This window comes from Helianthus annuus, chromosome 15 (assembly GCF_002127325.2).
Source record: "Helianthus annuus cultivar XRQ/B chromosome 15, HanXRQr2.0-SUNRISE, whole genome shotgun sequence".
NCBI classification, from domain to species: domain Eukaryota; kingdom Viridiplantae; phylum Streptophyta; class Magnoliopsida; order Asterales; family Asteraceae; genus Helianthus; species Helianthus annuus.
Window position 1 is genome coordinate 138,158,437 of NC_035447.2, and position 72,089 is coordinate 138,230,525.

General features: G+C 39.5%; 1 non-coding gene across 1 annotated transcript; it reads right to left on the minus strand.

Annotated features, from left to right (window-relative positions):
- Window positions 1–26,161: 26,161 nt before the first annotated feature.
- LOC118487922 lies at window positions 26,162–26,268 on the minus strand. The gene has a single exon (XR_004882855.1). It is a non-coding gene; the product is annotated as a small nucleolar RNA R71 (small nucleolar RNA).
- Window positions 26,269–72,089: the final 45,821 nt, after the last annotated feature.

The window sequence follows — 72,089 nt, forward strand, 5'->3', positions numbered from 1 at the left end:
ACTACTTAATTTTGACGAAAAAATTACAGGTGATTTACCATCTTTGTCTAGAAAGGAATATTCCAAACCTTTTGGAAGTTCCTTGAGCTCAAGAGGTGGGTCTTTAGGAGACTCCTTATTTGGTTGCTCATTCTTATCAAGAACCATAAAGGTTTGTTCTATGGCGACCCCTTCTTCAACAAAGTCGTCAATCTTTTCACTTGTATCGGGTGGTTCATCTTCATCTTCAATTAGGGGGTCATTATTGCCGAATGGATATTTCATTGAGCGCTCAAGATTGATACTTTTTTAAATGGCCCTAATTAAATAGATAGATTGTTATATTTCTGGTTTTTTCAAAGCTTCGTGGGTTTCTACAAAAGGTCGTCCCAACACTAGAGGAGCGTCATCGAGGATGACAAAGTCGGTTGGGATTACCATTTTATTTGTTTGAACCAAGACATCCTCAACTATACCGATTGATTTTATTACTTTCCGATTAGATAGAAAAATGGGTATTTGAAGTGGAGAAAAATCACTAATACTTAATTTTTCCAAAATGTAGTTTGGCATTATATTAACACAGAGATCTTTATCAATTGTGATATTACTAATAAAGGAATTTTGAAAAAAATATGGAACCGGTGTAATGTTGATTTCAAATGGGTCTTCTTTTATTAGCGAAGTTTGATCTTTTGTTAGCTTAATGCTTACCGTTTCGTCAATTTTAGTGTTAGTGTTTAACTCTTTTAAAAACTTAGCATGAGTGGGTACTAAACAATGATTTTCGAACGAAGGTGACAAGAGATTAATTTCTTCAAATTTAGACTCTTCTTGAATTTTAACGTTAACTGATTCACCTTTTTCGTTGTTTAACTCATGTGTCGGTTTTTCACTTATTTGTTCTACCATTTTTACATTTTCAACTATCTCTTTTTTATTTAATTCTTCTCTTGCGCGGGACTCCTCTTCCCTTGCGCGAGATTCTAGTATGCAACGTTCGATAGTTTTAATGTGTTCTATTATCCTATCGGCTATGTCGGTGATAGAATAAGGATCGGGATCCTCAAAGCTTGAATCCGGATGTTCGATCCTTGGTTCCTCATAATACTCATATGAAGTAGATGGTTCACACCATTGTTCCTCATTGTAAGTATATGATGGATAAGGGTCGTAACTTTGTTCTTCATAATACTCATATGAGGTGGGTTGTTCATGCCATGGTTCCTCATAATAAGTATATGAAGGTGGTGGCTCATATCTTATTTCCTTAATGTATGAGTATGAAGGTTCATACCTTGGTTCATCAAAATATGAGTATGAGGGAGAAGGTTCATACCTTGGGTCTTCATAGGATGTGTATGAAGTCGATGGCTCGTACCTGGGCTCCTCATAGTTGGTGTATGAAGTGGATGGTTGAAATAAATAACAATATTGAACCGAGTGTGGGTCACCACAAATGGTGCAATAGTCTTCCCTATAATCATCCTCCTCATAGGTGTAGTTGTAGCCTCCTGAGTATTGATCCATAAGAATCACTCAGCAGACCACAACAGAGTCTCGAGACTAGAAAAAAAAAGTAAAAACGGAAACAGAGGCTGGACACGGCCCCGTGTTCAGTGGACACGACCCGTGTTCAGGATCTATATCTAGGCGTTTAAATAAAAGTTACTGGCTTTGTGTAGTACGGGAGCGTGTTCAGTGAGCACGACCCCGTGTTCAGACTCTGTATCTGGGTGTTTTATGAAAAAAAAAATGCAGCACGGCGCGTGTTCAACCTACTGTAAATGCAAAACTAACTAAAATGCAGAAAAATGTGCACACGTTTTAAAAAGGTTTTGAAAAACTGATTAGGCCGTCGATTTTAAGCTTTCTTAAAATCCTTGAGTCCCCGGAAACGGCGCCAAAAACTTGATGCGCGTGTGGTGTTATAGGTTTTTATGTATATTTTTAGCCCTTTTTACACGTTAGTCAAGTTTTAAATTTATAAAACACGATACTAACGCCCAACACACATATGGGCAAGTGTACCCACCGTGAGCATAGTATAGTGTTGGTAAGATACCGAGGTTGTCCAAGGACACAAGAGCTTTTAGTACCGGTTTATCCTCAACGTCTAATCAAATCAAAAGTTTAGAAAAAGGTTTTAAACTAGAAAATAAAAACTAAAAATGCTGAAAAATAAAAATAAAACAGATAGACAAGATGAATCACTTGGATTCGACTCGTGTTTAGTGTAACCTTTGATTATTTCTGCACTTTTGCAATTTTTAAGAGATTATCTTAGTTATAGTAGTAGGCCCCTCTTTTGAAGGTGACGTTACCCTCAACCCAGTAGTTTGAGTCAGCAAGGATACAATCCTAAAGGGTTGGATTATTGAAAGATAATTAATTAAGTTATTAATGCGTAATGTGGTAGGCCCCTCTTTTGAAGGTGACGTTACCCTCGGCTAAGTAGTTTGTGTCAGTAGGGATACAATCCTAAATAGCCGGGTTAATGCTTTAATAGTAGTTTACATATGAGGGATCAAGGAGTTCAGACCCTCGCCATCCAATACAAGTGGGTATTGAAGGAGGTCCTACTAGGGTTGACCCAGGTCCTTGCAGGATCTATACACTGAACAAGGCAAGACTCTTACCAAACCATTCCCTTAACCCCCGACCAGGTAGCGAACATATTTCCATATAGACCGTGGAGATATGAATGGTGAAGATCTTTTATTTTATATAGACAGTAAAATAATGCCAAGACACCATGGACAAATGATTAGGAAGATTCACCTTCAACATAAGAAACTAGTTATTAAAGTCATTAATACATAACCAAATAAAAAGTGCGAAAAGATTAAAAATAAAGAGTATTACACTAGACACTTGTCTTCACCAAGTGATGTAAGAGACTTAGGCAAACATGGCCTTTGATTGTCAAGAACTCTTACGATCAATCTTGGATTTCGAGACTACTCACACACTCTATGCTGGATGATGGATGATGGTGGTGGATGTGGGTTGTGATGGTGGTGGTAGGTGGGTAAAGTGTGAGAGAGGTGGTTTGCCAAGGGATAGTTTGCAAATGAGCCAAGAACCCCTATTTATATTCTGCACAGAAGCCCGGACACGGTCCCGTATCCATTGAGCACGGCCCCGTGTCCACCCGTCTTCTCTTTCTTCATTAAATGCAGTTTTTCTGCATTAGTTGACCACGCCTCCATGTCCGCTGGGCACGACCCCGTGTGCAGAAGCGTATCTGTACTATCAAGATTTTCCTAGATTCTACGAATCTTAGAGTTGAACACGGCCCCGTGTCTGCTGGACACGCCCCCGTGGTGGGTGATAGAAGCTTCTACAACTTTGTCTTTTCTGCTGGACACGCCCCCGTGGTGGGTGATAGACACTTGGGCACGCCCCCGTGCTCATTGAGCACGGGGCGTGTTCAGTCTTCTGTTCTCTTGTTTTTGCTTGAGAGGATGCTGTCGATGGGTCGAGCATGCCACGTTTATTCCTTTTCTTGTATTTATGTTAGATTTAGCTGCCTTTTTGCTTCTTTTGTTCATTTGAGCTCATTTAATCCTGAAAATACAAAAGGAAGACAAAAACACACTTTTTCCAACATTATTACTAAAAAAGGGTTAGTTTTATGCCACATTTGATGTAATTTATATGTTGCATTTTGGGCACATCAGGCATCCTTTATGGTGGGTGGATATATACTTGTTTGATGACATGTTGAAGACCAACGCCTGCTCTAATGTATTGATCCCTTCATGTCATTTGTCCATCAAGAGCAAAGTGGCATGATGTCATATCAGTGTCATCAGTCTCTTTTTCTTAAATATTTGTCCATCTCATTCAGCAAAAGATTATAGAGATACCCAACTCAGAGAAGAATCAATTCAGTGAAACTTCATTCAGATCAGTACTCAATATAGAAGAATCGAGGTTCTGCATCTGTGGCTTTCTTAATTATTTTTTTTTTTTGGCGGTTTTAAAGTGAATGGTTTCTAGAAAATATGGCGTTTGTTTTTGGTTTTGTGATCAGTTGATTGTGCAGAGACGTCTCTCTTATAGGATGTTTTTTGCGCGTAGTTTAGGCGGGATTTTATTTTATAATAAATGATATTAATAAAGTAGCCGTCTTTTCAGTTACTCTATATTTTTATTGTTTTTTTGTTAAGCTTTTTATGAGTTTTTAGGGTCATAGACTTTCCATCTCCCAAGTTTGGCGTTTTTGAATGGCTTTAAGTAGTTTTTTGGCGTTTTTTTTTTTCATTTTTAGCTTTTATTAATACTTCTGCAAACTACTTTCATTATAGTTTGGGAGTTTTTGGCGTTTTTACTGCATTATGGCGTTTCACATGCATTATGATTGTTTGGCGTTTTATTAATATAATGTATTTTTTTTATTCTAAGTTGAAAAATACATAACAAACAACAGAAAAAGAAAATTAAAAAATTAAAATAGAAACAATTCATCTTCCAAATCTTCACTGTCATCAGTCTCTTTCTTCTTTGAATCATGTTCGCTGGTGGTTTGGCTTAGCCATGCTTGTGTTTTTGTGGCCGTTTGGAAAGACAAAATGACATAAGTTTTTTGTTTGAATATGTATCTTCAAACAACTCATCAGTGCCATTCGCCTTTTCATGCCATTATCATATTCATCAATAACAAAACACAAAAAATGACATAAGTCTGACACCAGCATCTTTTTGTTTATGATTTGTCCATCTCATGCATCAAAATGTCATTTGAGTCACAACACCTCATGGAAGAATGCATTATCCGAAACTTTGGGTAGAAGAATGTTTGAATATACAAGAGACGATATTTGCCATTTTTGGCGTTTTACTGAGGAAATAGTGTATCTGAAAGAACCGTCGATTTTTTGGAATATTTTGATGTTTGAGTGTTTTGGCGTTTTCTAAGATTAATGGTATATAGTAGAAAATATAGCGTTTTTTGAGTAGTTGTGTTTGATGATTTGGGGATTTTGGCGTTTGTAAGATGAATGGTATATAGTATAAAATATGGCGTTTCAGGTTCTGGGGGTGTGTTTTTATGTCAGGGATGTTTTTGTTTATATAGGGATGTGTTTTGGTCCGTAATGGCGTTTTATTCATCAGTATGGCATTTTGGTATAGAAGTGTAAAGACCTTTTTACCCTTAATGAGGCGCATTCACATAATAAAATTGATGTTATTTACGAAAACGCCACCGCGCCAATCTAGTCCATAGATTGTTTTGATCGGACGATCCATAAGCGTTCTCACCGTTCTCACACTTTCTACCGGTTTCTCTAAATCCCGACCCTATATATATATATATATATAGGTATGGACGGGATCTGGATAAAATGCCCTAAAGTGTGAGAACGGTGAGAACGGATCCTGGCCTAACATGTGGCACGCGACATAGTGAAAGGTGGAGGGGCTTTTTTGTCCTTTTATATTCTTTTTTTAAACGCGTCTCACAACACCTCTCCATTTTTTGGCGTTTAACAAATATATGGCGTTTTTATTGTTTTTTTAGATCAGGAGCATAGTAAATATTTTGCGTTATATGTGCGCCCCCAAATTGAATAAAATCATTTAATAATTATAAGTTATTTTCCTCTATGGCGTTTACCAAATTCATTAGGCGTTTTTTCTAGATTTCAACCGTTTATATAGGTTATCAAGGTAAATTTCTTGGCGTTCATGGGGTTTTTAAATTCATTAGAAATTTAAAAGAGTACAGCTAAGACAAAATCAAACAAAAACTAATAGTCTTCTGCGGATGGTATTACATCTGAGATGTAACCATCGCTTTGTTCATCACTCTTCTTGGACTCATCATCATATTATTCATTGGCGTATAACGCCATAATCCCGCCTCTTCTTTGTTCCATCCTATACTTGAATGTATTCACAAAGCTGGATCTAGCATTGTTCGAAGGTGCTAAATCACAGAGTTGTTCGATAAGATGTAGTATATCTATGTTCAACCGTTCGTCCATTATAAATGAATAATCCCTCCCATGTTGAAAGCTGATCCTCACCATTCTTGTTTGTTCATCCAGAATCCAACTAGTAACTTTTGGTAGATCAGTATCTTCAACATCATCATCGTCATCATCATTTCCTGGAAATTTTCTCTGTAATCTTTTTATTACCCTTCGGTTCCTCTCACAATCGTAGGCCACTAGGACCCCAAGGGCTAGAATATCCCTTTGAACGGATTCATCCATACAAATTATGGCTTTGATTGTTTTGACTTTCACCCTTCTAATGTCAGAGAACTTAAAAACGAAACGTCCCTCTGACCTCTCAAACCTCCATGCAATAACATGTGCCATTTTTTAAATTATATGGCGTTTTAGATAAGATGTGGTGTTTTTAGTAAATGTGTGGAGTGTGAAGCTTTTGTTTAGCTGTTGTACTTATATAATGAGCTTTTTTTGGCGCCAGGTAGATTTTCTTTTTGGCGGTAAAAAACATCAGTAATTTTCTTGATGTGTATCTTTTTTTATCAATTGATGTGCCATGTAGGATGGAGGCCTATAATGTGACAGGTAATTATGGCGTTTTGAAAAGATAAATAAATTCAATTTCACATGTAGTGGCTTTTAATATAATAAATGTTTAGGAATAATGTTCTCGTCTCTTCATTCTTACTGTTTGCAGTTACTGTTTTGTTCAGTTTCATCGGTTAAGGCTATAATAAATGTTGTTTTAATGGCGTTTAGTCAATTAGTGTTGTTTCTAATAATACTGTTTTGGCGTTTTATATAGCAACAACGTGCTTTGCTAGCATCTGTTCTTACAGTTTTCATACTATTAGGCCTTTTGGTGTTTGTAGTTTTTGGCATTTTATACTCAATTTTTTTATTAGTAGAGAATTAGATAATAAACAACAGAGAATTAGATAACAAGCAATAGCAAATTAAAAAAATGCTAAAAGAATTTCTCATCCAAATCTTCACTGCCATCAGCCTCTTCTCCTTGAATTTCTTTTGGCGTTTTGAACCTTTTTGAATACCTTAGCTAGATGCCAATTTTCCTATATAATGCCCGTCTCTAGAAGAAGCTTATTTTAGTGGCATCCTGTATTTTGGTTTGATATATTCTTGTTTGGTGACATGTTAAAGATCAACACCTACTCGAATGCTATTATAATAATGGAGTTCAAAATAGTATTTTTTACACTGGTATTAATCCCTTTATGCCATCAATATATACATCAAGAACAAAGCTTACATGATGACATATCAGTGTCATCAGTCTCTTTTTCTTGAATATTTGTCCATCTCACTCAGCAAAAGCTTATAGAGATACCCACCTCAGAGAAGAATCCATTCAGCGAAACTTCATTCAGAACAATACTCAATATAGAAGAAACGAGGTTTCCCATTTGTGGTTTTTTTAACTATTTTTTTGGCGTTTTAAAGTGAGTGGTTTCTAGGAAACATGGCGTTGTTTTTGGGTGTGATCAATTGATTGTGTAGAGATGTAACAACCCGACTTTTCGGATTGTTACCCGTTTGCATTTGCTTTGACTTGTAACCGTCTTGTATTCCGAGATTCGATATAAAAAATGGTTATGTTATACTAAATACTTTTTCATCACACCGCACGACTATGAGCTTAAATGCTTATTATTCGTAACACGAATTACAGAGAATTATGTTATTCAAATTGTCGTGTTTGTTTGTTTGGTTACCATACGCTCCCACATTCGCTTATCACGACTAACACGCTAAATCACAAACGCTGTTATTAGTAGTAGTAATGTAATAACGTGTGTTCTTATGTGTCTTGCTTATGTGAGCTCATTATGTATATTGTTACTCGCAAACGCTATCGCAACGCAAACTTGACGCTACTCGCACAACTCGATTTATCACTCTAAAACGCAACACGACCCGAAACTCAGTGTTATACTAAAAAAAATAATGTACCAATACTACCTAATGCAAAGAAACGCACTAAAAAAGCATCTTAACGCGAAACGAAGAAAAGATTGCACTAGACAGCACCTTCGAACGAAGCCAGCTGGCCTCGTACGAGGCACTTCCTTCGTACGAAGGCAGCTGCTTCGAACGGGATGCTTCTGTGCGAACCCACTCTCCCTATAAATACTCAAGCCCCTCCTCATTCATTCTCACTTGCTGATTTCATACCAAAACTCTGCCAAATTGTTGTCCGGCCATTTTCAAGTAAGATTTAACAGTTTTATTCAATTATACAACGTTTTCCACTTCGATTTCCACAAGAATCACTACGTTTTCATCTAAACTCTTATGTTTTCACTTAAAAACATTCATCTTTTCACTTAACTTCTTCTTTTCTTCATAAATTCATGCTTTTACGAAAACCCTTCCTCGTTTTCATCATAACTTCTTCTTTCATCACTGATTTACGCTTAACCGAGTGTATTGGGATTAACTTCGGTTTCCCAAGTTAGAAATCTGATGATTTCACACTCAACAAGTGTTAATTCTAAGTGTAAACCTTTCAAAACTTTCTTAAACTTGATTTTTACACTAAAACGGACCCAAAAACGGCATGTATTTCGTTCACTGAATAGTGGAACGAGGTAGTGTCGAAACCGTCTTGAATAGGACTCGGAAACACATCCAATTTAGGCGAAAACATAGCACCGAATGCAAAAAACAGCCACATTTGTGAACTGGAATGTTCTGTGCGAAGCCGGCTTCGTACGAAGGCACTGTCTTCGTACGAAGGTACATGGCCTAGTACGAAGGTACTGCCTTCGTACGAAGGCACTAGTTTTACACTAAACAACCCGATTCCTACTCGTGACATAATCAAAGACCTCTCCGACTTTAAGTTTAATCAGTAGCTTAAGGTTGGAGGGAAGAACACTTGATTTTCCGAAGAAAGACGCAAAGACACTCGATTTTGGACAACGGAATCCCCACATGTGCGAAGACCCACCTTCTTACGAAGGCACAACTTTATACGAAGGCACCAGCTTCGTACAAAGCTTCTGTTTCCCACCGACACTCTGATTTTCGACCGTTTTAGCACTTTGGAGGACTTATGCTTCTGTTCCCGTATGCAGGCTAACCCGTCGCTCCCTTCAATCCATTGAGGATCGTGTTTCTTGATTAGTACACGCTCTGTGAGTATACTCGAACCTATTTTTGTTTAACGCACTTTTGGGTGTTACATATGTTCTCTATCAAAACATAACACACAACGCAAACACTTTATAAACGCTAACCGCTCCCGCATGCTATACGTGATTTGTTGCTAGACCGCCTTTAGCAACGAGAGTGCTATAGTTTGGACTCAACACCTGTTGTGAACAGGGGTTGCTAAGGATCACATTACTTTACTTCACGTGTTCGCTTCGGTGAACCTGTGTCGCGCATAGTCTACATCGCAGTCACGTGGTTAGGTTGTATCATTGTTGATAGTCACATGCTTCGCCCGTTACGTGTTACATGTTGGTTATGCGTAAACGCTTTTTATACTATTATTAATGCAAACTTGTGTACTCACCCTTACTTGTGTATTGACTTTTATTTTAACGTATGTGACAGGTTGATGGTCTATTTGCTGCAATGGATTAGGAAGTCTAGTAACCCGCAAATAAAAATCTAGGCAGTCGCCGAATTTACACGTCATCGATTTTACTATGTTATATTTTGAATTTACGATGTATGGTTTCGATTTCCCGCTTTCCGCTCCCCACCTTACACAACAAGCACAACTCGCACTACCCCTTCAATCTAAAATGCTAACTAATCGCAAACAAACAAAGAAGTTTCGTATGTAAAACTCCTCGCTTATGCTGCCCGCTATCTCTCGCAACTCTCGAACGCGCTATGCGGCCTTGAAATATAGGTGAATACGTGTAAAATATGTGGTTACGTGAATTATATGCTCATACATGCTTATGTGTATACGTGCTTATGTGAATTCTGTGCATACGTGATTATGTGCCTACGTGTTCCTGAGCTTTACATGGGTAATAATAATAATAATAAAAGGGTTGTAAAACACTAAACTTTTCAAACAAAACACTAATCAAATCTCATCTAATCCCTCAGGATGATGTCTGCCGCAGAACTCACACTCGACAATGTCTTCCTTTGGCTCCCACACTCACCGAAATGTTCGAGGAACAAAGCTGACAAACGAATCGCCTCTCTGGTGGCCAAGGAAATGGCCAAGGTCATACCTCAGATTGTCAGTGAAATCAACGAGGTTAGCATTAAATCTTCGGTTGACTCAAAGAATGAAGCACCTAGAACTCTCTTCAGCTTAAAACAATTCAAGGCCTGTGGTCCCGCAAACTTTACTGGCGAAGATGGACCCACCGCAATGTTTCAATGGTTTGACTCGATCGAAGTCACTTTTCGTCAAAGCGGATGTCCTGAAAATCTCCGCACTGTGAATGCTATGGGAGTCTTCCAGTCCAGGGCACTGGATTGGTGGACCACTGAGCGCAACAGGCGCGGTAATGATTCAGCTTATGGTCTCACATGGGAGGAGCTCAGGGAGCTCATGATGAAGGAATTATGCCCTCCCCACGAAGTCCAGAAGCTGGAGAATGAATTCTGGCACATCAAGCAAGAAGGAGGTGACAATGCTGGTCTCACCGCTCGTTTCAAATAGTTGAGCATTATTGGTCCCAATCTGGTGGACACGCCTGAAAAGCCCATCAAGAAGTATATTCGCGCTCTTCCCGATTGTGTAGTTAATTTTGTCCAGGCAGTGAGACCTGCTACTATTGAGGAAACCTACCAACTCGCGGCTGAGATCAACGACAAGCGAGTCTTGGCTGGAGCTTTCAAAACCTCAACCAAGAGTCTCAATCAAGCTACTGCTACTCCCAGTACCGACAATGCAGCATCTCAAGGTTCGAAGTCTTCACACCAAAGCCGCAAGCGAAGGAACAACAACAACAAGAACTATGTGACTACCGCCGCAGCATCACTCAACGCAGTCTCCACACCGCCCAACAACCAGAACCGTCAAGTCGCATGTTACCAACGCACCGCCTGCCAAGCATGCATACACTAGTACTCATCCTCAGTGCCCTACTTGCACCTACCATCACCCAGCAGGGGTGAACTGTCGTTTATGTGCAAACTGCAACATCTATGGGCACTTTACCACTTATTGCCGCTCAAGCTCCCGCCAGCAAGCTCTGCAAGCTCTTCCGGCACCGCCAACTCAACTTCCTGCTCCTCAGGTCCACCAAGCAGCTCCTACTCCCACTGTTCATGCACGAGCTTGCCACACTTGTGGTGACCCTAATCATTTTGCTAATGCCTGCCCTCTGCATGTTGTGAAACAAGAACTACAGCAGCAACCACCACCACAGCAGCGACAACAACAGCAGCCTCAGCAGTAGCAGCAGCAACAACAGCCACAGCAAGCAGCCCGCGGAAGAACCTTCAATATCAACGTCCGCCAGGCTCAGGCTGACAACAGTGTTGTTAATGGTACGTTCCTTGTTAACGGTATTTATGCCTCTTGCTTATTTCATACTGGAGCCGATAACTGTTTTGTGTCGTTTGAATTCGAAAAGCTTTTAAAACGTAAACACGCTAATCTCCCAAAGACCTTCGACGTAGAAGTTGCCACCGGAAGAACCGTCACTGTCAGCTCCATTCTCCGTGATTGTACTCTCGAACTCAACAATCACATCTTCCCGATCGATCTCATTCCAATGCAACTGGGTAGTTTCGATATCATAGTAGGCATGGATTTTCTTCGTGAAAATAATGCCGAAGTCGTCTGTTTCGAAAAGATGATTCGTTTTTCTCTCCCAAACAACGATCAACTATGTGTTTTTGGCGAAGTATCCTCGAAAGAATTGAAACTTATGCCATGCATTTAAGCGGGCAAGTATCTCCGCAAGGAATACTTGGCTTTCTTAGCCCACATTGTAGTAGCGGGGGAGGAAAAGAAGACGATGGAAAAGGTACTTTTGGTTCGTGATTTTCCTAATGTCTTTCCTGACGATTTACCTAGTCTACCCCCTACCCCCTACCCGAGATATCGACTTTCGTATCGACCTTATCCTTGGTGCTAACCCTGTCGCTAAAGCTCCTTATCGCCTCGCACCGTCCGAAATGCGTGAACTTTCTAGCCAACTCCAGGAGTTACTTGATAAAGGCTTTATACGCCCTAGCAAATCTCTTTGGGGCGCACCCGTTCTTTTCGTGAAAAAGAAGGATGGATTGTTCCAAATGTGCATCGATTATAGGGAACTCAACAAGCTTACTATCAAGAATCGCTACCCTCTACCCCGAATCGATGATTTGTTTGATTAACTGCAAGGCACTACATGTTTCTCTAAGATCGACCTACATTCTGGTTATCACCAGTTGCGTATTCAGGAGCAAGACATTCCGAAAACTGATTTCCGTACCCGTTATGGCCATTACAAATTCGTGGTCATGCCTTTTGGACTCACAAACGCACCTGCGGTCTTCATGGATTTGATGAACCGTGTGTGTAAACCCTTCTTGGATCGATTCGTTATTGTGTTTATAGATGATATCCTTATCTACTCGAAGTCGAGAGCCGAACACGCGCAACATCTCCGTTTTGGTTCTCAAGCTTCTTCAAGGAAATCACCTCTACGCCAAGTTCTCCAAGTGTGAATTTTGGCTCGAGGAAGTTCAATTCCTTGGTCACATCGTTAACAGTCAAGGAATTGACGTCGACCCTGTGAAGATTGAAGCCGTTAAGAGTTGGATTACGCCGAAGTCTCCATTTGAAATCCGTTCATTTCTTGGATTGGCGGGCTATTACCGTCGATTCATTGCCGACTTTTCTAAAATCGCCGTACCGCTTACCGCTTTAACCCAGAAGGACAAACTTTTGTTTGGGGTCCCAAATAGGAGGAAGCCTTTTAAACCCTCAAATTTGTGCTTTGCAACGCTCCTATCCTTACACTTCCCGACAGAAATGACGATTTTGTTGTCTATTGCGATGCCTCTAACCTAGGTCTTGGTTGTGTTCTCATGCAACGAGACAAGGTTATCTCGTACGCGTCTCGACAACTCAAGGTCCATGAGAAGAAATACACCACCCATGATCTCGAACTCGGTGCAGTTGTTTTTGCGTTGAAGATTTGGCGACACTACCTTTATGGTACCAAGTGTACGGTCTTCACCGACCATAAGAGCCTACAACATATCTTGAACTAGAAAGAACTAAACATGCGCCAACGCAGATGGGTCGAACTTCTCACTGACTATGATTGTGAGATACGCTACCATCCAAGCAAGACAAACGTCGTAGCCGATGATCTTAGTCGACGAATCTATGTGTATACTGTTCACGACGTTCAAGCCCAGAATAACCTCGAAGCCCTGATTCGCGATGCTCAACACGCTTGTTTTCTCGAGAACACTTTTAAGGAAGAAAGAATATATGGAACCGAAAATCAGTTAGTGAATAAACCGAATGGTATTTTTCACTATCTCGACCGTATTTGGATCCCTAATCGCAATAATCTCCGAGAGATTTTGCTGACTGAAGCCCACAAATCTCGATATTCTATACACCCCAGTGACAACAAGATGTACCAAGATCTTTTTTCTAGGTATTGGTGGCCGGGAATGAAGAAGGATATCGCTCTCTATGTTTCGAAATGCCTAACTTGCTCAAAAGTTAAGGACGAACATCAACGACCCTCTGGCTTACTCGAGGAACCCGAAATCCCGATGTGGAAATGGGAGAGTATTTCCATGGACTTCATTATGAAACTCCCTCATACGCCATCTGGTCACGATAGCATTTGGGTTATCGTTGATCGTCTTACGAAATCCGCTCACTTTATACCGATACGAGAAGACTTCAAGGTAGAACGATTACCATGAATCTATACCGACGAAGTCATTTGTCGACACGGCACTGTAGGTCCCTATCCCTTGGATCGTAACGAGATTGATAATCAACCAAGGGTGCGGAATCCCCTTGATCAATTGAACAAACAGAAACAAGAATAGAGATGACAAACACGAAACAGTCACTTTCAATCGGGTCTTCTATTGATTATCCAAGACAAGGTTTACAATCAACTCAAGACCCACAAGAAATCTCTCAGCCACTCTCTGTAGATTTCTTTCTAACTCTCTCTTCCTCTAAGTGTCTCAAATGTCTAACATAAACCCTAATGCCAAGCCTTGTTTATATAGGACAAGCTTTGCACATGGGCTTTGGTCTGGGCTTGGCCATTCTCCTAGCCCATTACACTGAATAACTTACTAACCAATATGCTAAGCCCATTACAAAATATCCAAAGACTAAATAATCAAACTATTAAGCTGTTGTCACAAAACATGCACTAAAAAACTCCCCCTCGACAATAGCTTCATAGTGTAACTTTGTCTTCAAACATCTTGCAGTCTTTTGGTCTTTGGATAGCGTCAGCTACACAGTTTCTGACATCAACAGACTCCCCCTTAGCTTATGCTTCCAATCTCCAAAACTTTCATTCATTGTAGATCAGTGAACTAGCAATCTTCGGTTAAGCAAGTAGACTTCAACTCTTCCAAATCTCTCTCTTTCTGCAGTGTAGTGGAAGGATCCTACTATGCATCTCCACACATTCTTCACTTCACTCTCAATCTGCACTTTACTTGTATTCTGCACTTCATTTTGATAACTGCATCAATCTGTTTAGAAACACAGGCAAGCATCTCGAAAAACCATTAGTCTTTTTCACATTTCAAGATAAACCAATATTTTATCTTAGTTTGCAAAAACAACTACCTGTCAGTTCAAAATGGGAGATCTTTTAAAAGGAAATATTTTTGGTATTTTTGATATTTTTCAACACAAACTAAACTAACTAAACTAAACCCAAAAATATTTACAAAACTTCTTTTTGTGAGAATCATGTGCAAGAAGATCATATCAACAAAATCAAACTGTTTTCACACTATTAGATAATTCTTTATATAATTTTCATGACAAGAAGTCCAAAACGATTACAAGTATTTTTGTCCACCTAAACAAAATGCATGAACATTTCAAGTACCATTACCGTATGAAACGTTAAGGTAATTTTATTATACCGAAATACTAGTGTGTCCCACTTCAAGATGTACCCACGCGATCAAGGTATGCACAAAGATTCATCGTAGTAGGTGAGTATACTGAATTCATCTGTTTTGTATTTCAACGTTTAGATAATTGGTGAACACGTCAGTACTTCCGTACAGCAAAGAGACCAATATATCTAACGAGGGCTAACACAGATACCATTTTTGGTACGAATTATGCATTTTGCATTTTTTGAATGACTCTCTATGAGAGCTTCTTCATTTTCAGGGTTTTGGCATTTTTAGCTCTTTTAAGATATCATGGGTATGTCTAGGTCAGCATGTATCTGGATGCAGCAGAACGACACCCCTGATATCCCCGGATGAAATAACAGTATAAAGACCCAAAACTTCAGATTTTGGCAATCTATCAACGCAAGAATTAAGGTCATTAAACCATACCCCACTGATGTGTTCCCCACTCATACTCAGTGCATTTAAGTTTATATCACATTGGTAAGTTGATTATTTCATGCTTTTTGCCTACTGGTACATCATATGATGAAGCTGCTATCACACTTAAGCAATTTTTATTCAGTTTGAGTGTGACAGTCTAACTTGCTGATGTACTATCATTTCTTCTTTTTCACACCATGAAATCTCATTTTTGATTTTCTATATTTTTTTTTATGTTTTTGACTTTTTAATGTTTTTGGATTTTAAAAATTTATAACTTACTCCCCCTAAACACACGCACTAACTAAACTCTTTTTGGCTTAGAGGAATTTCTCCCCCTAAATTTTTGTTTTCATGCAGTAAGTTTCAAAAACACAAATTTAAACACAAACAGACTCCCACTTTAAATCTGACAAAACTTTTTTCACGTTTAAAGTATAGAATAATCAAGACAATCACAAAAGTAAATAGTTCGTTACCCATGTTAACCTACTATTCACCTCAGTTGCTTTACAGGAATAACCACTGTCGAACACATCAACAATCCTTCTTGGCCATCCTGCACACACTCAATAACTTAGTTAGACTTAACAACCCAAACCTGACCGGTTTTGGGTTGACCATGTAAATCCGTATAAGATGCTTCTATCCAATATCCATCACACCTTACTGGTGTCTTGGATGTTTTACCCGTCGTTGAACAAGATTGATAATTTCCACTAGGTCTTTGATTGCGAGAGTTCCAATAAACTTTCGGATTTTCTGACCTTTGAAAATTATTATCTTGATACCTTCTTCTCCCATTCTCAAACCATAAATTTTGGAAAAATTTTGGATGTTGTTGAACATTTGAGTTACCAAAACTCCTATGTCCATTTCTTTGTTGAAAATTTCGATTACCAGCAGTTTGGTATCGATTTTGATATCCAAAATTTCTATTTTGACTTTGAAACTAATTTGATTTACCATTTTTATGACTAAATTATGGAGAAAAACTTCTTGGTCTATCAAATCTTCTCGAAGTTGAAGGTTTAGTTTGAAATTCAGGTTTCTTTGTCTGACAACTAGTTTTTACACTATTGTTTGACTCAACCTGATTCCCATCCTGAACCTCATCAACTTTTTGTTTGCCTTTCTTCAAAGGACAACAACTCGCCACATGTCCTTTGTTGTGACATTTAAAACAGGATCTTTTCTTATAACTTTTCTTTTTGTTTGATCCCTTTTTAAATGTGTTGGCCTTTTTGTCTTCAGTATCCTCATCCACTTTATGAGGTGTACTATTAGACCCAACAGATTCTTTCAAAGAAACTGGACTATTTGGCAAGTCCACAGCTATCGGGTCCACTACTACTTGTGCAGTGGTTACAAAATCAGTTAGCTCATCTTCAGTTGGTAAAAATGAGTAGTCTTGATTTCCAGAAGATGAAGCTTTAATATACCCCACCCCTGTTTATCATTACTCCTTTTTAAACCTTTTTGAATTTGAGTCCTGACTAACGAAGAATTTTCAAAATTGTGTAACTACCCCTGAAGTTCTACAATTTTGGCTTGCGCATCAGCCAATTCTGTGCACTTTTCTGAAAGCTCGTTAGTCTTTTCTTTCACAGTTTCACGAGCCAAATCAATGACCTGTAACAGTTCATTGACTTTGCTTGTTAGACTGCTAATTTCCTGTTCATTTGATTTGAGTTTATCTAAACAATTTGACTCTCTTTTAATCAATAGAACATTTAACTCTTTTCGGTTTTCCAAATCAGCTAACAGAATATTGTTTTGCTCCGATAGTTTGTTAACTTTACCCTATAGTTTAGTGCAATTAAGACATGTATGACTTACAGGATCTGATGTTACCTTCACCTCTGTTGCAAGTTCATATCTTTCAAGCCTTTTGAAACTTCTGCATCCTTCTTCTCAACAGTTTCCTTATCAGCTTTCTTCTTTTCCTCTACCTCAGCAGCTACTTCTCCTATCTTCACAGCTGCAAGCTCAGCTACACAAGCTTGATCACATGTATTCAATCTTGAAGGAATCTGATAACGTTTTTCCAAAGCTTCCCACAACTCACTAGAAGTCCCATACTTCTTAAGAGTATATTTAACGCTCTCAGGCAAGGACATCTTTATCACTGCTAAAGCTTTCTTCTCAGCATCAACCATAAGTTTCTCAGATTCATCCATCTTCTCATAAGAAATCACTTTAACTCTTCCTTCAACACGACGTGTAGGAGCAATGTACCCATCTATCATACAACTCCACATTCTAGAATCTTCACTTTGAACATATGCCTCAAACGTCTCTTTCCAGTCAGCATATTCTTTGACGTTTTTAAGCTTTGGCCAATTTTTAACAGTCTCCCTGACCTTATCCATTTTGGCCATCATGCAGCGTAAAGTTTAAATGGAATTTGGTAACCTGTGTCAAAATCCAAATCTAACTCGATTGCTGGTCCTTGTCTAGCCTTGACCGTAACCGTACAGATAAAACTGTACAGAAAATTCTCGCTGACTTAAACCCTTTGCAACACACACGAACCAGCTTCCGAACCACACCTCAAAACCTGTCAAATTTTTCAACAAACCAAACAAATCTCCTTTTTTTATTACTAGTGGGGTGCCCGCGCGTTGCGGCGGGGACCACAATACTTTCGTTGATGATTTTTAGGGTGTGCACAACTTGTTCGGGTGAGTTTGGTTTTAACCATAACCAACACCAAAACCAAAACCAAAACTTGCGATTAAGATATTCCAAAAAGCGAACCGCCATTTATGCTTTACTTATTTACTTAATCATGAGCTATTCCGAACCGGTGCAAATTGGTAATCTGCATTTTCTTAATAAAATACAATACACACAATACTTTATCTAAACAAATATAAGATGTTAAATTATAGGATATTACACTTTTGAGATCTAAGTTACAATATCTTCATCAAGAAAGCGGCATTTCTCTAAGTCATGAGATATATATAATATTTGCAGCAAAACCTAAACTAATTGCTTCTAATCCAATTGCTTCTGGTCCATGTATGATCCAACAGTGATCGGCTCAAAAGTGATCACCTTTACATATTCCAACTTCCTTTGCATAAAACCTGATTTGTATGATCACAAATTAAGAAACTCATAACATAACACATATACATATGTTTTATGCACAAAAAACAATGTACCAGCAAATCAATATATTCTTTTTGAACATTTTAAAAAACCAATTTCTGTTATATATACTAAATTACTAACACATATGTATTATAATATGTGTATGAAAAGCAAGTTTCTAGCCATATTCATGATTCTAATATATAAGATCACAAAACGAACCGATCATCTTCTTTGTTTAATGTTTTTTATAACGAGAATGTACCTTCGCAACTCTAGTAAGTTTTCTTCCCAAAGAACCGAAACGTCGCAGCAATCGGTGTTCACCCTCAAACACAAAAAGAAAACGCAAATTGATTTACGTATGTCTGGTGTATTGTTTCTAGCAATCGAATCAAGACTCGGATTTCTTACCTTAGAAGCCATCTACGAATTGGTTCGGAGCACTAACATGGAACTTCTGAACTGGGGAGAACAAGGGCGACGACGGTGATGGTGGCTTCTGCAACTACTATCAGCAGATGTAACTCGGAGTGAAACGGGGGCGGTGGTGGTTGCTTGTGACGCCGGCAAAGCGATTACGTTTGAATGGTTTCAGATCCGGTTTTTGTGATGTGGGCTTCTTTAACTTGCCGGCCATTGTTATGGGTGACGAACAGAACCGAGTTCCGAGTGCCTGAGATGTCTCCAGTCGTAAATGAGGAATAGAGGGATAGATAGAGAAGGAAGAGATTACCTATCAAAAGGTTGAGGCAAATATTATACTAATCCTAATATCTTTTCGGTTTCCAAACTCTTGAATGGTAGATTAAAAGGCATTGATTTTTAATTATACTGGTTTCAGTTTCTACATTAATTTCATCAATTATGATACAATAATTCTACAAAATGATGACTCGATCCAGAAAGGAGTAACGTTTACTTTCTTTTAAGTTTTTCTTGAATGGTATATTTAATTGTAGGTTTTTAATGACATGAGTCCACATACTAATTAACCTATAAACCTCATTAACTTATGATGTAAAAAAGACAAAATTATCCCCCAAAACCTAATTGATATATGCATTGTGTGTTGTATACCAAGCATTTCTACTTGTACCTCTTAATTTTTAAGAAGTCCTTAAGGAAATGTTTTATAATACAGTATAGATTTTGTAAAACTTATTATTATCTATTATAAAAACCAAATGATTATGTAATGATTAAATAATTATTATAGTTTTATTAAAAACCTAATGATTATTATTATTATAAATATTATATTAATAAAACTCTAAACGTCAATTTCAAATTAACGTGTCTGGACTCTCTTCTACGTTCAAAACAACACAGCCAACCCTAGTTTCAAAATAAACAACCGACTGCCGCCAAGACGTCTTTGATGTTGCAGGTGATTATGGTGTGGCCGGAGATGAATGACGGGATGTGTTGACGGAGAATGGAGGTTACGACGGTGAAGAGGTTGTCGCCGGAGATGAATGACGGTGGTCGGAGCCGATGAAGGTGAACGATGAAACTGAGGTGGCAGGAGATGATAGTGGCGGAGGTGGTAGTGAACGATGATAAGTAGATATCGTCGGAGATACGGTGGTCGTTCAGAGGTGGTGATGATGGTCGGTGAATGGTGAGGTGGTGTCCGATGTTAATGGTGATCGGCGGATGATGGAGATTGGTGTAAGAAAGACGACCGATGAAAGTGGTGACCAGAGATTTTCGAAGGATGAAGGATGATGTTGAGTGACGACCTGATACGAAGAAGATGAACAGAGGTTGTGGACTCGAGAACTCACCACTCGAAACCTTTGTCTCGGAACGAATGCGGTGAACCGAAACGTTTGCGACTCGAGACCGTGATGAAGTTGATGACTCGAGACCTTGATAACTCGAGACGTTGGTTGCGACACAGATGAAATGAAACTCGATAGCGTAACTCGGAAATGTTATTGCGACTCGTAATTGAAGATGGCTGACTCGAGACCTTGATTGAAGATGATAACTCGAGACCTCTGTGATGTTGATGAATCGAGACCTCAAACCTCGTTGCGACTCGAAACCGTGATGATTGCATTATGTTTCAACTTTCCCAAAATTTAGGATTTTTTCAATCTTTTTAAAAGTTTTAAAGATATGGGGACCGTTTCAATATTTTAAAACTTGATATTCTCTTTTCAAAAACACTAACAGAAGGAATCCAACAAGCAAATTATAATGATTTTTCACAGAAAAATCTATGAACTGGATGAATATCGCGACGAACTTGATGAATTTCTGAAAAAATAAGAACCAAACACCCGAACAGAATCAAAACAAATCAAAACAGTTTAAAACAACACCTTTTCTTCAAAAATCTTGAATCTGTATATCAATCTCGAACCAACAACAAAGAGCAAAAGCTCTGATACCAATTTTAGGTCCCTATCCCTTGGATCGTAACAAGATTGATAATCAACCAAGGTCCCCTTGATCAATTGAACAAACAGAAACAAGAATATAGATGACAAACACGAAACAATCACTTTCAATCGGGTCTTCTATTGATTATCCAACACAAGGTTTACAATCAAGTCAAGACCCACAAGAAATCTCTCAGCCACTCTCTGTAGATTTCTTTCTAACTCTCTCTTCCTCTAAGTGTCTCAAATGTCTAACATAAACCCTAATGCCAAGCCTTTTTTATATAGGACAAGCTTTGCACATGGGCTTTGGTCTGGGCTTGGCCATTCTCCTAGCCCATTACAAAATATCCAAAGACTAAATAATCAAACTATTAAGCTGTTGTCACAAAACATGCACTAACAGGCACGCCTCGTGACATCATCTTTGACCGTGATAGTCGATTTACCTCGCGTCTCTCGGTACAAATCTTAATCTCAGTACCGCGTTTCATCCCCAGACCGACGGTCAGACTGAGCGCACGATCCGCACCCTTGAAGACATGCTTCGTTCGTGCGTTATAGATTTTGGTGGGAATTGCGATTCGCATTTACCTTTAGTAGAATTCTCGTACAATAACAATTATCATGCTAGTATTCAAATGGCACCCTTTGAGGCATTATAAGGTTGAAAATGTCGATCGCCTATTTTATGGCACGAGATCGGAGACACACGGATCACCGGTCCTGAGTTGATACAAGAAACGATAGACAAAATCCACCAAATAAGGGACAATCTCTTGAAGGCTCGGAGTCGTCAAATGAGCTACGCTGATAAACGCCGCAAGCCCCTTGATTTTGAAGTTGGTGATCACGTACTCCTAAAGGTTTCACCTTGGAAGGGGGTTGATCCGATTCGGAAAGAAAGGAAAGTTGGCGCCACGATACGTGGGTCCCTTTAAGATTCTGGAATGAATTGGTAAAGTGGCCTATCGACTCGAATTACCGATGGAACTCAGCAACGTACATCCGACATTCCATGTCTCAAACCTCAAGAAATGCCTCGTTGATAAGAATCTTCATGTACCTCTCGAGGACTTACAAGTAAACGAAACCCTCTACTTTGTGGAAAAGCTTGTAGAAATCATGGATCGAGAGACCAAGAAACTTCGACGCTCACGCATTCCCATAGTGAAGGTTCGCTGGGAAGGCAAACGCGGCACCGAATTCACTTGGGAACTCGAAAGTGATATGAAAGCTAAATATCCGCAACTCTTTGTTACGTCTACTCCTTAATTTCAGGAAAAAATTTCCTAAAGTAGGGGAGGCTGTAACAACCCGACTTTCGGATTGTTACCCGTTTGCGTTTGCTTCGACTTGTAACCGTCTTATATTCCGAGATTCGATATAAATAAAGGTTTATGTTATACTAAACACTTTTTCATCACACCGCACCGCTATAAGCTTAAACGCTTATTATTCGCAACATGAATACAGAGAATTATGCTATTCAAATTGCTGTGTTTGTTAGTTTGGTTACCATACGCCCCCGCATTCACTAATCACGAATAACATGCTAAATTGCAAACGCTGTTATTAGTAGTAGTAATGTATAACGTGTGTTCTTATGTGTCTTCTTGTGTGTGCTCATTATGTGTATTATTACTCACAAACGCTATCGCAACGCAAACTCGACGCTACTCGCACAACACGATTTATCACTCTAAAACGCAACGCGACCCGAAACTCAGTGTTATACTAAAATACTTAATGTACCAATACTACCTAATGCAACGAAACGCACTAAACAAGCATCATACACGCGAAACGAGGAAAAGGTTGCACTAGACAGCACCTTCGAACGGGATGCTTCTGTGCGAACCCACTCTCCCTATAAATACTCAATCGCATCATTCATTCTCACTTGCTGATTTCATACCCAAACTCTGCCAAATTGATGTCCGACCATTTTCAAGTAAGATTTAACAGTTTTATTCAATTATACAACGTTTTCCACTTCGATTTCCACAAGAATCACTACGTTTTCATCTAAACTCTTATGTTTTCACTTAAAAACATTCATCTTTTCACTTAACTTCTTCATTTCTTCATAGATTCCTGCTTTTACGAAAACCCTTCCTCGTTTTCATCAAAACTTCTTCTTTCATCACTGATTTACGCTTAACCGAGTATATTGGGACTAACTTCGGTTTCCCAAGTTAGAAATCTGTGGATTTCACACTCACCAAGTGTTAAGTCTAAGTGTAAACCTTTCAAAACTTTCTTAAACTTGATTTTACACCAAAACGGACACAAAAGCGACATATATCTCATTCACTGAATAGTGGAACGAGGTAGTGTCGAAACCGTCTCGAATAGGACTCGGAAACTCATCCGATTCAGGCGAAAACACAGCACCGAATGCCAAAACCAGCCACGTTTGTGAACTAGAGTGTTCTGTGCGAAGCCAGCTTAGTATGAAGGCACTGCCTTCATACGAAGGCATTGGTTTTACACTTAACAGCCCGATTCCCACTCGTGGCGTAATCAAAGAGCTCTTCGACTTTAAGTTTAAGCAGTAGTGATGTATGTAAAATGCAACATATAAAATACATCAATTGGGGCATAAAACTACCCCTTTTTTAGTACTAATGTTGGAAAAAGTGTGCTTTTGTCTTCCTTTTGTATTTTCAGGACTAAATGAGCGTAAATGAACATAAGTAAATAAAAACGCAGCAAAATCTAACCTAGATACAAGAAAAGAAATAAACGTGGCATGCCCGACCCCTCGACAACATCTTCCCAAGCAAAAACAAAGAAACAGAAGGCTGACCAAGGCCCCCTGCCCAGCGGACACGGGGGCGTGGCCAGGTGTCTGCAGAAAAGACATAGTAATAGAAGCTTCTATTCCCGACATGGGGGCGTGCCTAGCTCAACATGGGCCATGGTCAACGCTGAGATTCGCAGAATCCAAGCAAATCTTGATAGTACAGATACACTTCTACACACGGGGCCGTGCCCAGCGGACACGGTGTGGAGCTAATGCAGACAAATTGCAATTAATGAATAAAGAGAATAAGGATGGACACGGGGCCGTGCCTAATGGATACAGGGCCGTGTTTGGGCTTCTATGCAGGCTATAAATAAGAGTGCTTGGTTCACTTCAAAGGCATCCATTGGCAAACCACCTCTCTCCCACTTCACTCACACCCCACCACCACTACAACCCATATCCACCAGCATCATCCATCATCCATCTTAGAGTGTGTGTAGTAGTCTCGGGGATCCAAGATTGATAGTAAGAGTTCTTGAAAATCAAAGGCCATGTTTGCCTAAGTCTCTTACATCACTTGGTGAAGACAAGCATTTAGTGTAATACTTTTGATTTTTAATCTTTTCGCACTTTTTATTTGGTTTTGTATTAGTGACTTTAATAACTAGTTTCTTATGTTGAAGGTGAAGCTTCCTTATCATTTGTCTGTGGTGTCTTGGCGGTATTTTACTGTCTATATAAAATAAAAGATTTACACCATTCATATCTCTATGGTCTATATAGAGATATGTTCCCTACCTGGTCGGGGGTTAAGGGAATGGTTTGGTAAGGTTCTTGCCTTGTTCAGTGTATAGATCCTGCAAGGACCTGGGTCAAGCTTACTAGGACCTCCTTCAATACCCACTGGTATTGGATGGCGGGGGTGCGAATGGCTTGATCCCCTCATATGTAAACTACTATTAATACATTAACCCGGCTACTTGGGATTGTATTCCTACTGACTCAAACCACTTAGCCGAGGGTAACTTCACCTTCAAAAGAGGGGCCTATCACATTACGCATTAATAACTTAATTAATTATCTTTCAATATTCCGACCCTTTAGGATTATATCCTTGCTGACTCAAACTACTGGGTTGAGGGTAACGTCACCTTCAAAAGAAGGGCCTACTACTTTAACTAAGATAATCTCTTAAAATGTGTAAAAGTGCGGAAATCATCAAAGGTTACACTAAAGGCGAGTCGGATCCAAGTGATTCATCTTGTCTGTCTTTTTTATTTTATTTTTATTTTTAGCATTTTTAGTTTTTATTTTCATGTTTAAAATCTTCTCTAAAATTTTGATTTGATTAGACGTTGATAATAAACCGGTACTAAAAGCTCTTGTGTCCTTGGACGACCTCGGTATCTTACCAATACTATACTACGCTCACGATGGGTGCACTTGCCCATATGTGTGTTTAGTGTTAGTAAAATATCGTGTTTTGTAAATTTAAAACTTGACTAAAGTGTTAAAAAGGGCTAAAAATATAACTAAAAACATATAACGCACTACGCACATCAAGTTTTTGGCGCTGTTGCAGGGGACACAAAGATTTTAAGAAAGTTAGAAATCAACGGCCTAATCGTTTTTCTTTTTTTTCTGTTTTTTTAGGATTTTTTTTAATTTTTCAGTTTCTGCAGACTGCAGCACGGGGCCGTGCCTGGTCAGACACGGGTCGTGCCCAGCATCATTACTGGCAGTTTTTATTTTCCGAGTTATAGAGAGCTGAGCACGGGGTCGTGTTGGTGCAGCAAGGGGCCGTGTTGAACTCTCCAGTAACAGGGATCCGGAAAAACAATCACTGTAACTCCGACCACGGGGCCGTGTTCAGCTAAGCACGGGGCCGTGGTGAAACTTCTGACCAGCAATCTTTTTGTTTTTATCGCAGGACTCGGAACCCAGGCGCCGCACCGGAACTTCCTACGCAGTGCATGAGCTCCAGTTCCAATAAAGACATAAAAGAACCTCTAGAAGAACCCGAACGCTTTCTAAGAAAAAGACTTAAATATAAAAACCAAGAGAATGTTTCGGGGGACCCACTTCCAATGGCGGATCAACGTACCCTAATGGATTACCTACGACCCACGGTAGGTAATCTCGGCGCCGCTATCAATGCACCGAATGTCGATGCCAACAACTTCGAACTTCGGCCGCATTTGATTCAAATGCTCCAAAACTCCGCAACTTTCCACGGGCTTGCGGACGAAGATCCCTATTTACATATTACCAACTTTTTGGAAACATGTGATACTTTTCGGATCAACGGAGCATCGAATGACGACATCGGCCTCCGAATGTTCCCATTTTCACTAAAAGACCGAGCTAAGTCTTGGCTTAACACCCTCCTAATTGGATCGGTAAACACCTGGGATGAACTAGCCCAAAAGTTTTTGTATAAGTATTTCCCTCCTTCTAAAAAGGCTAAATTAATGACTGAAATTAATACATACTCACAAGAGGACGGGGAATCCTTATATGAAACTTGGGAAAGGTTCAAGGAGCTACTAAGAAAGTGCCCTCATCATGGTCTTGCGGTATGGAAACAAGTATCCACTTTCTAACAATGGTTTGTTGCCACACACAAGACAAACACTTGACTCTAGCTCCGGGGGACTTCTAGGTAATCGTCGCCCAAATGAAATTTATAATCAAATTGAGGAAATTGCTCAAAACAATTTTCAGTGGCACACTCCCCGAGGCATAAAATCTATTGCCCCGGGCGCCCATAAGGTTGATGAAAGCACCTCTTTACAAGCCCAAATCGAGGCCCTCTCTTCAAAAATCAAAAAGTTAGAAATGGCAAAAACGGCCTCGGTTATGGCTTGTGAAGGGTGTGGTGGACCAAATGAAAATTGGAGTTGTATGAAAGAAATGGATAATCAAACAGAAACGGTAAACTAGATTGATAATAGACCTAGGCCATTAGGTCCTCCGACGGGTACCTACAACCAAGGATGGCGTAACCACTCTAACCTTGGTTGGAGAGAACCCGGCAATAGTAGTAACCAACAAAATCAAAACCAACGAACAAACTTTCAACAACCAAGAAACGAGTCACAAAATTTCTCTCAACAACAACAAGGGGGACAAGAGAGGCTTGAAGATACTATCTCACGCCTCATCTCCGACACCGAAAAGAAAAACTCGGATCGATTTCAACAAATGGAATCGAACTTTAGAAATCAACAAGCTAGTATTCAAAACATTGAAAAACAACTAAATCAACTAGCTCAAAATTTCTCCGAGAGACCACAAGGCGCGTTACCCAACAATACCAAAACCAACCCAAAGGCGCAAGTACATCTCATCACGTTGAGAAACCGTACCGTAGGTCCCGATGAGGCTCCGCTACCTCCAACTGAAAAGAGCCCGTCTAACCAAACCGCAACTTCACTGACACCCCAAAAAGAGACGACTCCTCCACCAAATCAAGAGCCTACCAAGAATCCTCCAGTACCTTACCCCGGTCGGTTACTTCGCCAAACGACCGATGAGCAATTCACAAAATTCGTAAATTTACTAAAACAATTGCACATCAATCTTCCATTTGTGGAAGTCCTCACTCAAATGCCTAAATATTCAAAATTTCTGAGAGACTTTCTCACTCACAAAAGGAAAATTGAAACATTGCAACTAGTTAATTTAAGCGAAGAATGCTCCGCCGTACTACTTAACAAACTCCCACAAAAGAAACTCGACCCAGGAAGTTTCACCATCCCTTGTTCCATTGGGGGATCACCCATACGCAATGCACTAGCCGATCTTGGGGCTAGCATAAATATCATGCCCGCATCAATGTTTGACCTACTCGGACTAGGTAAAACACCAGAACCATTTGGAGCGAAATCAACAACATGCTGATTTCGCTCGAAACCGTTTCGGGCGGAATCACCATTTCGAGCGGAATCAGCTTCTAAGCAACCTAAACATTGATATTTTCTCGTAAAACGTGCCCTGATCTATACAATCTAAACTAAGACTCGATACAAGACGAAGTCGATAGATGTATGCACCAACAGACTCCCCCTCAGATGTTGACGAGTCTAACTGTGTCGAGTCTTCGCATCTTCAGTCTTGATCAGTCTCTGGGCTTCACACTCTCTTTCTTCTTTTGCATGTCTTCAGACTCCCCCTAACAATGTGCTGGCATTACTTCTAGTTCTACAGCATCATCTGCTTCAGGATCGTTGTCTGGCTTTCACAGGTTCACGATCGTTGCATGGCTTTCTTCAATCAGAGTCCTCAGGTATCGTAACCTGGCTCTCTAACACATAAGCTTCTCAGGATCGATCTGCTTGACTCAACTATCTTCCTGCACGATCTCTACCTCAAAGTAAATTTTACACATTTACACATTTCAAGTATTGAGACATGCACTAACTCAGACTCCCTCTCAATTCGCACATGATGAACCACTCGAAAAATTAAGTTTTAAACATTTTAGATTAAAAACATAAACTCCCCTTCACCATATGATCATCATGTCTAGCACTTGGAACTTTGAAAATCAGCTCTCCAACAACAGTTGTCGAAAATATTTTTGTATTTTCAAAAGTTTATGCTAAAACACACTAAAAATCTTTTTGGATTTTGTAAAAGAGAAATAAAATGCAGTAAAGTAATATTTACAAACAATATTTTTGTGAGTTTGTGTAAGAGGATCATATCAGTTTTGAGACACGTCACCAACACCGTTAAGCTTTATTTCATTTTAAGTTCTAAACAATTCACTTAGATTGTCAGTATACCGGTCCACTTTAAATTTTCACACAAATTTCAACTGATCTGAGATACGATATTAATGTTTTAAGCACTTAAACTTTTTCGTGTGTCCCACTACTTGAATATACTCCCGTATCCAGATCCCAATATTCATTCTTACAGGTGAGTATACCACAAATGATATCTGTAAAGGGGTTATATTACGAGGGCCGTGAGAGCTCAGGTCGATACTTCCGTATACGCAAAGAGATGACGGCTTCGAATTTTGGTGTGTCCCCTTTAGAGGAGCTTTTCTTACAACAGCAATAACTATCAATTTTATTGTTTCATCAATTTGCTGAGGGCGGCACTATTTTTCAAGCATTTGCAGAAAGTATTATGCGGGGACTATGTCAGAATTTCCATTCAGCAGAAGTCCCAGGATAATACCCCAGATATCACTAAGCATAAAGACCTAGTATCTCAGAAAGAAGGACCTTTCAAACAAGATTTCGGGGGTTACCCATATATCCAAGAAGTTGTTACCCACAAAATAAGCAAGTTTGAATTTTTAGGGTTTATATCTCGTCACAATCTATTAAATGTGCAAAAACCTACTGGCATATCCACAGTGAGATTGTTAATCACATTTTTACATTCCAATTCATTAGCATGTTGTGACAGTCCACTGATGTACTATCATTTCCTCTTTTATACAACAAAACTCATTTTTAAATTTTATCATGTTTTTGGCTTTTTCAAATTTTCTAATGTTTTTGGATTTTCTGAAATTTCTTACTCCCCCTAAAATGCAAACACATTAAAGAAAATTGAAAACAAACTGTACAAGGAAAGTTGACAACTGATATCAAATCGCCTCAATTCGTCATCCACTTGGCATAGAGAATCAAAACTCCCCCTTTCAACAAACTATTTTCTCATTATGATTTCAAAACACTTAAGTTTGTTTTAATCAAAATGATTTTTCCGAAAATGAGTTTGTTTTTACCACTTGTAGGTTTACCATTAGTAGATACGGGGATAAGGTTCATCATCTTGTCTTCCAAACACATATATGAGGATTACATCAAGTTCAAACTAATGACCTTGACGAATCACTTGTTCCACTTGTAAAAACAACACTAAACCAATTGTAGGAGTATATCGTCAACATAAACCATTTTACCAACTCGGATGCCGATTCCTGCTTCGCACCTACCTGGAAGCTCCGGCATAGTCCTTCATCCTGTAAAACTTTAACAAACTTTAAGATTCATTTACACAATCAATTTTTAAGAAAGATGCTGATTCCTGATCCACGATTACAAACTTGGGATCTCCGGCAAGTCAGGTGTTTCAAGCAAAGAAAATGTCCATCCAAGCCTGACCAGCCTTGGGGGATTTCAATTCAGATTCAGTTGGGGTGTAAGTTGCTTTCTTTGTAGCGTAAAAATCTTTTACCCCTTTAACCTTCCTATTGACCATCTTCCCGAAAATTTTCTTTACATTTCCATTAAAAGTCTTCTCAACATCAAAATTATCCTTAACAGAATAAAACTGATTTGAGATTTCAACCTTTCCAACTTTTCGTTTAAAATTCTTAGTCCTCAATGGTGGAAAGTTCTCATCATCCATTGAAGGAACTGAGCTTTCATCACTCTCATCAAATTGTGGCTCCTCTGATTTTGTGGAATCAGATTCATCACCAGATTTTACTTTAGATTTCTTAACAACCCATTTTTGGTTGTCAAGTTTCACACTTCGCCTGTAAAATCTTTTCGAACATTCACCAATTTCATATGTAGAGTTTTTAAACACTTTAAATTTCTCAGTTGGTGGTTCGGTTTTATCAACAACAACTTCTTTCAGTTTTCCAGAAACTTCCTGTTTTGAGTTAGTTGCTTTGGGACAGTTCCATGCAATGTGACCAACTTCATTGCATCTAAAACAGGTTCTGGTTTCTTTTCTCTGAACTTCATTCTTCTTTTTCTCAGCAAGAAATTCTTGATTTGATTGTCTCCAGAATGAGCTCTTCTTCTCCTCTTCAGCAGACGGACCTGAAACAAATTTTGTATTTTTAGAAAATTTTTCATTTTTATAGTTTTCAGGTGGAACAAATCCAAGACCTTTCTTTTTGAAATTACACTTATGGTTAGGTTTCTATCCAAATTCTGAATCATAATTGTAACTCATTTTCTTGTTTAACTGTTGTTGAATTCTTGAAGTGTATTTTTTAGGTTTTTCAGTAAGATTTAAATCTTTTATTTCAAAAATATTAATTTCTGTCATTTTGAAAACCTTTTTGATCATTTCAAATCGAACACTTCTTATTGGAAATTCTTTATCAAAATATAATTTGTCAGAATCATTCAAAGTATACACAACTTCAAATGCTTCGTCATTCAAATTAGATTTTGACAACAAAAACTCTGTACTATAAACCCGTTTTTCTGATGTTTTTGAACTTCTGACAGACGGACTCGAACTCCCGATAGACTGACACGAACTTTCAGACTCAGATTTTAACTCTGACTCCTCATCCTTATCCAACACCTGATCGACCATTCTTTTTATTAATTCGGACTCATGATCTGTGTCGGACGCTGTGAACGTGACATCAATGTTGTCTGGCAATACATCGGTTAACTCAGATTCTAACTTTAGATTAACTGCCTTTTTGACTTGTTCCTCATTTGGTTTTCTATGTGAGTACCCTTCCCATATCGAAGGCGGACACTTGTTATAACAGACACTCTGTTTCTTACCAGTATCCGTTTTCTTCTTTGACTTCTTGTCTTTATCTTCATCTTTAAACGCCTCGAAACCTGCAACAGTATGGTAAATTCTATCAATTAAGTAATCAGAACTTGTATAACTTCTCAGCAAACATTTGATTCTTTCATTTTCAACTTTTTCACCGTCCAACTCTTGCTTCCATTTTGCACATTCTTCAATGTAGGAATTTATCTCTTTCTGCTTCGACATCATCGTTGCATTCAACATTTTCAACGCTTTTTCTCTTTCAGTGCTTGTCGTTTGCAAACTATTCACTGTTCTGTTCAAAACATCGTATGATTCTTTCAAATTCACATCAAACAACAATTTTTCTTTCATCTTTTCTGATTCACTAAACCTCTCGTCTTTTACTTCACACTGTTTGCAAGATTCCAAACATGTGAGACATGGTTTTGTGACTTCAACAATCTTCTCGACCTCCACAATCTTTTCAACTTCAACTATCTTTTCCACTTCCACAATCTTTTCAATCACTTTGACTTCTTCCAATTCTTTTGCAACTTTCCTCTCTTTCAGTTTCTTCAATTTTTCTGCAAAATAACATTCAAATCTGTCAGAAGATAAATGAGTTTTTTCCAAGATTTATCTGTTCAATTTCCTCATCATCATCACTACTTTCAGAAAACACAGATTTTCCATCTTGACTCTCGTCATCATCTGACATCACAGCCATCCATTCCTTCATCAACTCTGGCTTTTGCACAATCTGAGCAATAAAAGCTCGAACATTTGAATCAGCTGGAATGTACTTGTGTCACACCCCCAAAATCCACCTGCGGAGTATCACCGCTTGGGAGCGTGACTGACCAGGATCAAGCCACCAATCATATTGAACATGTAATTAATATTAAGTAAAATAAATGTAAACCATCCATCCAATACGATAGGTGTTCAAAACATAACCATAGTTTCAAAGTGTAGCGGAAGCATAGTAAATAATCCAACAATAGTTAATAGTTTTAAATGTCATAATAGTTCAACGTAGAAACCACGATCCTTGTCCACAACGACCCGCTTCTCCAGTGCAAGCTCCAAGTACCTAACGATCTGCAAGGCATGTAACAGAATGATCAACAAACTAGTTGAGCGAGTTCACAGTAAGTAAGTGCGTAACAGTAAGTAACGGGTGGCTCTACTGGGCCAATAGTAAGTTATACAGGTGGGGGCTTCCCATGTTATGTGACCACTAGACTATTCGTATCAACTACTCGTATCATCCCTGTTCTTCTTCCGAGAACAGTAGCGCGTATGGGGTGTGCGTAGGTTTTACGCACGTATCCTTCACAACCGAGGATAGAAGTAAGTAATGCGTACACGTAGGTTTTACGTGCGTGCCTGACATCCGAGGCAGTAATTGGCATATGACCACGTAGGTGTTATCCTAACCTACGGAACCGTCCTTTGTACCGAGGATAGAAGTAATGCGTACACGTAGGTTTTACGTGCGTGCCTGACATCCGAGGCAGTGATTGGCATATGACCACGTAGGTGTTATCCTAACCTACGGAACCGTCCTGACATCCGAGGACCATGGTAGGTGATAGTCTAGGAAAAGCATATATATGTTCTTAGTCAATGGTAACCTTTATCCCATTCCCACGACCCGGGAATCCCATGCCTTAGTAGGAGTGTGAACTCACCTTGGTTTGCTCGGTATGTTATTGCTTCTAGAGTTAGTTAAATGTATAGGTCCGCTACACACGACCTAGGATGCATTGCACGTAACTCAATGTAAGCGTTACATTCAAGTAGGGTTTACATGTTACTTATGTCTAAACTGTTGTGATCTGTGTGAGGGTTGTGTACAGGATGAGATCATAAGAATTGTCTGCACATATAAGATCATGTAGTACCATTCAATAGCATATAGTCACATATTGTACATGCAGTAAGCTTTAACCGTTTGTTCTAAACTCAGGTTACACGTCACTTATAAAGTTCAGACAACATTATTCTAATCGTGTGTTCATCATCATCAAATTCGTTATTGATTACTAGCAGTTTATTACAATCGTTTATTGCATGCATATCATGAAATCGTATATCTATATGTATACGTATCATTCAGTATTCGATCCTCAGAACAATCACACAACATCAGACAATTACACATCAGACAAGTGTGGGGGGGGGGGGGGGGGCTGCCCCTGTCAAACTCGGACTAAAGAGGGTCTTGTCTAAAACTCGGGCATCACACTAATATGTTAATGCTTCAGACATATAACATGCATTAAATTCGGACCTTCAATTAACACTAAACTCGGACAAGGGTTCAGAGATTAAACTCGGACAACACCACACCATTAAACTCGGTCCACAATGATCCCTTAAACTCGGACCCCCTTAAATCAACCAATAAACTCGGACACCTTAACTATATATACTCGGTCCAAACATAGTTCATTAAACTCAGACATTATCACATGAAATTAAAGTCGGACCTATATGGATCAATAAACTCGGTCCACAATCTTTACATAAACTCAGACCATTGGGCTTTATCAAACTCGGGCCATCAATTTGACAAGTAAACTCGGCCTTCAATCAATCAAGAACCTCGGACTTCACTAATCAATTAAATTCGGATCCTACTTGCATACACAACAAACTCAGACATGAGGTACCTCGGACATACATAAGCATATTAAACTCGGACCTTCTAAATTATTAAAGGTCGGACTATAAAACCACAAACAAACTCGGATCTAGCATCCTCAGACAAGCGAGCAAATCCTAAACAATCAACAGTTAGTCGCACAAATCATTTGAGCAGTTACGTTTTCATAAATCCCCAGTCACGTTCATCGTACCAAACCCTAATTTTCTTACCTTTCCATAGTGTAATGATCAAGTTAACAATTAACCGTATTAACACATCATGCATCTTAATTATCGGTAATCGATTATGGCACAAATCAACATCATCACTCAATATTTCAGAATCAAATCAAAATCACAGGATACTTATATGAAGAATTAGGGTTTCACCAAGAATTACAAGAATCAAGAATTTATAGCAATCAAACAATCAATAAACATGAATCATTTACCTTGTGTTGATTCTAGAGAAAGGGAGTAATCAAGAGTGATGATTTTCTTGTGCCAAATGATTTGGTGATGATGCTTGCTTAGAGGATTAGAGAGTTACAAGTACGTGCTTTGGATTTGTGTGCAAATGATTAGTGAAATGAGGTTAGGGTTAAGTATCTAGGATTTCACTAATTCCACTCTACCTCCCTAAGTATTATATTTTACACATGCACACCATCTCATAACTATTTCATAGTTCCACCACCAAGTTTACACATTTGACAAGTTTCACAAATAACAAACAACTATGCACAATCAAACAATCAAAACATATATAATTTCATGGCAACCAAATGTACAAATAAACGACTAGTCAATACATGATCGTGCAATAAATACGAAATCGAATCTTGGAAATTCGAGTTGTCACATTATCCCCAACTTGAAAGAAATTTCGTCCCGAAATTTGGTACGCACTCACTGAGGAAGCTAGGTAGGTTATATCGTTCACTGGTTTTCCTGGGGTGTCACATCATCCCCCCGTTGATTTGGAATTTCGTCCCGAAATTCAGTAGTAGTAGCTTCAGCCTCAGTAGTGGTTGCATTGGTTTCGAATAACTGGGGTACTTTTCTTTCATCTGGTCTTCGCGTTCCCAGGTATACTCTGGGCCACGTTGGGAGTTCCAACAAACTCGAACAAGAGGGATTCTCTTGTGTTTGAGGACCTTAACATCCCGGTCCGTGATTTCAACTGGCTCCTCGACGAACTGCAACCGCTCGTCGATAGTGAGTTCCTTAAAAGGAACTGTGAGGGTCTCATCTGACAGGCACTTCTTCAGATTCGACACGTGAAATACATTGTGAACTGCACCGAGTTCAGCTGTTAGGTTTAGTCTGTAGGCTACTGGGCCTATTCTTTCAGTGATTTCGAACGGTCCAACATACCGTGGATTGAGTTGCCTCGTTTACCAAATCGAACCACACCCTTCCAGGGTGAGACTTTTAATAACACCCGGTCCCCGACCTGAAATTCCAATGGCTTGCTACGCTTGACCGCGTAGCTTTTCTGGCGGTCGCGTGCTGCCGCCATGCGTTGTCGTATCTGTGCAATCTTTTCCGTGGCGTCCACTACAATCTCTGGACCCGTAATCTGACTATCCCCCACCTCTGCCCAACAGAGAGGTGACCGGCATTTACGTCCGTACAATGCCTCGAATGGAGCGGCTTGAATGCTGGTGTGGTAACTGTTATTGTATGAAAACTCCACCAATGGGAGGTGTTTTTCCCAGCCGTTGCCGAAATCGATAACGCATGCCCTAAGCATGTCTTCAAGTGTTTGAATCGTTCGCTCAGACTGCCTATCCGTCTGAGGGTGATATGCCGTGCTCATGTCTAATCGTGAGCCAAAGGATTTATGCATTGCTTGCCATAGCTCTGACGTGAATCGTGCATCGCGATCCGAAATAATAGAGGTGGGCACTCCGTGCCTCGAAACAACTTCTTTAAGATAGACGTCTGCGAGAGTGGAGAACTTGTCCGTTTCCTTAATCGGCAGGAAGTGTGCAGACTTGGTGAGTCGATCAACTATGACCCATGTTGTATCATTCCCACGCTGAGATCTAGGTAAACCTGTAACAAAATCCATGGAAATTTCTTCCCATTTCCATTGCGGTATCTTAGGCTGCTGAAGTAGACCAGCTGGTTTCTGATATTCAACCTTGACTCTCGCACAGGTTAAGCATTTTCCAACGTACGTAGCGATGTGGGCCTTCATACTAGGCCACCAATAAGTAGTGCTGATGTCGTGGTACATTTTATCCGACCCTGGATGTACCGAATAGCGAGACTTGTGCGCTTTATCCATCACAAGTTCGCGTAAACCGCCATAGAGTGGGACCCAAATACGCCCCGTTACATAGTAGGCGCCGTCTTCCTTTTGTTCCATTCGTTGCCTTGAACCGCGTAAGGCTTCAGCCTTGACGTTTTCGGGCTTTAATGCTTCCATCTGAGCAGTTCGTATCTGTGCGGGAAGACTGGACTGAATAGTGAGCTGCAAGGCTCGTACGCGTCTAGGTAAAGTGTCTTTCCTGCTGAGAGCGTCAGCCACAACATTGGCTTTTCCCGGATGATACTTGATGGCGCATTCGTAATCATTCAGTAGTTCAACCCATCTTCGTTGACGCATGTTCAAATCCTTTTGCTTAAGAATATGCTCGAGACTCCTGTGATCGGTGTAAATCGTGCACCTGGTACCGTACAGGTAGTGTCGCCATATCTTAAGCGCGAAAACAACAGCTCCCAGCTCTAGATCGTGCGTCGTGTAGTTTCGTTCGTGAACCTTGAGTTGCCGCGAAGCGTAAGCAATAACTTTATCACGCTGCATCAATACGCAACCAAGCCCCTGTATCGATGCGTCACAATAAACCACGAAGTCATCTGTGCCCTCTGGCAATGAGAGAATAGGTGCGCTGCAAAGCCTATCCTTTAAGTACTGAAAAGCGGTCTCCTGCGTAATACCCCATCTGTAGACGACACCTTTCTGTGTTAGCATAGTAAGCGGCTGCGCGATCTTGGAGAAGTCTTTGATGAATCGTCTGTAGTAACCCGCCAAACCCAAGAATTGGCGTATTTCGGTCGGTGTACGCGGTGCTGGCCAGTTTCTGATCGAATCAACCTTGGATGGATCGACATGAATCCCATCCTTGTTCACCACATGGCCTAAGAAGTGGACTTCACGAAGCCAGAAGTCGCATTTTGAAAACTTTGCGTACAGTTGCTCTTTTCGAAGAAGTTCCAAGATAAGACGTAAGTGCTGCTCGTGCTCCTCCTGACTCTTGGAGTAGATTAGAATGTCGTCGATGAAAACAATGACGAACCTGTCTGGATAGGGTTTACACACCCTGTTCATAAGATCCATGAAGACTGCAGGCGCGTTCGTAAGCCCGAATGGCATAACCAGAAACTCGTAATGGCCGTAGCGAGTTCTGAATGCCGTCTTGGAGACGTCCTCATCCCGGACTCTCAGCTGATGATAACCTGACCTCAAGTCTATCTTGGAGTAATAACACGACCCTTGCAACTGGTCGAATAAGTCATCTATGCGCGGAAGAGGATAACGGTTCTTCACCGTCACCTTATTGAGTTCACGGTAGTCGATGCACATCCTGAACGTACCGTCTTTCTTCTTCACAAATAACACTGGAGCTCCCCAAGGCGAAGAGCTTGGACGAATAAATCCCTTATCCAAGATTCCTGGTAGCTGCGTCGATAGTTCTTCCGATTCTGGTGGAGCTAAGCGATACGGTGCTCGAGCTATGGGTGCTGCTCCTGGAGCGAGCTCGATTTGAAATTCGTCCTGACGATGCGGCGGTAGACCAGGTAAATCTTTGCGAGACACCTGAGGAAAGTCGCGTACAACTGAATGGTCTTCCAACTTCTTTTCTTTCACTGATGTGTCAGTAACGAGAGCCAAAATTGCGGTGTGGCCCTTCCGCAAACATTTCTGAGCCTTCAAGAAAGAGGTGATGCCAACCACGGCACCACTCTTGTCGCCTTGAACTTCGAGAGGTTCTTGACCAGAACGAGGAATGCGAACAATCTTTTCTTTGCATAGGATTTCTGCTTGCTGTTGCTGCTGGCGATTCCGATGTGCAAGCCGTGGGCTCCTGAATCCTTAGCTTCTGCTGTGCTCTGGCGATCACTATTCTTGTGCTGCTGTTGTGCTTGAGACCGAACGGTAGCTGAACCCTTGCTGGAGTACCCATCCCATTTCCGCTTGTTGTCACTAGGAGTAGCGGGAGTAGCAGAAGTGGTAGCGGTAGTAATAGCGCTGATACAACTAGGCAGCCTGTTCTGTTCCACTGCCTGATCTGTGAGGCGATGAGCAAGACGCTGAATGTCTTGGATATTGTCGAGGTTAGCCGATGTATCATGGCTCTGAATCTCTGAGGCTAGACCCTTGAGGTACAATTCGATACACTTGCTTGGAGGGTCCACCATGGTTGGACATAAGATGGCCAATTCGTTCGTCCGTTTCGTATAAGCATCAATTCCTGACCCCGTCATTTTCAAATGGTAAAGCTCCACTTCCAACTTGTGGATGTCATAACGTGTGCAGTGTTCCCTTTTAATGCGTTCTTTGAATTCGTTTCATGGGGTGGCGTTAGCAGTTGCCAACCCTAGTATCCGTACTTGCACGTTCCACCAGATTAGCGCGATTTCTTCCAAAGTACCAGTGGCGTACTTGACCCTGCGAGCCTCAGGGCATTCACACATCTCGAATACCGACTCGAGCTTCCCAAACCAATGGAGTAGTCCAACTGCTCCTTCTGGGCCACTGAATGTGTTTGGACGACAGTCCATGAAGTTCTTGAATGTGCAGGCATGTTGCTATGCGTTCTGACCCGTTGCGCGAGAAAGATAGGTCAAGGTTAAGCGCGAGAGTTGGGTCACGAGAGTAGGATCTAACATCCTAGAATAGGTCTGGAATAGCAGGTTATACCTCCTGCTTGTGCGGCTGCAAGTGCCGCAGCAACTTGTTCGTTAATGAGAGCCGTCAACTGGGCTTGAGTCATGTCAACACGTCCAGACATGATCGAACAGTAAAGGTAGCATAAGTAAGAATGGTTCACGAATAGTGCGATGACAGAAGAGTGTAAGCACGTATGTGTTCTCAAGCAATAACAAGTTATGAGCAAAGTAATGTAAGCATACTACGAGCAAGTTCTATGCAATTCTAGCAAACAGGTAATAAACATGAACCTTATTACCTAGGATGTTGAGTCTTGCACGTGGAGCGAAGCGTCGTTGTGGATCGTTGAGAGCACTGTTCTGGTTATAGTCTGGTTTTAATAAAAACGTTTTCCCATATTAAAACCAAGTTCTCTATAACCAATGGCTCTGATACCAATCTGTCACACCCCCAAAATCCACCTGCGGAGTATCACCGCTTGGGAGCGTGACTGACCAGGATCAAGCCACCAATCATATTGAACATGTAATTAATATTAAGTAAAATAAATGTAAACCATCCATCCAATACGATAGGTGTTCAAAACATAACCATAGTTTCAAAGTGTAGCGGAAGCATAGTAAATAATCCAACAATAGTTAATAGTTTTAAATGTCATAATAGTTCAACGTAGAAACCACGATCCTTGTCCACAACGACCCGCTTCTCCAGTGCAAGCTCCAAGTACCTAACGATCTGCAAGGCATGTAACAGAATGATCAACAAACTAGTTGAGCGAGTTCACAGTAAGTAAGTGCGTAACAGTAAGTAACGGGTGGCTCTACTGGGCCAATAGTAAGTTATACAGGTGGGGGCTTCCCATGTTATGTGACCACTAGACTATTCGTATCAACTACTCGTATCATCCCTGTTCTTCTTCCGAGAACAGTAGCGCGTATGGGGTGTGCGTAGGTTTTACGCACGTATCCTTCACAACCGAGGATAGAAGTAAGTAATGCGTACACGTAGGTTTTACGTGCGTGCCTGACATCCGAGGCAGTAATTGGCATATGACCACGTAGGTGTTATCCTAACCTACGGAACCGTCCTTTGTACCGAGGATAGAAGTAATGCGTACACGTAGGTTTTACGTGCGTGCCTGACATCCGAGGCAGTGATTGGCATATGACCACGTAGGTGTTATCCTAACCTACGGAACCGTCCTGACATCCGAGGACCATGGTAGGTGATAGTCTAGGAAAAGCATATATATGTTCTTAGTCAATGGTAACCTTTATCCCATTCCCACGACCCGGGAATCCCATGCCTTAGTAGGAGTGTGAACTCACCTTGGTTTGCTCGGTATGTTATTGCTTCTAGAGTTAGTTAAATGTATAGGTCCGCTACACACGACCTAGGATGCATTGCACGTAACTCAATGTAAGCGTTACATTCAAGTAGGGTTTACATGTTACTTATGTCTAAACTGTTGTGATCTGTGTGAGGGTTGTGTACAGGATGAGATCATAAGAATTGTCTGCACATATAAGATCATGTAGTACCATTCAATAGCATATAGTCACATATTGTACATGCAGTAAGCTTTAACCGTTTGTTCTAAACTCAGGTTACACGTCACTTATAAAGTTCAGACAACATTATTCTAATCGTGTGTTCATCATCATCAAATTCGTTATTGATTACTAGCAGTTTATTACAATCGTTTATTGCATGCATATCATGAAATCGTATATCTATATGTATACGTATCATTCAGTATTCGATCCTCAGAACAATCACACAACATCAGACAATTACACATCAGACAAGTGTGGGGGGGGGGGGGCTGCCCCTGTCAAACTCGGACTAAAGAGGGTCTTGTCTAAAACTCGGGCATCACACTAATATGTTAATGCTTCAGACATATAACATGCATTAAATTCGGACCTTCAATTAACACTAAACTCGGACAAGGGTTCAGAGATTAAACTCGGACAACACCACACCATTAAACTCGGTCCACAATGATCCCTTAAACTCGGACCCCCTTAAATCAACCAATAAACTCGGACACCTTAACTATATATACTCGGTCCAAACATAGTTCATTAAACTCAGACATTATCACATGAAATTAAAGTCGGACCTATATGGATCAATAAACTCGGTCCACAATCTTTACATAAACTCAGACCATTGGGCTTTATCAAACTCGGGCCATCAATTTGACAAGTAAACTCGGCCTTCAATCAATCAAGAACCTCGGACTTCACTAATCAATTAAATTCGGATCCTACTTGCATACACAACAAACTCAGACATGAGGTACCTCGGACATACATAAGCATATTAAACTCGGACCTTCTAAATTATTAAAGGTCGGACTATAAAACCACAAACAAACTCGGATCTAGCATCCTCAGACAAGCGAGCAAATCCTAAACAATCAACAGTTAGTCGCACAAATCATTTGAGCAGTTACGTTTTCATAAATCCCCAGTCACGTTCATCGTACCAAACCCTAATTTTCTTACCTTTCCATAGTGTAATGATCAAGTTAACAATTAACCGTATTAACACATCATGCATCTTAATTATCGGTAATCGATTATGGCACAAATCAACATCATCACTCAATATTTCAGAATCAAATCAAAATCACAGGATACTTATATGAAGAATTAGGGTTTCACCAAGAATTACAAGAATCAAGAATTTATAGCAATCAAACAATCAATAAACATGAATCATTTACCTTGTGTTGATTCTAGAGAAAGGGAGTAATCAAGAGTGATGATTTTCTTGTGCCAAATGATTTGGTGATGATGCTTGCTTAGAGGATTAGAGAGTTACAAGTACGTGCTTTGGATTTGTGTGCAAATGATTAGTGAAATGAGGTTAGGGTTAAGTATCTAGGATTTCACTAATTCCACTCTACCTCCCTAAGTATTATATTTTACACATGCACACCATCTCATAACTATTTCATAGTTCCACCACCAAGTTTACACATTTGACAAGTTTCACAAATAACAAACAACTATGCACAATCAAACAATCAAAACATATATAATTTCATGGCAACCAAATGTACAAATAAACGACTAGTCAATACATGATCGTGCAATAAATACGAAATCGAATCTTGGAAATTCGAGTTGTCACAACTTGTCCCAGCTAAATCCTTCAGCCATTTTCTCATCTTCTTGATCAATGATGCCATAGTAAGCCTTCTTGTTTGCATCTTCGATCATTTTTCCATGAGCAGTTTGTGACTCCTTTTGCTGATGCGGTTGGTAAGTGATTTGTTGATATATGGAATTCTTATAATAATCATCTTTTCCAAAAGGATCCTTTGCTCCTCTCGGCTCCTGATTCTTGCACTCTCTTTTGAAATGACCTTTTCCCTGCATTTAAAACACGTAACTTTAGATTTATCAAAACCTAAAGCTGAAAGATGAGCATCCAAAAAATCATGTCGTCCTGTAATCATTTTGAACTTTTCAGCTCTTCTTAGAACACTAGCTAGACACCATTTGATGTCCATAAGCTCCAACTCTTCTTCATCGATCTGGTCATAATCTTCCTTTGTTAGCATCGGATTTCCGATCTTTCCAGCAATTAACCCTTCATAAGATTCTAATGCAGTAACCAGTAATCCCATATGATTTTTCACCACTTCTTCAGAAAATTTTTAACCATTTTGAAGATGTAAAGCTACATTGCACTGTATCAAATGTCCGTTTCCAACACTTGCACTTTGAACACTTGGGGGATTCACATTTGAAAAACCACTAGTGTTGACTGAACTTTGATTTCCTGTTCCAGATTGATTTCCTGCACTAAACGCTGTTTGTATTTTTGGACTTGCTTCAGCAGTTTGAATATTTCCTTTGTAGTACAGTTTGATATCTTGTTGATGACTTGAGCTGTCCATTCTGGCAATCTTCTACTGTTCAAGATCTTGTGCCTCAAGTTTTTCGATAAACTACCCGATTGACAACCTACTGAACTGTCCGGAATTTTTCAGAATCATGAGATATGTACCCCATTCCTTTTGTGGTAAAGCATCAGCAAGCTTTTCAACCCACTCTGCTGGGGTTTTGGTAATCTTCAACTGGGATATAGTACGCACTAAATGACAGTATCTCTCAATGAGAGTCTTTGTAGTTTCACCGGGCATGTTAGTAAACAACTCAAACTCTTTTTTTTAGTAATGCTGCTTTGCTCTGTAACATCTCTGTACTTCCCTCAAATTTCTTCTCAAGAGCTTTCCAAATTGAAAACGCATTTCCATTATGCTGAAGTAAAACGAATATATCCTCTTTGATGGCTTGCTGTAGCAGGCTTATCATCATTTTCTCTCCTTTGTAACTCTCTCTCTCTCTCTTGATCTGAAAACTCTGAGATAATTTTATCAACGTTCATAGCAGTCTGTGGTCTAATGTATGCAGTTTCAATGATTTTCCACGCTCTTAGATGGTTTGCCTGAACCCAATTCTCAAACCGATTCTTCCAAACATGGTACTCTTCCATTCCCATAAGTTTCGGGGGTTTTTGCATTGTTCCGGTTTCATTTTCTAAATTCATATTCTTAGCAATGTCAGCCGGAGTAGTCGGGGTTGTTGCAAATGCGTTGTAAAATTCAGAATCCATGTTTCAATATCACGTATTCCAAAGACAACACAGTTCGAGCGAAATAGCAGACAATTCTTTTCAAGCAAAATCCCAATGTTTACTTTGGAGCGGAATCACCCAATTAACTATTAAGCGAAATCTGATTTTGTTGTTTGGAGCGAAATCAGGAATTTGGTAGCTTGGAGCGGAATCAACAAATGTAATTTGGAGCGAAATTAGATATTAGATGGTCTTGGAGCGAAATCAGGAGATATTTTGGAGCGAAATCAGACTTTTGGTAGTTTGGAGCGAAATTAGACAGATCTCTGGAGCGAAATCAGATTACTGAGCGGAATCACAAAAAAGTCCATTCGAGCGGAATCAGTTCGGAAGTCCATTTTGTCCATTTTTACTACGAATTTTAGTCTCAAACTTTCAGGGATTTGTCTATATGACTTTTTACACAGTCTGTGAAAAGTTGATCTGGTTTTGTCCGATAAAACTTCCTGAACTGATGAAAGAAGGTGTAGAAGTAAGAAATCTCGATGAAATACAGCTAATCTCTGCAGAACTCCTCCTCTTGTGCTCTGATACCACTTGTAGGAACGAGTTTCGACCCGAACGAGTCGTTCAGAGGAGTTTTACTTTGTTTCAGTTGCGGAAAACAAGAAACAAAGGTAGAAACAGTTAATTCTTCACTTTAAACACTGATTTGATTAATCTAACAATGATTACAATCAGTCTTCACACCGGCAGCACTTCGGTATGGAATTCATGAACTATATTCTGATTTCGTTCATAGAACCTATATATACTGTTCTGATTTCGCTCGAAAGAACACCAGAACCATTTGGAGCGAAATCAACAACATGCTGATTTCGCTCGAAACCGTTTCGGGCGGAATCACCATTTCGAGCGGAATCAGCTTCTAAGCAACCTAAACATTGATATTTTCTCGTAAAACGTGCCCTGATCTATACAATCTAAACTAAGACTCGATACAAGACGAAGTCGACAGATGAATGCACCAACACAAAGATTAGCGTACAACTCGCCGATAGGTCTATTAAGTATCCACAAGGTGTCGCCGAAAATCTATTGGTAAGAATTGGAGACTTTGTTTTCCCGGCCGACTTTGTCATACTAGATATGGAGGAAAATACCGAAGTACCACTCATCTTAGGAAGACCATTCCTAATCACGGCCCACGCAATGGTAGACATGAATGGTGGGACATTAACATTGAGGGTTGGGGACAAGGAGATGGAATTTGGGGTTGGGAAAAGAGTACAAGACGATGACCCGGTCAACTACATGAAAGTCATAGACTCAAGATTGGATGATGCTCTCCGACGGTGCAACATGGGATGCAAAAGATCCCACTTGGGTAACATATGACTGACTTTGGGTCTAGCCAAGGACCCTTATAAACGTGGCGTGCCACGGAGGCATTCCACGGAACTATCCTTAGTTCTAGTTTAGATTAGCTTTTGTGCTTTCTAGGTTAGTTTTAATTTTCAGGAATAAAACACACTCGGAATGGTGGAGGTTACTAAGGGAAACTTGAACCCACACCCCATGCACAAAAACAGAGCCACCCGATAATTTTTCTACATTACAGCAAGTTCAGCATGGGGCCGTGCTCAACCCAACACGCCCCGTGCCCGAGGTTCTGCAGAAAACGCCCAGTTCAGGTAACTGGACACGGGGTCGTGTTCACTGAACACACCCCCGTGCCCAGCCTTCTGTTAATTATGATATTGGCAATCTGAACACGGGGTCGTGCCCGGATCAACACGGGCCCGTGTCCAGACGGCCAGTAACATAAAATCTTATTTTTAACACCTTTTTACACATTCAATCAACCTAAAAACTTATTTTTGGGACACATTGAGGACAATGTGTAATTTAAGTGTGGTGGCGGGGGGTGCTAAAACCTTCAGTTTTGCAAGTCCTAATAACAAGCCTTACACAAAACTCTATTGGAACCGCTAATCACCCCAAATGTTTTCAAAAACTTTTCATTTTTTTTACTTGTCTTGGTTTAATTTGGGAGTAACAAGTTCTAAAAAGGTTATATTTTTACAAATTTACAAGCGATAGCGTTGTGATAAAAAGAACCAACATAAGAAAATTATGAAACGACATGACAAATCTAGTTAAAATTTGATTATATGTACTTGATCACATTATAAACCTATTCCCACAAAAAGTGAGTTTTGAGCCTTTATTGAGCATAAAAGCATACATCTTTAAATTAAATGCTCATTTTTCGTTTCTTGTGTGAATAGCCGCTTGGTTTCTTACGAATCTAGAACTTGCCATGACGATACATTCACGTCGACCGTTTGAAGCGAGATTTCTTCCTCCTCATCCTCAATGAATCCTTGATAGAGTTTTAGCCGTTGGCCATTGACTTTGAATGGAATTCCATTTCAAGATTTAATTTCTACTGCACCGTGAGGAAAAATATGGGTGATGGAAAAAGGTCCTGACCACCTAGATTTTAGTTTACCCGGAAATAGTCGAAGTCTTGAATTAAATAATAGAACTTGATCTCCTACTCGAAATTCATTAGGTTTAATGTGTTTGTCGTGTAAATTTTTCATTCTTTCCTTATAAATATCAGAGTTAGAGTATGCATAATTCCTTAATTCGTCTAATTCATTTATTTGACAAAATCGATTTTTGCCTGCAAAATCTAAATCCAAGTTTACATTTTTTTATTGCCTAGTACGCCTTGTGAGCTATTTCTAGTAGCAAATGACAACTTTTTCCATAGACGAGCTTATATGGGGTTGTGCCTATGGTTGTTTTATAGGTAGTTCGAAAAGCCCATAAAGCATCATCTAATTTATCAGCCCATTCTTTTTTATTTAATCCTACGGTTTTTTCAAGTATTCGTTTTAAACCTCTATTAGTCACTTCGGCTTGTCCGTTTGTTTGAGGGTGATACGCTGTTAAGACCCGGTGATAGACTCCATATCTTGTTAAGATTTTTTCAAGTTGATGATTACTAAAATGGGTACCTCTATCACTTATTAATGCTTAGGTGTTCCAAAACGAGAGAATAATTTTTTCAGAAATCATACCACGACTCTTCCATCATTTGTTGGAAGTGCCTCGGCCTCGGCCCATTTAGACAGGTAATCTACTGCCACAAGTATATATTTGTTTCCTTTTGACGGCGGGAAAGGTCCCATAAAGTCGAGTCCCCACACATAAAAAATTTCACAAACGAGAATGCCATTTTGTGGCATTTCGTTTTTGGAAGAAATATTACCTGATCTTTGGCAAGCATCACATGTCGTAACTAGACTCTGCGCGTCTTTGTAAATGGTCGGCCAATAAAATCCTGAATCAAATACCTTTCGTGCGGTACTAGCGGCACCATGATGTCCTCCGTATGGAACTTCATGACAATGGCGGAGAATTCTTCTTGCTTCACTACCATGTACGCACCTTCGGATGAGTTGGTCGGCACACATTTTGAAAAGATAAGGATCCTCCCAAAAGTAATGCTTCACATTGGCAAAGAATTTTTTTCTTTGGTGATGTGGCCATCCTTTGGCGACTATACCGCTAGCTAAGTAGTTAGCATAGTCGGCATACCATAGTTCTTCCTTGTATTCCAACATTTCTAGGGACTCCATTGGAAATTTTTCATTGATTTGCTCGTCCCTAGTTGCCTCCAAAGCTGGGTCTTCTAAGCGTGAAAGATGATCTGCAGCGGTGTTTTCTGCTCCTCTTTTGTCTTTGATTCCAATATCAAATTCTTGGAGGAGTAAAATCCACCTGATCAAACGGGGTTTTGCGTCTTGTTTCTAGAAAAGGTATCGAATGGCTGCATGATCTGTATAGACTATTGTTTTAGAAAGAACAAGATAAGAACAAAATTTATCAAAAGCAAATACCACAGCTAGTAATTCTTTTTCAGTTGTTGTATAATTTTCTTGTGCACCGTTAAGTGTTTTACTAGCATAATAGATTGGGTGAAAATGCTTCTCTTTTCTTTGTCCCAAGACTGCTCCAACGGCAAATTCACTTGCATCACACATGATTTCGAAAGGAAATTTCCAATCAGGCGCTATCATGATAGGTCATTGACTAGCATTTCCTTGAGGGTTAGAAATGCCTGATTGCAATCCTTGTCAAAGATGAATGGCGCATCTTTTTCAAGTAATTTTGTTAGAGGTCTTGAAATTTTAGAAAAGTCTTTGATAAACCGTCTATAAAATCCGGCATGCCCTAAGAAACTTCTAATTGCTCTAACGGAGGATGGTAGAGGTAATCGAGAAATAGTGTCTATTTTGGCTCGATCAACTTCCATTCCTTCGCTAGAGATCTTGTGACCGAGCACTATTCCCTCTGTTACCATGAAATGGCATTTTTCCCAATTAAGGGCGAGGTTAGTTTACTCACATCGGGATAGCATTCGTTCAAGGTTATCGAGGCATTGGTCGTATGAATCTCCAAAGATAGAAAAGTCGTCCATGAAGACTTCCATTGTTTTTTTATCATATCATGGAAGATGGCCACCATGCAACGTTGGAATGTTGCGGGGGAATTACATAGACCAAATGGCATGCGTCGATAAGCAAAAGTTCCATAGGGACATGTGAAAGTTGTCTTTTCTTGGTCTTCAGGTGCTATCGGGATTTGAAAGTTACCTGAAAAAACCATCCAAGAAACAGTAAAATTTATGACCGGATAATCTTTCTAACATTTGATCAATGAAGGGCAAAGGAAAGTGATCTTTCCTTGTTGCTTCATTTAATCGTCTATAGTCAATACATACTCTCCATCCTGTGACAGTTCTCGTTGGTATTAATTCATTCTTTTCATTAGTTATTACCGTCATACCTCCTTTCTTTGGAACTACTTGGACGGGACTTACCTAGGGACTATCTGAGATAGGGTAGATAAGTCCAGCGTCAAGTAATTTGATGACTTCGTATTTAACCACTTCTTGCACATTTGGATTTACTCTACGTTGTGGTTGTATTACCGATTTGTAGTCATCATTCATTAAAATTTTGTGCGTGCACATGGAAGGACGTATTCCTTTAATATCTACAAGCTTCCAAGCGATCGCATTTTTATGTTTTTTCAAAAGTTTAATTAATTTTTCTTTCTCTAAACTACTTAATTTAGAAGAAATAATTACAGGTGATTTACCATCTTTGTCTAGAAAAGCATATTCCAAACCTTTTGGAAGTTCTTTGAGTTCAAGGGGTGGGTCTTTAGGAGACTCCTTATTTTGAGGCTTATTTTGATCAAGAACTTTAAAAGTTTGTTCTATGGCGACCTTTTCTTCAACAAAGTGGTCAATCTTTTCACTTGTATTGGGTGGCTCATCTTCATCTTCAATTAGGGGGTCATTGTTGCCAAAAGAATATTTCATTGAGTGCTCAAGATCTATGCTCCTTTTGAATGCCCCTAGTTGAAGAGGTAGATTGTTGAACTTCCGGTTTTTCAAAGCTTCATGAGTTTTTACAAAAGGTCGTCCCAACACTAGAGGAGTGTCATCGAGGATGACAAAGTCGGTTGGGATTACCATTTGATTTGTTTGAACCAAGACATCCTCAACTACACCGATTGATTTTATTACTTTCCGATCGGATAGAAAAATGGGTATTTGAAGTGGAAAAAAATCACCAATACTTAATTTTTCGAAAATGTAGTTAGGCATTATGTTAACACAAAGATCTTTATCAATGGTGATATTACTAATAAAGGAATTTTGAAAGAAACATGGAACCGGTGTAATGTTAATTTCAAAAGGGTCTTCTTTTATTAGCGAAGTTTTATCATTAGTTAACTTAACACTTACCATTTCTTCAATTTTAGTGTTAGTGTTTAACTCTTTTAAAAACTTAGCATGAGTGGGTACTAAACAATGGTTTTCAAAAGAAGGTGACAAGAGATTAATTTCTTCAAAATTAGACTCTTCTTGGATTTTAACGCTATTGCCCTCACCTTTTTCGTTGTTTAACTCATGTGTCGGTTTTTCACTTATTTGTTCTTCCATTTTTAACTCTTCAACTATCGTTTTTTTATTTAATTTTTCTCTTGCGCGGGACTCTTCTTCCCTTGCGCGAGATTCTTTTATGTGTCGCTCGATAGTTTTAAGTTTTTCTATTATCCTATCGGCTACTTCGGTGATAGAGAAAGGATCGGGATCCTCAAAGCTTGAATCCGGTTGTTCGATCCTTGGTTCCTCATAGTACTCATATGAAGTAGATGGTTCATACCATTGTTCTTCATTGTAAGTATATGATGGATAAGGGTCGTAATTTTGTTCTTCGTAGTACTCATATGAGGTGGGTTGTTCACGCCATGGCTCCTCATAATAAGAGTATGAAGGCGGTGGCTCATATCTTGATTCCTCAAAGTATGAGTATGAAGGCTCATACCTTGGTTCATCAAAATATGAGTATGAGGGAGAAGGTTCATACCTTTGGTCTTCATAATAAGCGTATGAATTCGATGGCTCGTACCTGGGCTCTTCATAATAGTTGTATGAAGTGGATGGTTGAAATAAGTTACAATATTGTACCGAGTGTGGGTTTCCACAATTAGTGCAATAGTCTCCCCTATAATCATCCTCCTCATAGGTGTAGTTGTAGCCTCTTGAGTATTGATCCATAAGAATCACTCAACAGACCACAATAGAGTCTCGGGACCAGAAAATAAAAATAACGAAAGAAATAGAGGCTGGACACGGCCCCGTGTTCAGTGGACACGGCCCCGTGTTCAGTGGACACGGCCCCGTGTTCAGGGTCTGTATCTGGGCATTTTATTAAAAGTTACTGGTCTTGTTGAGCACGGGGGCGTGTTCAATGAGCACGACCCCGTGTTCAGACTCTGTATCTGGGTGTTTTACGAAAAATATGCAGCACGGCCCCGTGTTCAGTGAACACGACCCCGTGTTCAGGCTACTGTAAATGCAAACTAAACTAAAATGCAGAAAAATGTGCGCGTGTTTTGAAAAAGTTTTGAAAAACTGATTAGGCCGTCGATTTTAAGCTTTCTTAAAATCCTTGTGTCCCCGGCAATGGCGCCAAAAACTTAATGTGCGTTAGGTGCGATATAATTTAGGTGTATATTTTAAGCCCTTTTTACACTTTTTAGCCATGTTTTAAATTTATAAGCACGATATTCACTAACAATACAACACACATATGGGCAAGTGCACTCATCGTGGATGTAGTATACTGTTGGTAAGATACCGAGGTCATCCAAGGACACAAGAGCTTTTAGTACCTTTTTATCCTCAACGTCTAATCAAATCAAAATGTTAGAAAAAGATTTTTAAACTAGAAAAATAAAACTAACTAAAATGCTGAAAAAGAAAATAAAAGTAAAAACAGATAGACAAGATGAATCACTTGGATCCGACTCGTGTGTAATGTAACCTTTGATTATTTTCGCACTTTTCACTTGTTTAAGAGATTATCTTAGTTATTGTAGTTGGCCCCTCTTTTGAAGGCGACGTTACCCTCAACCCAGTAGTTTGAGTCAGCAAGGATACAATCCTAAAGGGTCGGATTATTGAAAGATAATTAATTAAGTTATTAATGCATAATGTGGTAGACCCCTCTTTTGAAGGCGACGTTACCCTCGGCTAAGTAGTCTGAGTCAGCGGGGATACAGTCCTAAGTAGTCGGGTTAAAGTTTTAATAGTAGTTTAACTTATGAGGGGATCAAAGAGTTTGGAGCCCCGCCATCCAATACCGTTGGGTATTGAAGGAGGTCCTACTAAATTTGATCCAGGTCCTTTGCAGGATCTATACACTGAACAATGGCAAGACTCTTACCAAACCGTTCCCTTAACCCCCGACCAAGTAGCCAACATACCTCCATATAAACCGTGGAGATATGAATGGTGAAAATCTTTTATTTCATATAGACAGTACAATAATGCCAAGACACCATGGACAAACCATAAGGAAGAATCACCTTCAACATAAGAAACTAGTAATTAAAGTCATTAATACAAAACCAATTAAAAAGTGCAAAAGATTAAAAATAAAAAGTATTACACTAAACACTTGTCTTCACCAAGTGATGTAAGAGACTTAGGCAAACATGGCCTTTGATTGTCAAGAACTCTTACGATCAATCTTGGATCCCGAGACGACTCACACACTCTATGATGGACAATGGATGATGGTGGTGGATGATGGTGTTGTGATGGTGGTGGGTGGTGGGTGAAGTGTGAGAGAGGTGGTGTGCCAAGGGATGAGTTGCAAGAGCTCCAAGCACTCCTATTTATAGGCTGAACAGAAGCCTGGACACGGCCCCGTGTCCACTGGGCACGGCCCCGTGTCCATCCGACTCTCTCTCTTCATTAATTGCAATTCTCAGTTTCATTAAATGCGTCTGCAACAGTTGACCACGCCCCCGTGTCCGCTGAGCACGGCCCCGTGGTGGGCAGTAGAAGCTTCTATCACTTTGTCTTTTCTGCTGACACTTGGGCACGCCCCCGTGCTCACTGAGCACGGGGCGTGTTCAGCCTTCTGTCTTCTTGTTTTGCTTTGGGAAGATGCTGTCGGGAGGTCGGGCATGCCATGTTTGTTCCTTTTCTTGTATTTATGTTAGATTTAGCTGTATTTTTGCTTCTTTTGTTCATTTGAGCTCATTTAATCCTGAAAATACAAAAGGAAGACAAAAGCACACTTTTTCCAACATTAGTACTAAAAAGGGTTAGTTTTATGCCACAATTGATGTAATTTATATGTTGCATTTTGTGCACATCAAATACCCACACACTTGAATCTTTGCTTGTCCTCAAGCAAAACTCTTTATAATGTGGCTTTTTCACTCCCAAATGGAATGGGTAGAAGAGAAGGTTTTTGGACTTGTCATAGAGTGTCGGGATTTCCAAGATTCTTTATTTAAGTTTTATTTTAAAAATGTTTCATAAGATAAATTACTCATTAGGGCAAAACATGCCTTTTTAAAAATTTCATTTATATACAAGTTCACATACCTCACGGGAGATCACTCAACACTCGGCCGAAGGTGTATTTTTAGTGAATCACTCGAGAGCGGCATGGAACTTACTCCTACCATAGGCTTGCCAAGCAATCAATCCTCCTCCTTTTTAACTATATACTTTTGTAAATATCAAGAGGACTTTTTGGGTGAAGGGTTAGGCTTGGGCTAAAGCTGGGTGGTTGGGTTAGTTGTTAGTAAAAGGGCGAAAAGCGTAAAAAGCATCGGTTTTTTTAAAGACTTTTTATTTTTCACAATTTTATTTTTATTTTGATGAACCATTTCTTTCAAACAAGGTTAATTTTGATGAACTTGTTTGTTTATTTCGTTTCATCAACTATATATATATATATATATATATATATATTTGAAAAGTCATAAGAAAACCCGAGCTTTGTTACTAAAAGAAAGGGTTAAAATAAAAAGGTTTAGGTGGGTAAAAAGGGTGATTGTTTTGGGTTAAGAAATGAAAGGTTTAGGCTCAAAAGGGTTAACTAAGGGGATTTTTGGGTAGGTGGTAAAAAAATGAAAAATAATGGTGTAGAAAGAAAAAAGGGTTTGTCCTAATGTCTCTATCATTTACTTACTCGGGTTTAAGTTGGTAAGGACCGGGAATGCATTGTCGTGGCAAGTTCTAGAGTCGTATGAACCAAGCGGCTATTCACACAAGAAACGAAAAATGAGCATTTAGTGTAAAGATATGTATTTGTATGCTCAATAAAGGCTCAAAACTCACTTTTGTGGGAATGGGTTTTTATGTGATCAAGTATATATAATCAAATTTTAACTAAGATTGTCATGCTGTTTCATAATTTTCTTATGTTGGTTCTTTTTATCCCGACGCTATCGGTTGTAAACTTGTAAAAATATAACCTTGTTAGAACTTGAAATTCCCAACTTAAACTTAGACAGGTAAAAAAATGTAAATTTTTTGAAAAAAATTTGGGGTGATTAGGGGTTCCAATAGAGTTTTGTGTAAAGCTTGTTAATTAGGACTTGCAAGATTCAAAGTTTTAGTATCCCCCCCACATTTAAATTACACATTGTCCTCAATGTGTCCCAAAAATAAGTTTTTAAGTTGATTGAATGTGTAAAAGGGTGTTAAAAGCAAAATTTTATGTTACTGGCACTCTGGGCACGGCCCCGTGTCAGATGGACATGACCCCGTGTTCAGGTGCCATTAACGAAAACTTACAGAAGGTGGAAACGGGGGCGTGTTGGCTGGATACGACCCCGTGTCTGGCAAAACTCTGCAGAAAGTATACAAACAACAGGTCTGGGAGGTGGCCACGGGGGCGTGTCGGCCGGACACGACCCCGTGTTGACAGTCTGCAAGGTTGAAAAACAGGTTTCTAGCTCCAGTTTTCCTGTTCTGGCTTTAGTAGTACTAGTGTTTAGTACTCTAAGCCTCGTATGTACCTGTTTTATCAATAAATACCACACCAAACAATACCAAACATCCTAAATTACCAAGTTCAACATCCAAACCATCAAGTTAAAAACAAAAGCAAAAATAAAGAGAAGTTAGGGAAAGTAAATTGTTCAACACTCGGCACGCAGGCCGGAAATTGTTCTATAGAAAAGGGGATTTAACCTATGGGATCACCAACCACCTGCTCCTGCTCCTACTCCACCTGCCTAGTCCATGTCTTCATCACTGTCCTCGACATCACCTCCTCCTCCATGCCCTGCCATGTACTCCCGGATGCTTCCGATGTCATCTTGGATATCGGAGATGTTTCTTTCAATGGCTCCGACCCAGTTATACGTGTTGTTGGCGAGGTTGTAGGTGTTCCTGGTGCACATAAGGTTTTCCTGCAAAAGATCATGCAAACTCTGAAAGTTAGGAAAACCACCTCCTTGTGAGGAGGAGGGGCCTGGTTCACCGTGAGGTTGGTACTGGTAGTGGGGAGGTGGAGCGTGAAGGACTAGCGCCTCTTGTGGGTTCCATGCATGGCCTTGCATCCTCTGAAAGCTGACCGACCCGTCTTCCGCCTCATAGATTAGGTTCATGGAGCGACAGATGTGAACATCGACCCGTCCCGACCATGGGCTCCTTTCGAAAGACCTAGGTATGTTCACGAAGTTCTTATAGAGGCGGTACACCCATCCCCCGAAGAAAATAGGGGTTGGTGCATGAGCTAGCCGGTTCAGATGCATGTTTCGGAGTAGGAGAAATGGAACATCTAGGTGTCTTCACTTGTGAATGCAGTGAAGGACTATCAGATCTCTCAACCCAACAACACCACCACTATCATGCCTTTGGCTTAAAGAGTAACTGAGGACCCTATGGATGTATCGGTAGAGTGGGTCCCTCAACTTGGTATTCTTTGTGTTGCTTGGGTTGTAGTGTCATTCACCAATCTGAGCCCACGCGGCTTGGCGCTCGTTTTCATCCAAATCTCGCACCCCTCCGGTGTTCTCTTCACTTCCCGAATCCTCCTCCGTATACAGCCCCACTATTGCCCCGAATTGTGCCATCGAGATCGAGTACCTCGTTCCGCCACATCGGAATGCCACCCCATTATTGTCGAAAGGGTCGCACCTTGAATTGAAAGTGAAGGTGCTATAGAACTCCATAGTGCACTCGTGGACGGAACGAAGTCTAGTGGTTAGGGGCAATCCTTAGTGGGCCGGTAACGAGGTTGTTAAACCGGTCAAGTTGGTTCACCATGGCTAAGAGGTCCGTGCATGCTTGTCTTGGGTATTCTTCTGGTCTTGTTTGAGGTGTGTCATATCTGGCCCTAGCATAAAGCTCGTTTGCGTTGAATCTTGTGAACTTCTTCGACATCTGAAAGAATACACCAAAAGTTAGCACGAAACAATGAGATTTTTGGAGAAAACTGTAAACAGTGAGTTGGACACGGCCCCGTGCTCAGCGGGTACGACCCCGTGTCCAGGCGTCTGTTACTCAAAAATTTCATTTTTCGACCCGGTCCCGAAAATCTGAAAATTTTTGGCCAAGAAGGTGCGGTTTCCCCCGAAAATGAAACCCCAAGTGACGTTTTTCCCAAAACAAACCGTTTACCCTTTCGATTTTATCTTTTTCGGTTTAAAAACAAGGGTTTGGGGTTTTGTGAGAAATCGGGCAAATCTATCAACAATACAAGTGGGTTTACTTTCCATAACACTAATCTAAACTAATGCTAACAGATTTATGCAAAAATTTGAGGTTTGATCCGGATGAACTTCAAGAACCCTAGATTTTTCCCCAAATTTTTGACGTTTTAACTACATGCAAGTAACTAATCTAACTACTAATGAGGATAGAATCATACCTTGATGTTGTTAGAATGAGAGGAGACATCAAAATTCTGCAGAAAATCGCCTGGACCAGAGCGTTTTTCGGGGAAACGGGGCGTGTGGAATGGTGTAACTGTTATGAAAAAAGGGTTTTATCCAGACAGTTGCGCGGACACGGCCCCGTGTCCAGCGGACACGGCGACGTGCCGAGCAGAGTTTTTGAATTTTTTTTTTAATTTTTTTATATAGTGCTCGTGTGAGTGCCTTGTTTTCCCAAAACTCGGTTAAGAGACTTACCAGTTTCGATGTTCATCCGCTTGTTCGTAACTTAGCAGGTATGATGTTGATGCCTTTACTCGTGGACCGTTTGAAGCAAGATTTCTTCCTCCTCATCCTCAATGAATCCTTGATAGAGTTTTAGCCGTTGGCCATTGACTTTGAATGGAATTCCATTCCGAGATTTAATTTCTACTGCACTGTGAGGAAAAATATGGGTGATGGAAAAAGGTCCTGACCACCTAGATTTTAGTTTACCTGGAAATAGTCGAAGTCTTGAATTAAACAATAGAACTTGATCTCCTACTCGAAATTCATTAGGTTTAACATGTTTGTCGTGTAAATTTTTCATTCTTTCCTTATAAATTTCAGAGTTAGAGTATGCATAATTCCTTAATTCATCTAATTCATTTATTTCACAAAATTAATTTTTTCCTGCAAATTCTAAATCCAAGTTTACATTTTTTATTGCCCAGTAGGCCTTGTGAGCTATTTCAACCGGCAAATGACAACTTTTTCCATAGACGAGCTTCTATGGGGTTGTGCCTATGGTTGTTTTATAGGTAGTTCGAAAAGCCCATAAAGCATCATCTAATTTATCAGCCCATTCCTTTTTATTTAATCCTACGGTTTTTTCAAGTATTCATTTTATGTGACATCTGTGCTTGTGATATCATTGTACAAACTCTGAACAATACAATATTAATAAAACAGTGTGTTTTGATCCCAATGTTTGTCATTTGTGTTTGATTTTATGCACGTGTTGATTTTTGATTGATTTCAAACTCTATATCGCTTTCTGGGAAGTTATACACGAACTGATGCGTAACCGCGATCAGTCTATCGCGAAAAACACTCCGGAACAGCAACATAAGCTTAACATACCTTAAATAACCTTTATATAACTTAGAAATAAGTTTTGAAGGCTTTGGTATGGCAAAAACAAGTTTATTCGCTCTCAGGGACTATTTGCGTCAACTTGCAAAAGTCTGCCGTTTCGTATGGAAACGTACAGTCCAGAACTTGATCATAAGTTAAACATACCATAAATAACCTAAACATAGCTTAGAAATAAGCTTTGATATGTTCGGTGTGCGAAACATGCTTATATGATCTTACAGGGACTAAAAGTGTCAAAAACGACGTAAGTTTGCATTTTCGAACATATCTTACGTTCTGGCCACATCTGGACATCCAAATTTTTTGTACACACTAAAATATTTTTATTTTAGTGATTGGGACGCCATTCGTTTGAGTTTCGTACACACGTCCGTTTGAGTTTCGTCGTAATTTTGGATCGTACACACGTCCGTTTGAGTTTGGTCGTAATTTAGCGAACAACGCGACCGTACGACCAAACGAGCTGACATCCAAGAGTTTTCCGAGCATATTTTGAGTCCTCTAAACCTTATTGACCTTGTAGAGCCTTGAAAATGGCTTAACGGGTGTCAAAAGTGCCAAAAATGGACTTGAATGAATGCAGGGACTAAAGCTGTCAATTATCAAACTTTGCTGATCTGGGGAACTCAGGCGGGTTGCCTAAGCCTACCCCTGTGCCTTACGCGGGCCGTGTAATGTCCCCAGCGACCAGAAACTTGTTTTCAGCAATCTATTGCTAATTCAGGGGCTGTTTATGCAAATTTTTGGTGTGTTAAGCAAGTTTAAGTGATCACCAAGGCTTCTAATCATCTCCTAACAAGTGTATGGATGAGATTTAATGCTTGGAGGTTACACAAACAAGTGGAATGATCTTGTGAAGTTGCTACAACTATAAAAAGCCAACACCCTCACTTGTTTTCCTTGCTCATTCATCTCATTTCTCCTCTCTTATCTGCTTTGGAGCTCTCTCAAGCTGATTTGGGACTTGTCTTCTTTGTAGAAAAGACAGCAAGGACTATAGTGAGCACTCTTTCATTCTTTTTATTGCTTTCTAGTTTAAAAAAAGTAAAACAGTGTTTGACTTTCAGTTTGACCAGTCTTTGGTCAACGCAAAGTTCGGTTGAACTTTGCAACGTGATTGTAATCGCGTTGGTTATAATCCTTAGTGATTATACCCGCTGATTACCACGTTAACTAGGTGTAGTGACGAGTCAAAGTTTCGGTCAAAATGCGCATTAGCACTCATTTTGCCTCGGAACTACTTTTAGGTATCAAAACACTTTGTTTTGATACCAAATCAGTAGGTTAAACATGTTTTAACATGTTTAACTCGTCACTATTAGTTTAGTGCTTGTTTAGGGTCGTATGGTAAGCGGTCTAAACAACCGCTTAGACTTTCTAACCCGACCCGTTTGGTGGATCATTAGGATCCGACCAAGCTTAGTTAGTGATAATAGTTGCATAGGAAATAACCACTGAGGTTATACCTTATGATCACATAGGATTGGTTAGTCATTTGCTAGTTAGCTTGTATGCCCATAGGAAATGACCAAAATGCCCTTTTGAAGCATAAATCCGTATTTTGACTATGTGAACATCTTTTTGACATATAAATCTGATTTGGTAACATGTTTAGGGATAATTGGGCATGTAAGACTTGACATAGCACATAGTTAACCATCCAAACATAGTTATACGCTAACGACGCCTTATAGTAGCTTATGTTACCATAATGTGTCGAAACGGGTCAAAAGCACTTAGGTAACTTTCCAATAAGAATGTAGGGCCTATTAAATCATACCATATGAGTTCAATTACTCATTTGATTTATAGAACCTCATTCTGTCCTATCTCCCGATTTAGGTGCCGATTTATTAACATAGTTACCTATACTAGGTGTCGGTTGATTCCGTGATACTTGGAGCTTAAATTGGTGTTATTCTCAAGACTAATTAGCAATCCCAAGTGAGTACATAGTTCCCCTCTTTTACCGTTTTCAAATATTTTGGGGTGATACACATGTACATACGTGTTACTTTTGTGCATTTCATGCTTTTATGACATAAACATGCTAGTTTCACCTAGTACACTTATAGTACATGCTTTCAATTATGTTTTGCTATGTATGTTAAGCATGCTAGCACATTGATTTATTACACATTTGTTGCATATGTTTACTTAACATATTTACACATTGTTTTACAGGATATTTCTGCTATGTATGTTTACTGAGCATGCTAGCACATTGTTTTACATGAACATTTCTACTAGGCATGTTTACTTAGCATTCCTAGTACATGGTTTTCACATGCTACAGTGATTATGACATTTGGTATGTTAAATCGGGACAATAGTACATTCATTAACATTAGCTATGCCGCTCGGACTTATGTAATGGTACCATAGGAATTGACAACTCCCGTTTCCGACTTCCTAGGTTTGTTTGGAAGTTGGGAATGACAGAATCCGACTACATAATTTAGATAAACCTTTAATTCGTTTAAGGGTTTGTCGACACAGTCGCAAGGCTTGAATGTATGCGATTAACATTACTGCATAAATGTTTGTAATCATAAAGCATTGTTTTCTGCAAAACATAACATTTGATTTAAACTTAGGTTTATTCAAAAACATTGTTTTGTACATTTTCTATGGGGTTGAGTAGCTTCTAGTTATTCACCATACATGACATTTGTTTCACATTGGCATCATTACATAGTTTAAGTAGATGATTTCCTACTTACTATGCATTACATTGGTTATACATGATACATGTTTTACATGACATTTAACATGGTTTTCACATGAACATTTTGACATTGAACATTACATTTTTGGTTGGTTATTGATAAGTGACTTATGTAACGGGGCTATGTGTTATATGATAAAAGCATGGTGGATATGCTGCTGGTACTTCCTATATATAAGTGCTTTTATCATATCATACATCGTTGCGTTATCTAAATCACTTGGGACAAGACATGAAACATTTTATACAAGAACATGACATTGTTTTACAAAGTACACATTTTACCCAAATTCACTTTCACTTGGTTATTCATTTAACAATGCATTGTCATTTCATTATCATTTGATTTTCATATCGATTTTACATGGTTTTACAAAAGAAAACATTTTACAAGGTTCATGACTACATTTTATTAAACACTTCTTTCAAATACCAGTCATGAATCTGCATAAACAAAACCTATGTATCTCACAGGAATTTTTATGCTGACGTACCTATTTTTACATGTGTTTTCAGGTGCTAATGCATGATGGTGTTTGTGTTTCACTTAGGCGGACTCGGGCCTTAGTGACTTAAAAGACAGTTATTTATGTTATTTTAGTTTGAACTTAAAGACAATGTAAACTCTTTATTCAATAATACATAACTTAAACAGTTGCCATGGTTGTTGAAACAAAAATTCTGTCGCATTCACTCCCCGGCGTTTCCGCCGCGGTTTGTTGTTTTACGCGGCCGAGGTGTGACAGAAGAGTTGGTATCAGAGCCAATGGTTATAGGGAATTAGGTTATTAGCAATGTTTTGACCTAGACTATAACTTTCTAGGACCCTAACACAAGTTTACTTGTGTTTAGATCTTAAAACAATACCTGTCACCTATCCTTAGGTGATTACCAAAAACATGAACACAATTTTCCAAAATGGTTTTGAAATCAATCATCAATCCTTAGATGATTTCTTCTGGTCTTGTACCTTCCAAATTTTTCAAAATCTCGTCAAAGTTTGGGTCTAAATAATGTGAACATGTGCAAACTGGAAGAGTGAATGCCAGTACCCTGAGTTTTCTGTCTAAGGCTAGAGTGTTCGTACAAATCCACAGTATCGGACCAGTCACTCTTACCTGGGAACTCTTGGGGTGAGTGTTCACTTATAGGCGAGCATGTCTTCGGTGATACATTATTATTATGACCCATTTGCTTTGATTTGTCACTGTGTGTTGTTTGTTTGCTTTGTGGTAACAAACAAACGACCACCATCCTTGCTTTTTGTCGATTTTATTGATATCTCATTTTCATCACATCATCTCACTCTTTTTCTCTCATGTTTCCTCTTTTAGAATGCCTCCTCAACGTAACGTTCCTCAACCTGATGCCGAACTGGCAGCTATTATAGCACAGCAGATGGCTGCTATGCTACCTGATCTCATAACTCAAATAAACCAAGCCACCAATAACAATGTTAATGCACCTACTCCATGCAACTTTAAATAGTTTAACTCGGCTAAACCACTCAAGTTTAGTGGTACTGAAGGAGCAACAGGGCTTCTCCAGTGGTTTGAGAGTCTTGAGAGCACTTTTCGCCATGTTCAGTGTCCGAATAACCGTAAGGTCGAGTTTGCCTCTAGTGTATTCCAAAAGAGGGCTCTTACCTGGTAGAATGGGGTAATAAGAGATAGAGGTGCTAATGTTTCTTTCTTAGCACATGTTGTAGAGGAGAAAGGCAAGGGTAAGACTATCCAAGATATCCCTGTTGTTCGGGATTATCCTGAGGTATTTGCCGAAGAATTACCCGGTTTACCCCCTGTGCGCCAAGTTGAGTTTCGCATTGATCTCATGCCTGGTGCAAATCCCATTGCTAAATCACCTTATCGTCTTGCACCGTCTGAGATGCAAGAGTTATCTAAGCAGCTTCAGGAGCTATCTGACAAAGGATTCATCCGTCCAAGCTTTTCCCCTTGGGGCGCCCCTGTCCTATTTGTGAAAAAGAAAGATGGATCTTTTAGGATGTGTATCGATTACCGTGAGCTTAACCAACTTACCATCAAGAATCGATATCCCCTACCTCGCATTGATGATCTCTTTGATCAGCTACAGGGTGCCACTTGCTTTTCGAAGATTGATCTGCGTTCTGGGTATCATCAACTTCGAGTGGTCGAAGAAGATATTCCCAAGACAGCCTTTCGTACGCGTTATGGTCATTATGAGTTCACTGTTATGCCCTTCGGTTTAACTAATGCTCCTGCTATTTTCATGGACTTGATGAATAGGGTTTGTAAGCCTTATTTGGACAAGTTCATCATCGTCTTCATTGATGACATTCTGATTTATTCTAAGACTCGAGCTGCTCATGAGCAACATCTTCGTCTTACAATGGAGCTTCTAAAGAAAGAATAGCTTTTCGCCAAATTCTCCAAGTGCGAATTCTGGCTTAAGGAAGTTAAATTTTTGGGGCACATCGTCAACAAACAAGGTATTCATGTAGATCCCGCCAAAATCAGTGCGATTAAGGATTGGGATACTCCTACTACTCCTACCAAGGTTCGTTCATTTCTTGGACTAGCAGGTTATTACCGCCGTTTCATTAAAAACTTCTCCAAGATTGTGGTTCCTCTCACTACTTTAACTCAGAAGAGTAAACCTTTTGAGTGGGGATCCAAACAGGAAGAGGCTTTTCAGACCTTGAAACAAAAACTCTGTGATGCACCTATTCTATCTTTGCCCGAGGGTAACGACTATTTTGTTGTGTACTGTGATGCATCCAATTTAGGCCTTGGCTGCGTTCTTATGCAAAGAAACAAAGTTATAGCCTATGCATCAAGACAGCTGAAAGTGCACGAGAAAAACTACACAACTCATGATCTTGAGTTAGGTGCAGTAGTCTTTGCTCTCAAAATCTGGAGACACTACCTGTACGGTACAAAGTGTGTAGTGTTTACTGACCACAAAAGTCTCCAGCACATCTTCAATCAGAAAGAACTAAACATGAGGCAACGACGTTGGGTTGAACTCCTAAACGACTACGATTGCGAAATTCGCTACCATCCTGGTAAGGCAAATGTCGTGGCTGATGCATTAAGTCGTAAGGAACATGTCAAGCTTTACTGTGTTCAGGTTCGATCAGACATTCAAACCCGCATAATTCAGGCTCAACATACTTGTGTTACACAAGACTTGATGGGTAAAGAGTTGCCATATCATACTAAGCCTGAGCTTGAATTGAAAGACTTTGGGATTTTCCATTTCATGGGCCGTTTGTGGGTCCCAAGTATAGACGATCTTCGCACCTTGCTTATGGATGAAGCTCATAAGTCTTGTTATTCTATTCATCCGGGTGCAGACAAAATGTATAAGGATCTTCGAACCCAGTATTGGTGGCCGGGTATGAAGAAAGACATTGCCTTATATGTTTCCAAATGCCTTACTTGTCTTAAGGTTAAGGCAGAACACCAACATCCCTCTGGAATATTGGAACAACCAGAGATTCCGGTTTGGAAATGGGAAAACATTTCAATGGATCTCATTACCAAGTTACCGTGCACTAAAAGAGTTCATGACGCCATTTGGGTTGTTGTTGATCGTCTTACAAAGTCAGCACATTTCTTGCCGATCCGTGAGGATCTATCTGCTGACAAGTTGGCCAAAATCTATGTTGATGAGATTATATCTCGACATGGTGTTCCTTTGAACATTATATCTGACCGAGATGCTCGATTCTCGTCTCGATTTTGGAGAACCATGCAATCTGCCATGGGTACCCAACTTAACTTGAGCACTGCGTACCATCCGCAGACAGATGGTCAATCTAAGAGAACAATCCAGACACTGGAGGATATGCTTAGAGCATGTGTGATTGACTTTGGTGGTAGTTGGGATTCGCATCTACCTTTGATTGAATTCTCCTACAACAATAGTTATCACTCTAGCATCAACATGGCTCCTTTCGACGCTTTATACGGTCGAAAATGTCGTTCACCGGTTTGCTGGAATGAGATAGGTGAAGCTCAGCTTACTGGACTTGAACACATTCTAGAGACTACAGATAAGGTCAAGAAGATTCGTGATAACCTTCAGACAGCTAGAAGTCGTCAAAAGAGTTACGCGGATCGAGGACGCAAGCCCTTAAATTTCAAGTCGGTGATCACGTCCTACTCAAGGTGTCCCCTTGGAAACGTGTGATTAGATTTGGAAAGAAAGGAAAACTTGCACCACGCTATGTTGGACCATTTAAGATCGTTGAAAGAGTCGGAAAAGTAGCCTACAGACTTGAGCTACCTCCTGAACTTGGAAATGTTCATCCAACATTTCACGTGTCCAATCTCAGAAAGTGTTTAGCTGATGAGAACCTCCACATACCACTTGATGAAATTCGTGTTGATAACACGATGCACTTCGTTGAGAAACCTGTGGAAATAGTGGACCGTACATTCAGACAGTTGAAGAGCAAGCGCATTCCTATTGTCAAAGTTCGCTGGGAATCTAAACGTGGCCCATAGTTTACTTGGGAACGTGAAGATCAGATGAAAGCGAAATATCCGCATCTATTCTCACAAGTTTCCTCTAATTAAATTTCGGGACGAAATTTCTTGAAGTAGGGGAGACTGTGACATCTGTGCTTGTGATATCATTGTACAAACTCTGAACAATACCATATTAATAAAACAGTATGTTTTGATCCCAATGTTTGTCATTTGTGTTTGATTTTATGCACATGTTGATTTTTGATTGATTTCAAACTCTATATCGCTTTCTGGGAAGTTATACGCGAACTGATGCGTAAACGCGATCAGTCTATCACGACAAACACTCCAGAACAGCAACATAAGCTTAATATACCTTAAATAACCTTTACATAACTTAGAAATAAGTTTTGAAGGCTTTGATATGGCAAAAACAAGTTTATTCGCTCTCAGGGACTATTTGCGTCAACTTGCAAAGTCTGTCGTTTCGTATGGAACCGTACAGTCCAGAACTTGATCATAAGTTAAACATACCAGAACTAACCTAAACATAGCTTAGAAATAAGCTTTGATAGGTTCGATGTGCGAAAACATGCTTATATGATCTTACAGGGACTAAAAGTGTCAAAAACGGCGTAAGTTTGCATTTTCGCGCATATCTTACGTTCTGGCCACATCTGGACATACAAAATTTTTGTACACACTAAAATATTTTTATTTTAGTGACTGGGATGCGAAAACGCCATTCGTCACGCATTTTGGATCGTACACACGTCCGTTTGAGTTTCGTCGTAATTTAGCGAACAACGCGACCGTACGACCAAACGAGCCGACATCCGAGAGTTTTCTGAGCATATTTTGAGTCCTCTAAACCTTATTGACCTTGTAGAGCCTTGAAAATGGCTTAACGGGTGTCAAAAGTGCCAAAAATGGACTCGAATGCATGCAGGGACTAAAGCTGTCAATTATCAAACTTCGCTGATCTGGGGAACTCATGCGGGGCGCGTAAGCCTACCCCTGTGCCTTACGCGGGCCGTGTAAAGTCCCCAGCGACCAGAAACTTGTTTTCAGCAATCTGTTGCTAATTCAGGGGCTGTTTATGCAAATTTTTGGTGTGTTAAGCAAGTTTAAGTGATCACCAAGGCTTCTAATCATCTCCTAACAAGTGTATGGATGAGATTTAATGTATGGAGGTTACACAAACAAGTGGAATGATCTTGTGAAGTTGCTACAACTATAAACAGCCAACACTCTCACTTGTTTTCCTTGCTCATTCATCTCATTTCTCCTGTCTTATCTGCTTTGGAGCTCTCTCAAGCTGATTTGGGACTTGTCTTCTTTGTAGAAAAGATAGCTTGGACTAAAGTGAGCACTCTTTAATTCTTTTTATTGCTTTCTAGTTTAAAAAAAAGTCAAACAGTGTTTGACTTTCAGTTTGACCAGTCTTTGGTCAACGCAAAGTTCGGTTGAACTTTGCAACGTGATTGTAATCACGTTGGTTATAATCCTTAGTGATTATACCCGCTGATTACCACGTTAACTAGGTGTAGTGACGAGTCAAAGTTTCGGTCAAAATGCGTATTAGCACGCATTTTGCCTCGGAACTACTTTTAGGTATCAAAACACTTTGTTTTGATACCAAATCAGTAGGCTAAACATGTTTTGACATGTTTAACTCGTCACTGTTAGTTTAGTGCTTTTTTAGGGTCGTAAGGTAAGCGGTCTAAAAAACCGCTTAGACTTTCGAACCCGACCCGTTTGGTGGATCATTAGGATCCACCAAGCTTAGTTAGTGATCATAGTTGCATAGGAAATAACCACTAAGGTTATACCTTATGATCACATAGAATTGGTTAGTCATTTGCTAGTTAGCTTGTATGCCCATTGGAAATGACCAAAATGCCCTTTTGAAGCATAAATCCGTATTTTGACTATGTGAACATCTTTTTGACATACAAATCTGATTTAGTAACTGTTGGGATTGAACCCTACCAGAGGAACAGATAATGAAAGCCAAAACCGGATCACAACATTGGACTCATAATAAGAAGCTGTTTACACTTGGCTTTCCCCTTGACAGTGGTAATCTAACAGCTGATGGATCTTAAGTACTGCTCAATATAACAACTGATGAACCAAACACTGATGAAACTCTAAAGACTGCTGAAGACAAACACTGTTGCTCTATCTACTGTCGTTTCCTAAGTACTGCTGAAGACACAAGCACTGCTCATTCAAAGACTGATCACCTTTGAAGAAAGCACTGATGCTCAACATCAGTGCTCAGGCTACAACAGCGGAACGTGAAGCAGATGTTATCTCATTGTTTTGTAATATACTTTTAATCAGTTGTTAACATCAGTAGTTTGTATAGAACAGTGTTTATAGGTTGTTAGGTTGTTAGATGTCACTTTCATGGTGACGTCAGCTGAGATGCTTCAGTGGTTTGGATTGTCTATAAATGTAACAGTACTCTGTACTGTTACATTTGATCGTTTTGAGTGAGTTCTTCTCCTCAATTCAATCCTTTCATCTTGTGCAACCAACCTTGGGGTATCAGGCTGAGGGGGAGTTTAGTTATGTAAACATGCTTGTAATCTTTTGATTTTCATTGTAATCATTCAACTTAATGAGAAAGCATGTGTTTATCAAACTATTCTCTTCTTTGATTGTGTTTACAAAGTTTATATCCATTTCCACTGCACTTTACATTGTTTTATATTCATTGTTTTGTCAAATTCTTACAAACAAGCACAATCATGAAAGCCTCCGATCCTAACAATTGGTATCAGAGCACGGACAGTCAAATTCGATCTAACAATCAATTTGACGTAACAGTTCAGCTCAAAATTCATTGATACTAAGGTTGATTGTATTTAGTTGAAAAACAGAGCAAAGAGAAATCATGTTCAAAATGATGGATTAGATACTCTGTTAAACAACCAAGATGTCATAAGCATCCACAAATTTCAAACAACAAGTGATGTCATGCACAAATCACCCATAGTTTTCAGATCTGAAAACATGTCTGGTAACTATGGTATGACTATCTGCATTTAAAATTGATCCCAACTGTTGATATGAAATTTGTGATGATTTCATCATGTTTTATACTAAAGTATGAACCTCAGATTAACAAAACCTATGTTCATATAAACATTAGTGTTTTGCTAACTTAGAAAGAAGAAAATAAAACTTTAGTCATGAAATCTTTTGTGTTAGAAGGCAGGTTAAGAATCCTTAAAAAGACTAAATCAACCCTGTCAAAACACATTAAGAAAATCAGGGGTCAAAAACAGTCCAAATCATAAGTAATGTGAGATTTGGTAATAAAGCATGTACAAATGTGACCACATCTCTCAAAACATTGATGAAAATATTTTTGGATTGAGAATTCTTCTTATGAATGGGAAGGGTAAAAAGGGAAGAAGAATATGAACAAAACTCAAAAGTGTGCTTATCTCAAAACTTTTGAAGCCAAAAGAAAAAGAGTATAAGCATAAAACACTTATGAGGTCGAAGTTGGGTAAACAATGGTCATCATGCAACTGTGTGCATTCATCAAATACAGGAATTGTTCATGTAACTATGGCATCTCCAGTGATTGACCTTAAAAGAAGAATTTACAATCAATTGACAAGAAAATGATCCTAAACAGTGATCAAAATAGCTTGAGAATGATATGATCATGAGCTTATTTGGAAAGTTACCAGATCCTTTTGATGTTATTTTCAAAATTTTTCTTCCAAAATAAAACCAGATATATTATTGTTTTTATATATAATATATTCTGTTCTTTTACTCTTTTTGATAGTAAAAAGTTCATCTCTGGTCAGGATGTAATTTCCTTATTTTTGTGTGAAATTACTTTTCCTAAAACTGATCAATAGGAAATGGCACACATGTCAAGGTCATGTCAAGCTCAAGTTAGTTTATTACAGATCAAAAATTGATTGCAAATTGTTTTTGAACTACTAAGATACTCATGTTCTAGTTAAAGAAAATTTAGACACAAAATGAGTTGCCTTAATAGAAAAGTCTTCATCATCTGGGATGCTAAACCACTGTCAGAAATAATGAACATGTGGCAAAACCTTGAACAAAGATTTCTGAGATAACTGCTGGCAATTTAAACTTGAGAATTTACATCCAAAATGTAAATTGTTGAGTATAGCATCTCTGCAGAATAACAGATGTTGAACATGTAATTGTGTTTACACAAAATCAATACCCACATCTAAACAAGCAGTTGCTAAAATTATTTGTCAAAAGTCAAAACACTGCTGCACAAACAGTTGTTATACTAGTGACCTTCATTATTGCTTTCAACCACTGTTGTACCATTAAATGTTGTTGTGCCTCAACATCTGCTCTCTAAAGTCTACCCACTGCTGAAAGTCAACCCCTGCTCCTTGAAAATCTTGAAAAACACTGATGTTCAAAATCATTGTTCTATCCACTGATATACTATCCACTGATAGTAAAAATCATCCACTGCCTCATTTTGTTACCGTTGTAACTACTGATGCTCAATCCATCAGTGGCTGTCAAAACAACTGTCCTCCATTATTTACTCTTTCATCAGGGGTTGACACGTGGTCAGCTTTTTAGTCGTCAGATCATTATAACCACTGCCACGTCGGTATTCATTTTTTTCCCTAAATAAAACCCTGATTAAACCTAAACAGGGGCTCACACTGTCGAATTGAATTCCAAAATTCTCTTCTCAAAGCAGTTTCCCACTCTTCTTCACAAAAACTTCTTCGATCTTCTTCATCAAAAATGACGAAATCAAAATCGAAGTCAAAATCAAAATCATCTTCTTCCACCGCTCCCACAGACGCCACTCAAATGGCTGCTGTACCAAACGAAATACCATACAAAGCCCCTCACAATTACTTGGGTATTCTCACAAAACCCACATCCAACGACAGCTTCAACTCCATTATCAACACCTTATCTGCATCAAAGTACAAATCTTTGATAACAGCAGACGCTCCCATCTATCTAAAAACCCAGAGAGAATTCTGGAACAATGCTACCCTTGAAAAACAAGGAGACACTGTCATAGCCATTAACTCCTCGATACAAGGTAAAAAGATTCAAATCTCTCCACAATCTATTTCTGAAGTCTTCAAACTCAATGATCTAGAAGGTAAAACCTCTTTTTCGAAAACTGAGTTGAAAAAGGATTTCAAAAATAGGGGCTATGCAGAGCAACCAAAAAGGGATACCTTACAAAAAGGCTATTTCCCTTCTGCACCCAGATTTTTGTTTCACACTCTATTGATGTGTGTTTCTAATAAAACAACGTCTTTTAATGAAATACCATCGAAAATTCAATGCCTGGGGTATGCAATTTTAAACAATGAAAATTTTAATTATTCCCAGGAAATATTTGATGATTTGGTAAAAAAACGTTGATAATAAAGCATTTCTGCTCTTTCCAAGATTTCTAAGCTACTATTTTGAACAAAAATTTGTAAAGGAAGATGCAGAATTGCCCAAACAAGGTGCTTCTTTTAAAATAAACTGTTTAAAACCTGAAACATTCTCTAGAATGTTGGCACCAATAAAAACAAAAGCAGAGGTGCCTGAGCAGAATTTAGTAGATGAAACTACTCCTCAGGTATCAGCTGCTGAGCCCACTGCTCCAGGTGATCAAAGCAGCACACCCACTGTTTTGAAACCCACACCTGCCACCATAAAAAGAACCAAAAAGAAAACATCCAGAAAGCCCACCAAACCCAAACCAAAGGTACCTCTGGAAGATGAGATCCCAGAGTCAATGCCAGTGACAGCACAAAAGTCACCAATAACCACTGCTGCTACTTCCTCACAGCAGATGGAAGAAAGATCTCAACCCTTGCCTCAAACTCCTCCTGCATCCTCACAAAAGGATCAGGTTGTAAGCACAGGGACCCCACAATATGAAGCTCTGGACCCACTCGGATCCATCTTCCACAGTCCTAATCCCAAGGACATGTCTCTTTCAACCCCTTCACCTTCACCCTCCATATTACCACAATCCATGATACCTTTGTTGCATACAGTTGGTATTACTTAGACACAAACCAGTTCCTCTCAAACACCTATCACTGAGAGTATACTCCCACAAGTGACTGGGTCTGATGTTGATATCTCTGTTATCCCAGCAACAACTGAGGAGGTTACACTGCAGGAATTACAAGTAATTCCTGTCAGTAGTTCAAGTGGAGCAGCCACTACAAATGTTGAACCCACTGGGTTGCATTTGGACAGTGGTTACATTCATAAGACTCCCTTGAAGGCAATTTCTTCAATAGCACCACTGAGAACCACCATTGAGTTTGTTTTAACTACTGGTAACATCAAAACGTTATCAAGTGCTGAAGAAAGAAGTCCCCAGTACCAAGAACAAGGGGCATCAATGACTGACTTTTGGGATTCAGTCCCTAAGTCACACATTGGTAAAACCACTGCTGGTGGGGATTCAGATTATCCTGTTAATTCAGGTGATGATTCAAAATATCAGGAATTGACGGGCAGGGTTGAAAACCTGGAAATCTCAGTTGCTGAAATAAAGGATATGGTGCAGCAGCTGTTAAAAGCTCAGAAAGCCCAATCCACCGCTCCTCCTGCTCAAGCACCTGCTCAACAGGCACTTGCTGCAAATGAGTTATGGACCATGTTCCAACCACTGCTGGAAAGACAAAAGCAGATGGCTGATCAGCAGCATGTTGTACATGTACAAAAGCTGACAAACATGGTGGAGTCAAGATTTAAAGATACTCAGGCAGATATTAAAGCTATCAAGGCTCACATTCAAAGTGCCTCTTAAAAAGTTCCCTCCACTATTCTCTTCATGAATGAACCCATCCAAGATAATGCCAAAAAGGGGGAGAAGATTAAGTGGAAGAAAAAGGGAATTGATGATAGTATATATATTGAGCCAGAAAATAGCCAAACCAAAACTGCAGTATCAATACACACCACCACAACTACTGCTCCACCATCATCTGTGTCTACAGCACCAAAACCATCATCACCATCAAAAACACCCACCCCATCATCACCTCCTGCCAAAAAGCAGAAGACAGCAGATGTTACAACATCTGTTGTAATGACAACAGTGGTTGAAACACCAGTTGTTCCAACTACTGTTAGTCGGCCACTCATCACCACTCAAACCACTGCCATCACAACCCCTGCTCAAAAGCAGAAGACATCTGCTGACATATCAGTAGTTGTAATGACAACAGCGGTTGAGACACCAGTTGTTTCAACAGCTGTTAGTCAATCATCCACCACTGCTCTCACCATTCCTATGTCACAAGCAAAATCCATTTCATCAACAAAGCTTTACAAAAGAAAAAGAGAAACAACTCAAGCTACTGATGAAAAATATGATCCTGTTGCAGCAAAATATCCACTGGAACTAGATGCTGTAAAAATGAGATGAAACAATTTTACACCGAGGATGATCCTTCAAAAAGAAGATTTCCTTCTCTCATAGGCTTCGTAGTTCCAGAAGACATGGATGAATATCTCGAAATGAAAGCAAGGCAAGCAAAAATTCGAGCCAAACTCGAATGCAAAGATCAAGGTGATGAAGCCATTTCTGAAAGATTGGAACTCTTACTTACAAAAGTCAAGCTGATGAAAGATTATGCACAAGTTCTGAGCAAAGAAAAGACAGATCAAAGAAAGAAGATGGGAAAAGAACTTATTGCATATATCATGAAAGAAAAATTCTATCCAGCTGAAGAAAACCAATTTGAAGAATGACCAATAGTTGCTCTGAAGCAAGAAGCAAACAAGATTGATAGGATTAAAGGTGATCCAAGTAAGAAGAAGACAGCTCCAAATTGGAACAAATATAAAAAGCTAATTGTTGATCTTACTTCTGAATATAAAAAGAAGAAACAGGAGTTGGTGGATGCAAAAATGGATACTGCCGAAGCCATATCAAAATGGTCAAAGCAACAAACTGATGAAGCCTATGAAAGGCTGAAGAAAAGGAAGATAACTGTTTCCGGCACTTCAAAGAAGCATGAACAAATGATGAAGCTTGAACAGCAGATCGAAAACCTCCAAAAACTATACAAATCAGCAGATAATCCTATCCTTGTGTCAAACCAAGAAGAAGGAAAACAACTGTCTGAAGAAGAGGTAAA